The sequence below is a fragment of the Pecten maximus genome, chromosome 17 (genome assembly GCF_902652985.1).
Source record: "Pecten maximus chromosome 17, xPecMax1.1, whole genome shotgun sequence".
Classification (NCBI taxonomy): Eukaryota; Metazoa; Mollusca; class Bivalvia; order Pectinida; family Pectinidae; genus Pecten; species Pecten maximus.
Window position 1 is genome coordinate 16,760,595 of NC_047031.1, and position 72,089 is coordinate 16,832,683.

The window sequence follows — 72,089 nt, forward strand, 5'->3', positions numbered from 1 at the left end:
TTTCCGTTGCCTACACTCAGTGCATACTTTTGTAGGTCACTTGCAGAAGCACCTGTCATGTCTATTCCGTCCACATTCTCCACGTTCTGATTTTCCAGTTGTTGTGTTTCAGAATATTCCGTTTGCCGATTTAATTTCTCAACGAGAGTCACAGCTGCAGCCGTTTCCAAGCTGGACTGGGTTGAAGTTGCTAGATTGGTCTGCATTTGGGCGGCTAAATTTTCTTCAGTTTGTCGTGCCTGTTCCAAACTCAACCGTATGCTAGCTTCATTTTTCTCTACAGATGGACTTAGACTAAACCACTGGCCAGTTTGTCGGAGTTGTGATAAGGCCGATTTTAACGTCACGATACATGTATATAACTCCCGTTTCGTATGTGTCTCTATATGATTTTGTAATGAGGTGTGATCGATGAAATAATTTAAACAGACTTGACACTGGTTGCCATCCATGATAGCCACCTACTGAGGTCAAATCTATTCCCTCAAATCCCTGTTACTCCAATTCTCTTATACACCATCCTACTGAAAAGTTTCTTTTACCAAATCCTCAAATTTTAAATGTTCCTTGTCTTAACAACACTAACTTGTGTGTCTTCATCCTCGTCTACCTTTTTAAATCTTTCACGTTGATTCAGAAGTTTCTACAGATATTTTACACAGTTCAACATCAGGACTGATTTTAGAGCACTGTTCTTCATTTTAGTGAAGAGTTATTTGGAATCTGTAGATTTTTTATTTCATCTCTTATGATGAAACTGCCGATGGAATTGTCTTTAGAATCTTCTAATTGTTCCAAGTTAAGCACTTTCAATGAGTGAAAACTAGAATTCCCATATTGTCTGATATCTGTTGACCGGTAGAAGACTGGTTGATAGTCTGTGTCATAATGACAGTTATCCATGAGCGCATCTTGTAGAAATTGAGAATATGAAGAACTATCCAATATTTTTCATTTTCCTCATGCGCTTTGCTGGTCACATCGGACTCCAGTCCTATCTTCTTGCTGCCTGAAAAAGAAATCAAAATCAGCATTAGATTAATTGTAATAAATTGTACTTGTTCATGTTTTAAAATTAATTTGAAAACTCAACTTATCCTAACAGGGATTCCTGGAGACCCCTGAGTAGAGTATGTTTTTTCACTCCCCAAATGAGATTTGTAGTGTTGGGAATCACTATAAATTTCATAAACGATCATCACCGTTTCTTAAACGATCGATTATTGATCAATCATGAACAGAAAGGGAAATTTCAGCAAAAACCTTATCAAAAATAGGGGAAAATGTTGTGGCTATGTTTTAGACATCTAGCTATGTTTTAAAATGTTGTTTGAATGCATTTTTATTTCAATTTACCAGTGATATTGTTCTTTAATCAATTGTCGAAATCAGCTGTAAATCCTGAAAATTTCTATGTTATAGTCAACCCATGATCGATCATAAAAAATCATGATCGATTAGTCATTGTCTGAGGTAAAATGACTAATCATTGATTAAATTGATTAATAGGAACAACACTAGAGATTTGTATCTCCGGATTGAAGGGCCACATCTAATTGACTGTGCATGTGTTTCCAGACTACTAAGAAACAGTGATCTGAACTATGATACTGCTATAAACATAAGAGTCAATTAGCTGGATGTCCTGGTCATACTTGCAAGGATAATTCCGGGTCACTGATCAAAATTGGGGATATTAAGTTTTCCAGTTTGGACAGATATTGATGTTTCTTAACACTTTCTTCAATTTGGAAAGTATGGTTTATGTAAGGATTTTCATAACAAAACCAGTGAATATTTAAAAGTAACCTTTTGATGACAAATACGGTATGTACGTCAAGGGTCTTGTCTGATGAAGGTGACAGTGTACATATATATACCATATCACAGAAACATCACATATAAACATTCATGGGTTGTGTTACGAAAATCCTTACATAAATTGATATAAATGTTCACATTACAAATGTAATTACATGCACATGTACAGTTAACCATGCAAGTTAGTCTTCCCGTATATCTTTAAATTAAATATATAAATTATATGAAAATTATATTATCACATGATTTGCATATTATTTGCCCATGTAATATATTTGCATATATGTAAATGCTAGTGTTATATACTCTGGAATGCATATGCTACTCAGAATTTGACTGTGACATCATAATATGATCAGGACATCGATGCAATAAATTGAACATGATGCCACAAAATATCTGTCTCTGTTTGATTTTGACATTAACATTTTGACTTTCTGACTGATATGATCAAAAGCATAAATCTTAAAACTTGTTTTAATTTCATGAGAGTTTGTGAAACTCCTCTCAAAAGTTTTAATTTTTGCGTGTCACGGCTTGAAGAAACAAAAACTTTTAAGACTTGTTTCATAAAATTTCATGCAACGAAAACTCATTTAACATCTTATATATATATAATGATCTGTTAATTATAAGGCATTCTTATCGTCTATGTAACCTAACTTATTCTATATGGATTTTTTTAATCAATACTAATGGACATTTTTTCAGGATAGAAAATAATAAACAGTTAATCAAAAAATTTAATTAACTTGAATAATCAAGTATGAAAATTAACTAATTATATATAACAAGACTATCAAGTACTTAGTCGAATCTTGAATGGTAGTGAAGAGCATAAATGTCATATTGTTTTAATAATCAAATCAAATATGTATTGATGATCAGTAATCATTTATAATCTGTTTTATTAAGATCAAATCAGGAATAATTTGTGCTATTGCTATCTGTTTTCATGTCGAAAATAGTATAATTTTGAATAGAGATAGAAGTTTAGAGAACATTTTAAATTTGTGAACCTAACTTCCTAATACACATACTGAAAATTTCACCAATTAAGAAATATTAAGTTTTATTTTGCCAGATTAATTTAAATATAAACATTTCTTAAACATTTCATAGGAAATCTTGACATTGTAGATGCCAACCTCACCTATCAACACATATAATGTGTTTAATCAAGCATGTAATTGCCTTAAGAAGATAATTATGAATCAATATCAATTAACATTACATGAATCCTTAAAACAAAACAAGCATAATTTTATTCGTGTAAATTACCTCCCCTTTAAAATAAAACAAGCCAAATTGCAATTTATATTATAATTCTCAGTAAACTATTAAGTTAATGATGCAACCAAACTGACATTACCACAAGGCCAAGATTTTAAAGCATATTTTTACAATTAATCATGTTTACATGATTTATTTAGTCTTATAAACCACTGGTGAACACAAGTATGACTATCCGGAATCTGGGTAAATTCAGGATAGTTTTAGTTTTGTTACAGTCTAGATCAGCACATTATCTTTTACCAGTGAATTCAAAAACCATCACAATGACATGAAGAGGCATAATTACAAGTAATGTATGGACAATATAGAGTTATATCTCATGCTTCTGTGTAACACTTAAATTAGCATGCTTCTGTGTAACACTAAAATTATTTTTTTTTAAACAGACATCTATCTGAATTAAGTAACTGTAGTATATTCTACATTAAAATCACACTTTGAAAAGGACAATACTCCATGGAGATGAGCAATACTTTTTTGCGAATTAATTAACTCACTTAATACCGACACAAATCGGGGATAATTGTGGGCGGAGTTACCTGTCGTGCAGTGACCTAGTTAATTCACACATGAGGTTTGTGACAAGAAATCCAGTTGAATTTTACAAGTTATGACTAATTCAATAGAAATAAGATTCTGTCATTTAAGAATATGTACTGTCAAATGATTCATGGCGATATACGAGTGTATTCAGAGTAAGTTTGTCCTCGACAATCGCCGATATCAACGTTTGGACGGATAATTCTCAGAATTAACTCAATAATTCCAAGCCACAAACAAATTTTGTTTTCTAATAAAGAACAGTTAATAATGCGGATCACGGCCGAATTAATATAAAACATCGCAAAATAATATGTTAGAATATATAATAACAAGATTTGACATTTTGAACGAGTAAATTTCGAAACGAAACTGAATGATTTAAAGAAATTGATTCTGCAACCAAACTTCGTGAAGCAGGAAACTCGAAAATATGGAATAGTATTTTGGACATAATCAACATTTCTGTTACCATGCATTGTGTCCATTAGCTACTTAAATAAGTAAAGTAGCCTTAGCAATCTCTACACTTACAATAATATCCTCCATTTTGTAGTTTATGACGATTTTTATGTTGTAGCTTTGTTTACACACGAACAACAAAGGTGGAAAACGGGAAATGATGCTTTACATCTAATAAACAGAAGTGGGTTACGGTTTAAAAAATCCGGAATTACAGGGATAAGCAGCAATGTTCAACAGTAATACATATTTTGACAAATAGGGATTATTTTCATCCTGAAAAAAAAAGATAACTTAAATGAGATTATTTTTTCAGAATGACATGGTTGGGAAATTAAAATAGTTTGAACTTCTTTTGACTATCCGTTCGGATTTTTTTTATTTACTTAATTATTTATGACTGAAACACGAATTTTTTACTAAAATGTATTTTTTCAAATCTATAATAAAACATGGCTGCTACATACTGAACATAATATTCCATTCATTCTTTTTAACATTTTTATCATAAAGTTCAAAATGTGATTTTTTAAATGTTTAAAGGACCGATTGAATCATAAAGGACAACTTTGTTCACAGGCGTTTGTTTCAGGTAAGTATGTATAGAAAAAATGGCCCCTATTTCTACTAGACAACAATGTTGATATAGTAGGAAGAGGGCTATTTTTCTGGAAATACTAACCAGAAGCAGACGCCTGAGCTTTACGTAAAGCATGGTAGCAAATTGATGCAATTAAACAGTAAATGTATTTATTAATATCCAATCTCAAAGATTTTCAACAAAAAAATCACAGCTTTTAAAAGTACAAGATGTCATGAAGAAAAGAGTAACAGAGTAAATTATGAGTTAAGGCTGGGTAGAACTCCTCAGAGTCAATAATAAGTTAAGGCTGGGTAGAACTCCTCAGAGTAAATAATGAGTTACGGCTGGGTAGAACTCCTCCGAGTAAATAATGAGTTAAGGCTGGGTAGAACTCCTCAGAGTAAATAATGAGTTAAGGCTGGGTAAAACTCTTCAGAGTCAATAATGAGTTAATGTTGGGTAGAACTCCTCAGAGTCAATAATGAGTTAAGGCTGGGTAGAGCTCCTCAGAGTAAATAATGAGTTAAGGCTGGGTAGAACTCATCAGAGTCAATAATGAGTTAAGGCTGGGTAGAACTCCTCAGAGTCTTAATGAGTTAAGGCTGGGTAGATCTCCTCAGAGTAAAAAATGAGTTAAGGCTGGGTAGAACTCCTCAGGGTAAATAATGAGTTAAGGCTGGGTAGAACTCCTCAGAGTCAATAATGAGTTAAGACTGGGTAGATCTCCTCAGAGTCAATAATGAGTTGAGGCTGGGTAGATCTCCTCAGAGTCAATAGTGAGTTAAGGCTGGGTAGAACTCCTCAGAGTCAATAATGAGTTAAGGCTGGGTAGAACTCCTCAGAGTAAATAATGAGTTAAGGCTGGGTAGATCTCCTCAGAGTGAATAATGAGTCAAGGCTGGGTAGAACTCCTCAGAGTCAATAATGAGTTAAGGCTGGGTAGAACTCCTCAGAGTAAATAATGAGTTAAGGCTGGGTAGAACTCCTCAGAGTAAATAATGAGTTAAGGCTGGGTAGATCTCATCAGAGTCAATAGTGAGTCAAGGCTGTGTAAAACTCCTCAGAGTAAATAATGAGTCAAGGCTGGGTAGATCTCATCAGAGTCAATAATGAGTTAAGGCTGGGTAGAACTCCTCAGAGTCAATAATGAGTTAAGGCTGGGTTGAACTCCTCGGAGTCAATAATGAGTCAAGGCTGGGTAGAACTCCTCAGAGTCAATAATGAGTTAAGGCTGGGTAAAACTCCTCGGAGTCAATAATGAGTCAAGGCTGGGTAGAACTCCTCAGGGTAAATAATGAGTTAATGCTGTATAGAGCTCCTTGGAGTCAATAATGAGGTAAGGCTGGGTAGAACTCCTCAGAGTAAATAATGAGTTAATGCTGGGTAGATCTCCTCAGAGTCAATAATGAGTAAAGGCTGGATAGAACTCCTCAATTTACCACAGGCCTGTTCCCAGTTCCAGCAGATTTTCTTTTAAGAAAATCCCCTAACTCTTCAATGTCAACGCATTACAGAATTTAAGATGTTTTTCTTAATCCGATTTGATGAAAATTTCGATTTAATGAATATCCGTAAGTTAATGAACATTGATAAAATCTCGGGGCTGGGATGAGAACGTCGACATTTAACATGTTACTTGTGTCTTTAGTCTTTACACTTGGTCGTCTTCGTTTTTGCGGTCCAAACGGTTTGACCAATTCGACCGGAGTTGTTCGTTTATAAAATAGAGACGGACCTGGTGATTTTATACTGTTTCCAGGCAACAAACACAACAATGCCTGTATTAACATTCATAGGTCCGTCAAGATAGACTATATGTTTGAATTTTTTCATTTAAAAATGACTAACCGGTTCGTCTGCACAAACGAACAGTTCGCAGTGATGGCTTTGTAGCCTTCGCTAGCATGATTTTTACTTTGTTTATTTATTTTTTGTGAGACCCAATTAGGGAGGTCAAACAAATATTTATTTACGAGTTTTAGATGGGAATTTTTCAACCATGTCGATGATTAGATTGTAAGGGAAATAGAGTGGTTGAATAGCGAGTCATCTGATAATGTGTAGGGTGGTTGAATAGTGAGTCATCGGATAGGTAATGTGTAGGGTGGTTGAATAGTGAGTTAGTGGTTAACATGTTGTCCCTTAACAGGTAACTTAGCCGAGATCACCAGTGAAAGATTCAGATTCCCAATAATATGGGGCATTGCAACACGCAAAACAAGCGTGGCAACTCATCTGTGGCAACTCTGTTCAAGACAACACCCCGACAACTCTGTCCGAGACAACACCCCGACAACTCTGTCCGAGACAACACCCCGACAACTCTGTTCGAGACAACACCCCGACAACTCTGTCCGAGACAACACCCAGACAACTCTGTCCGAGACAACACCCCGACAACTCTGTTCGAGACAACACCCCGACAACTCTGTTCGAGACAACACCCAGACAACTCTGTTCGAGACAACACCCAGACAACTCTGTTCGAGACAACACCCAGACAATTCTGTTCGAGAAAACACCCCGACATCTCTGTTCGAGACAACACCCCGACAACTCTGTCCGAGACAACACCCCGACAACTCTGTTCGAGACAACACCCCGACAACTCTGACATCACTGGGGATCGATCTATTCCAAGTATAAGGGTTTTTTTTTAAACATTGGCACAACTCACTGCTGCCGCGATACAATTCAAGATTGGCGACTAAATGTCAAAATCTGAGCTCACGTCTGGGTGCAACCAGACGACTTTGCGTTGAGTATTCCTGCTTATTCTACCTACCTACCAACCTACCTATGTACGTCTACCATACTTTTTTTCAGACGCAGGAGATCAGTTTGCTCCTCTTTACTTTGCCCTGGTTTAAATTCATTGTCACTGGATACATCGTTGTTGCTACAGTTGAGTGTAAGCTAACTTTTACACCTAGTGTATTGCTACGTTTAAACTACAGGTAAACTAGTAATGCACTACGTTAAACTACAGGTAAACTAGTAGTGCACTACGTTAAACTACAGGTAAACTAGTAGTGCACTACGTTAAACTACATGTAAACTAGTAATGCACTACGTTTAAACTACAGGTAAACTAGTAGTGCACTACGTTAAACTACAGGTAAACTAGTAATGCACTACGTTTAAACTACAGGTAAACAGTAGTGCACTACGTTAAACTACAGGTAAACCAGTAATGCACTACGTTAAACTACAGGTAAACTAGTAGTGCACTACGTTTAAACTACAGGTAAACCAGTAATGCACTACGTTAAACTACATGTAATCTAGTAGTGCACTACGTTAAACTACAGGTAAACTAGTAGTGCACTACGTTTAAACTACAGGTAAACTAGTAGTGCACTACGTTAAACTACAAGTAAACTAGTAGTGCACTACGTTAAACTACAGGTAAACTAGTAGTGCACTACACCCTAGGAGGTGATGAACCGCAAAACCCCCATACAGGTAAAGGGCAGTACCGAAGGCTACCTGTGATTTTTACCTGTACTGTATATTCAAACTCTTTCCTTTTACTTCATACTGTACCCACTCTACTCATTTTCCTATCTGTTCTCGTCAGCTGAAAGGCCGTAAGGCCGTAATAGCGGACGTAAAATAAATAAATAAATAAATTCAAAGAGTTATTCAAAAAGTTTTGGAAGTTTAGTTTGATGTTATATTTCAACCTTTCTATTCTTGTTAATTATACACTGTAACTAAGTTAAGACAGATTTACTTTATAAATCCTTTAACTAAGTTAAATTGTTCAAGTCAAGTTTCATTTACCTTTGGAACTTTACATTTTGTATTTTGTAATTTCGTTTTCATCACATAAAGGTATATATTAAAAAATTGATATCAATAATCGTTACTTGAACATTCTCATTTTTTTAATATATATTGTAGTTTAATTTCAGATTAAATTAAGCAGCATATTCATAATTTCATTTTTTGATGTGATATTATGTTTATTGAAACCTAATTCAGCTCATAATATGTTCTATGTGTATACATCAAATGCTTAAAGTCAGAAACCTGAAAACATGAAGAAATTAATTAAGCGTTGATTTAACATGTAAAGAAAGAGATTCGTTGAATGTACTAGTAATTAAGTGATGATGACAGTTCTACATTTCAAAATTTTAAGTTTATAAATTGTTTATGTTACTTGTAATACACCTTCAATCTTCCTTTACTGAAATATTTCTGTACATTTACCCGTGTGCAGGTATCTAATACTTTGAAGATCTAACATATTGGATCTGATTCCAGGTATAGTATAGTATAGTTTATTCAACTTGAAGCCTTACGGCTCATAAGCATAACATAGAATCATCAACATACACATATATACAATACGTAACTAATTGTTATAGAGGATGAACAAAACAGTAGGCGTAACTGGTAACTATAAAGTTACATTGTATCTGCTAACAAATAAATTATAATAATAACATGTGGATCATGTGGACTTTAAGCCAAAGATTTTTTTTACAGTTCACACTAATGTTTTTGCAGTATTTTTTAAAAACAAAATTTTGGGATACATTTTGATCAGCATTTAAGTGTTTCCCTATTGCATTAAGAAAATGATTAATTGTTCTTTACCTTAAAATGTATAACTGATGGGGATTTTACCTCTTCTTGTAATTGAAGAAAATCAGCATATAAACTATATTTATTGAATATGTTTATTGTAACGAAAAATGTATATACAAAATAATTATTTTTTGATAATTCGCAAAACAATTTTTTTTTTTTTAAAAACATCCACATGTAGATATTATATATTATATATAATATCATACTGAACATTCATCAAAATGTTATCTGTATATATTCTTGTTAGACTCTTTAATTTACTCTACAGTATTATTTAACAAAATAAATTCCAGATATTTATTATCGGCTTATATCAAAGTTTCGTTTATCATCTCACCAGTTATGTATAAAAGGAGGCAGATATCAGTAATATCCCAAGGGCACATAGAATTTGTATTTATTGTAACCAAAATCAGGTAGAAGATGAAATTTATTTTATTCTTATTTGTCCTCTGTATGCAACCTTACGTAAAAAAATTATCAAAAAAAACCATTAGAACCGTCTGTCGTCGTATAAACTTATACAGTTACTAGCAGTACGTAATAGTAAGGAACTTTGTCATGTAGGTAAATATTTTACAAGTTTATTATTACGTTCAACGTTTCAAGCTTAATATGTGACATGTATTGTTTAATTACCATGTATTTTCTTCCGGTTACCTCATGAAAATGACATTTTCTGGCATTTTTTTTGTTAATTTTTTTTTACTTCATATTTTATGCCTTTCGTCTTCCAATCTATCAAATTATGAATATGACTTCATACAATTATCTCATATATATTTCACAGCTGTCCGCCATTCTATCAAATTCATTCTTGTCTTGTACAATGTAGGTTATTTGTCATATCATACTTAACATTTTGTATATGTTTTTGAAATCCTTATTGTACATTCACATGACATTATTCTGTTTTTGCTGTAATACCAATGGACCGCAAGAATAAACAAACATATATGGGTAGTGTTAGTCTGTTAGATGCTAATTAACAGGTAGGTAAGGCAGAGGAGCCTGGCACAGCACGCTATAAATTGACCCCGGGGGGGGGGGGGGGGGGGGGGGGGGGGGGGGGTAATTGGGGACTTGTAGCCAGGTGTTACAACAGGAACACCTTAAGACTGCTCCTCATCTGATACATATATATAGGTAAGGCGTTATGGAGGGCCATAAGGTTGGGTTGGGGCCCTGGAGCCCAGGTGGCCATGACAACAGGCATGTCCTGAGAGTACCAATTATACATACAGGTACATGTACATAACTTGTTGTGTAGATATTATATGTCTCTTACAGAACATAAATGAGAATATACGAAACTTCTGATTCTTGATTATGTACTATGAAATGATTTAATGTTTGAATTAACAGATATTAGTGAAATAACAATACATTGAATTTAAAAAATATTTTGGTCTGATAAAATAAAGAATATTAAAATATAGGTACATATAGAGTGTACCTGAAAAACAATCTACAAACAGTCATTAAGGCCTAAGGTAGAATTAATCATTGATATAAAATGTATATTAATTACATCTTATGTCTTCTCGTCTGAGACAGAAATACTTTGTTGGCCGCCCCTGTCAGAACTTGACAAATACCGGTGACCACATCATTGATTTGTTCAATATCAACCTCATCATTTTCAACCAACTGGTCTATAGAATTGTGAACTGCACGCAAATTTACATTTTCATTCAAATTTAAGGCTTCTACAAATTCGTCTTCTTTTTTAGATATATCAAATTTAACATTTTTAACTGTGTAATACATATCAGTATCATTTACTATCGCATTGGCTAAGCACGACATATTCAGAATACAATGGATTTGGTTATGTACATCTGAAAATAAAGGATTAAAGTCACATATTTCAAATCCAGAGACTAGTCTGAATGCCTGACTACTTAATAGGAGATATAATCAACTACACTTATGTCCTTACATGTCACTCGGCCTACGTGTTTATCTTTACCTATTCGACCATTGGCAATATAAAGAGACGATCTTTTACAGAGTTCAATTAAGAGATTACCATATCTATTTGGTTTGGCCTTGTCTTCACTATATCTTTGTAAGGAAATATTTTGCTCAAGCAATTCGTGTGCAGAGTACAAATTTTCTACATCATCATTTTTCTCCATTACATTTAAAATATCAAATAATCCTTCATCAGGTCATATATAATCAGGTATTGTAGAAGTTCTACCATTAAAATCTATCAACATCACATTGTTTTTTCCATTCCCATAATTAAGAAGCTCTTCTTCTATTTCTGTAAAGGCAGTTTCTGATGAATAAACAGTATTTTCCGGTGGAATATACGTACAACCGATTAAAATGTTTGAGCTAGCATTTGCTATCTGTTGAGATATTTCACATCATTGAACAAATTCAGAATCATATTGATAAAATTGTAAAATATTTGACAAGCTGGATTTATATATTATAACATGTTAAGTTGTTAACCCATTAATACTATATGTTTGAGAAATATTGCCAAAATACGATTATCGGCACATGCTTTGCTTATTGAAAGAGGGAGATATAGAAATTTACAGAGAAATGAACGAGTATACACATTATGTAATAATAACGACATAGAAGATGAATTTCATTTCATAATTAAATGTAATTTTTATAGTGATATTAGATACAAATATTTGAAACCATATTACAGAAGGAACCCGAGTATGTTCAAGTTTGTTCAGTTATAAACTACAGAAAATGTAAAAGAATTGTGTAAGTTAGGGAAATATATCGGTCTAGCCCTTGAAAGAAGAAAGTCAAATTTGATTTAAGACCAGATGTATCTTTTGTACTCTCCCTCTATCTCATATGTGTATATTGGGTTTGTATGTGACTGGGGAGGGGTAGGGGATAGATGTGAGATTGTATGAATGGTGAGTATGGGCATAATCTGATTGAAGTTATGTGTAATTAAGTTTCCATCAAACACACTAATTACATCTAATTTCAAATAGATTGAATGGGCGAGAGGCGTATGGTGAAAGTTGTGTGCCAGGTAGATACTTGTGCTGTTATGTTTGCTTTTGTATATAATGTATCATGTCTTGTGTTATGGTGATAAGTTGTAAAACTTAAGCAAATAAAGAATCTGAATCTGAATCTGAAAGTAAATCCAAATTATAGATTTCATCCCTAGTAACAGTCATCGACCAGTGTAAGCTAATTTAAAGATCAATTATATTCATCAAGGTGTGAACGAGCCGCCTGTTACCTGGTCATGGTGACCGGTGTACCGTGTAGACCTATATGTTGTTTTAGTATAGACGTGGTGTGGTATCGGCTTGGACATACTCGTAAAATGGCGTCCGTGAATTTCACCTAGGTTCATTCCGGCCACCACTTTTGCACCGAATTTGTAATGAATATTAATAAAAGTAAAAAGAATGTGTGAGGCTCCATAAAGGGAAATTAACACTATACTACTTATTTCTATTGTCCCCCTTTATTTTTGAAAAAAATCAAAATAATCACTTTTATTATTAACGCATGCTCATCGACATATAATTAAATACACACATATATATATATATATATATATATATAGCCTTGTTTAGATTGAAATCACATAACAAACTGAAGTCAATTTTCATTTTTTTTACACGAAACTTTTAATGCAACAATAATATAACGACTTTTTTTATAGTATTATGTTTTACAATTGATGTTACCTTATAATTATTGTATTAAAAATAAACAAAAGATAATTAGAAAGAAAGAACGAAAAAAAAGAAAGAAAGAAAGACAGAAAGAAAGAAAGAAAGAAAGAAAGACTTTAAAGAAAGAAAGAAAGAAAGAAAGAAAGAGATGATTAAGAATGAGAGCCCTCTTGTATGAGGACACATTATTGTCAAAGAGCTGACCCCGGGGCTCCCCAACCCCGGCAGCTTTCTAATAGATGGGGGATTAAAATTGATTTGTTGGAAAAAAAATCAAAAAAATCGATATATTTGGTTTAATACACGATATAACTTGTGAAAAAAAAGCAATAAAAGTTATATCAGCTTAAAGCCAATAAAATTATCTTCTCTAGAGTGTGTTCTGAACAGCAATCGGTTAAGTAATAAAAGAGTTATGGACCAATAAAGATGGAAATGTACATGTAACTTTGATGATTTTATCAATTTTTCACACCACATCAATTCATTCCGGCCACCACTTTTGCAAGTAATATCGAACATGTATTCAAACAGTTTATACCTCAGTACAGAAAGCAGGGATTCCAGGATTCTCTGGCTGCGTCCTCAGTCAACTGATTAAAGAGGCTAAAACAGGCAAGAAGAACCTATCAGTGGTATGGCTTGACCTGGCCAATGCATACGGATCAGTGACCCATAAACTCATAGAGGCAGCTATGGACATATATCATGTACCTGAGAAAACAAGGCAGATCGTTAACAGTTACTTCAGGGACATACAGTTCCGGTTTACTGTGGACGATGTGACGACATCATGGTAACACCTGGAGAAAGGGATAATGGCAGGCTGCACGATATCCCCGATTTTGTTCATCATGGGTATGAGTATGGTAACCAAGGCAGCAGAACGAGAAACAAGGGGACCAAGGATGGATGCTGGTATCTACCAATCACCACTGAGAGGGTTTATGGATGATCTCACCATTACAACAACATCTCATATACAAGCTAGATGGGTGTTATCAGCACTAGAAGAAAACGTGTCATGGGCTCGTATGAAGTTCAAACCACGCAAATCAAGAAGCCTGGTTCTGAAGAAAGGTCGTATTTGTCAGGTGAAGCTGAAGGTGCAGGATGAGGAAATTCCAACATTAGTCAACAACCCTATCAAATGCCTTGGAAAGTGGTTCGACCAATCCCTATCTGACAACGCATCAGTTAAGAACACATTGTCCCAAGCAAAATCATGGATGAAGAAGGTAGATGGAAGTGGCTTGCCAGGGAAGTACAAGGCCTGGATATACCAACAGGGGGTCCTGCCAAGACTGATGTGGCTGTTGCTAATTTACGAGGTTCCCGTCACGAGTGTCGAGGGATTGGAGAGATCAGTGAGCAGTTACTTGAGGAGATGGATTGGAGTCCCATCAGGCTTCACTTCTGCTGGACTGTACGGCAGATCATCAAAACTCCAACTCCAGATTTCATCTGTAGTGGAGGAGTTTAAGGTGGCAAAATGCCGGCTGGTTATGACGTTGAGGGATTCGTCAGATTCCAGAGTCAGTGGAGCAGGCATCCAGAAAAGAACAGGAAGGAAGTGGTCAGCATCAACATCAGTGGACCAAGCCGAGAGTATGCTGCAACTACGTGACGTGGTGGGAAACATCTGCATAGGAAGGCAAGGGTTAGGAATGGTGCACTTTCAGCAGTGGAAGAATGCAACAGCAACGGAGAGACGAGGAATGGTACAGACTGAAGTTAGACGGGTAGAGGAAGACCAACGGAGAGCGAAGGCAGTGGAGCTGGGCAAACAAGGGAAGTGGCTGAAGTGGGAACTACCCGAGCGGAGACTGTCATGGTCGGAGCTGTGGAGGAAGGACCAATACAGGATAGCCTTTCTGCTGCGGTCAGTTTACGACACATTGCCGTCCCCATCAAATCTTCACCAGTGGAGAATGACAGAGGACCCTAGTTGCCAGCTGTGCGGAAAGCGAGGGCCAATGTCTCACATACTGTCAGGATGTCAGGTAGCACTCACACAGGGGAGTTACAGATGGCGTCATGACAAGGTCTTGCGTGAATTGGCAGGAGTGGTGGAGGAAGAAAGAAGGAAAAAGCGCCCAAGGGCAACAACAGGAAAAGGAAAGGTGTTTGTAAAGCAAGGTGAGACAGTCGAGGGTAGAAAAGCAGCCAGAACATCACTGCTGGACAGAGGACAGGACTGGGAGCTGCAGGTAGACCTTGACGGGAAGTTGGTATTCCCGTGCATCGTCGACACAACGCTCCGGCTGGACATGTTCCTCAAGTCAACAACGTCTAAGACCCTCATTGTAGTGGAATTAACAGTACCGTGGGAGGAAAACTGTGAGGAGGCGAATGAGCGGAAGAGCCTCAAGTATGCAGATCTAATGGCAGATTGCAGAGACAAGGGATGGAGTGTTTGGCTGTTTCCGGTCGAAGTTGGCTGCAGAGGATTTCCATCTCGTTCAGTGACCACTGACCAGGCTCTTACAACATCTAGGAATGTTGGAGAATGGCAAAGTCAGCATCCTTGCGAAAACTGGGTGAAGCAGTAGAAAGATCATCATGCTGGATATGGCACCGTCGGAATGACAAATGCTGACAAATGCTGGAAGCCGGGATCCGTCGAGTAGAGGTTTGGCCACCACTACTGACACACCAACTGGAGGATGTCGTGGTTCAGGGTCGAAACATCCGAAGATAGTTGGCAACCACCTGAAGACGAAGGATACCGGCAATCGAGCACCGAGGGGCAAAGCAACCAGGCATTAACAGAAGATGTCAGGAAAATAGGCAACAGAAGATCAGCTGTAATTAAGTTAACAATATACCATATGAAAGAGTACTAAATTCTCCGTTTCCTTGTGGTTCCCGAACAAAACTCTGTTCAGTATCATTTGAGATATGGGTATTTATTATAACGAAAACAGTTGTAAATATTGACATTTTTATTTCATATGGGTTCATTCCGGCCACCACTTTCACTTCTAATTTTTGATAGATCTACTGTTAAATATAACTTATATCATTTTAAAGCTGATAAATAAACCCTTTTACTGCTGGTGTCCGAACAAAAATCCATTCTGTAATAAGTGAGATATGACCTAATAAATACAAAATATTATGAAAAATCCCTTCACGCCTGAGTGCATTCCGGGTTTTGAACTCGCCCGATTTTTGGCCATATATGAGCCCGCGCAATGGGTGCTTCTGTTTAATCGGTTGAAACTATTGAAATAGCAATTTACGAGAATGAAAACGATTCGGAGGCGCAGATTAGGACAGATAAGGACCATGTAAATTTTAGCACACAGATATCTACATATCAAGTCATGTTTATCTGAAACGTGATGATACACACGAATAATAACATTGTTATAAGCAGTTTGGGTCGTATAGACCGACTAAAATCCTCTGACAAATTGTAAACAAAGATGCCGGGCGTAAGGTTGAATCTGGTTGTGGCAGCTTGTAACAATCGGGGTATCGGTATCAACGGCTCACTTCCATGGCGAAAAAGTCTAAAGTGGGTTTCATTCTAATGACTTTTTGATAAGTTGATTAATAAGGACGGTATATCCTTTTCCAGAAATCGCCTGGGGGTCGATATAAACATATGTTTATATCGACCCCCCATAATTCTATACATACTATCTGACTATTGTAACGTATTCTCAATTTTCTAATGAATAGCATTTTCCGGCAATCTCGTAACCATACAGTCACTGTCATACATCTATCTAAAAGAAAATGCTTATCACATAGATCTACCTGGTGACATGGGGCACATTGGACCACAGGGCCACGTCGTCATCAATATCGTATCGTTTTGTAAACACTTAATATGTCTACACTACGACTCATAACCTGAGGTTATGAGTCGTAGTGTTTGTTTACAAAACGATACGATAGTGACGTAGCCCAGTGATTCCACGAACAGTGTTATAATATACTAACAAAACATATTTTGGCATTAGGTTGATCAGCTTTAATTTGAAATACTGTATTTTGATCACTGAGCACAGGGACACGTTACAATAGTAATGTATGTATAAAATATATGGGGGGGGGGGGGGGGGGGGGGTTGGTTGGTTGGTTACAATAGTAATGTATGTATAAAATATATGGGGGGTCGATATAAACATATGTTTATATTGACCCCCCATATATTTTATACATACATTACTATTGTAACGTGTCCCTGTACACTGAGTGAAAACAAAATAGAATTTATGTATTGGTACATTGAGCACCTTCATAATTTAGAAGTACATGTACAGAGATGGAGTTATAAGTTAGGTAAAGGTCTGTGGCTAAGTTTTGGTCTGATAATGTCACTAGAGAGGGTGTTAGAAATTAGACAGACTGTGAAAAAAATGAATGAATGGATGACATGTGCAAGCCGTCCTGTAAGAGGACATATTTGTAATATATTAACAGGTAACTACTACATATATTAAATAGAATCATTATCGTTATTGCCTGAATAAAAAAGATATTAATAAAAAAAAAAGAAAAACAAAGAAATTGGACAGAAATTAAGATACACACGTAGGACAAATAAAATAATATTGTGAGGATAGAGCTGATCCGAAGAGTGATGATTTGATGGTCAATTAACTAATTTGTCAAACAACTTATTTTATACTAAATTATGATATATATAATCGCTGTCATGACGGCATTGTGTTGTCTTTCAATTAATACGATTGATTTTATTGTAGAATGCATGCAAGGTCTCTCTTTTTACCTGTTCCAGATTTATATGTCAGCCCCAGGCCCTAGGGTATGACCATGCATGCTGTAGACAATATAATGACCTATTCAATCACATCAACATTGCCAAGTATATCAATACTTGTTTTAAAAATGATATACAGTGTGAAGAAATATAATCATCCCGTGCTTTGAGGATGTGGTCAAGAATTCTCAAATCGTCGGGGTAAGGCCTCGGGTTAGACACTAGAATATCCACCCAGGGGCTGGAAATTTCTCTTGTCACACCCTGGGGCTGGAAATTTCTCTTGTCACACCCTGGGGCTGGAAATTTCTCTGTCACACCCTGGAGCTGGAAATTTCTCTTGTCACACCCTGGGGCTGGAGATTTCTCTGTCACACCCTGGAGCTGGAGATTTCTCTGTCACACCCTGGAGCTGGAGATTTCTCTTGTCACACCCTGGGGCTGCAGATTTCTCTGTCACAGCCTGGGGCTGGAAATTTCTCTGTCACACCCTGGGGCTGGAAATTTCTCTTGTCACACCCTGGGGCTGGAAATTTCTCTTGTCACACCCTGGGGCTGCAGATTTCTCTGTCACACCCTGGGGCTGGAAATTTCTCTGTCACACCCTGGGGCTGGAAATTTCTCTGTCACACACTGGGGCTGGAAATTTCTCTTGTCACACCCTGGGGCTGGAGATTTCTCTGTCACACCCTGGGGCTGGAGATTTCTCTGTCACACCCTGGGGCTGGAGATTTCTCTTGTCACACCCTGGGGCTGGAGATTTCTCTGTCACACCCTGGGGCTGCAGATTTCTCTGTCACACCCTGGGGCTGGAAATTTCTCTTGTCACACCCTGGGGCTGGAAATTTCTCTGTCACACCCTGGGGCTGGAAATTTCTCTTGTCACACCCTGGGGCTGGAAATTTCTCTTGTCACACCCTGGGGCTGGAAATTTCTCTGTCACACCCTGGAGCTGGAAATTTCTCTTGTCACACCCGGGGGCTGGAGATTTCTCTGTCACACCCTGGAGCTGGAGATTTCTCTGTCACACCCTGGAGCTGGAGATTTCTCTTGTCACACCCTGGGGCTGCAGATTTCTCTGTCACAGCCTGGGGCTGGAAATTTTCTCTGTCACACCCTGGGGCTGGAAATTTCTCTATGTCACACCCTGGGGCTGGAAATTTCTTCCCTGGCAAATGCTTATCACATAGATCTACCTGTACTCCTATAACATAAGAGGTCGCTGGTCGGCTCTTTTTCTATCGGATATTATTTTGCCGACTGCGACCTCTTATTTCCGAAGCACTAATTCTTTGATGCAGTTTCGGGCGGAACTAAATATGCTTGAAAAAAACACGTAAGAGGTTGACAGGTCATTACAACGATGTCTACGTATCATGTATGCAATATTTATCCCATATAAATGTCACGGACACAAATATATAGTATAATACGGTGTATAACACACAAAATACATGCCCATGTCGTTGTAGCACTTTTCTAGTCGTTTTTTAAAAATGGCTGCCTAAAGGTTGATACAAAATAGTTGTCGTTATTTCAAACGGAACGAAATGATACGGACTTTGTTGTATTCCGCTTGTAGGACATAGGTTGTAATCCATTTTTGTATTAACCGGCAAATCACGTGGTATTTTTACTATCACTAACGGGAGTATTGTCTGCTTGCGCTCTGCTCCGCTTCGGAAGAAGAAAACTTCATAATATGTGTTTGTTACGAAATTATTCTCATTTAATCATTGGATTATGGACAGAAATATATATTGGACACCGTTGATCATTTAAATGTAAGTTGACACGCTATATTTTTGCAATAAACGAACTTTGAAAATTTCATCGTCAGCATCGGGAAAATCAGCTATGGGCAGTTAGAGGTTACACGGCGCTAGTCAAAAGTATCTCGCCGTGTAAAACCTCTAACATTGTTGGAGTAATCTACCTGGTGACATGGGGCACATTGGACCACAGGGCCACGTCGACATCAATATCGTATCGTTTTGTAAACACTTAATATGTCTACACTACGACTCATAGCCCAGTGATTCCACGAACAGTGTTATAATATACTAACAAAACATATTTTGGCATTAGGTTGATCAGCTTTAATTTGAAATACTGTATTTTGATCACTGAGCACAGGGACACGTGACAATAGTAATGTATGTATAAAATATATGGGGGGGGGGGGTTGGTTACAATAGTAATGTATGTATAAAATATATGGGGGGTCGATATAAACATATGTTTATATTGACCCCCCATATATTTTATACATACATTACTATTGTAACGTGTCCCTGTACACTGAGTGAAAACAAAATACAATTTATGTATTGGTACATTGAGCACCTTCATAATTTAGAAGTACATGTACAGAGATGGAGTTATAAGTTAGGTAAAGGTCTGTGGCTAAGTTTTGGTCTGATAATGTCACTAGAGAGGGTGTTAGAAATTAGACAGACTGTGAAAAAAATGAATGAATGGATGACATGTGCAAGCCCTCCTGTAAGAGGACATATTTGTAATATATTAACAGGTAACTACTACATATATTAAATAGAATCATTATCGTTATTGCCTGAATAAAAAAGATATTAATAAAAAAAAAGAAAAACAAAGAAATTGGACAGAAATTAAGATACACACGTAGGACAAATAAAATAATATTGTGAGGATAGAGCTGATCCGAAGAGTGATGATTTGATGGTCAATTAACTAATTTGTCAAACAACTTATTTTATACTAAATTATGATATATATAATCGCTGTCATGACGGCATTGTGTTGTCTTTCAATTAATACGATTGATTTTATTGTAGAATGCATGCAAGGTCTCTCTTTTTACCTGTTCCAGATTTATATGTCAGCCCCAGGCCCTAGGGTATGACCATGCATGCTGTAGACAATATAATGACCTATTCAATCACATCAACATTGCCAAGTATATCAATACTTGTTTTAAAAATGATATACAGTGTGAAGAAATATAATCATCCCGTGCTTTGAGGATGTGGTCAAGAATTCTCAAATCGTCGGGGTAAGGCCTCGGGTTAGACACTAGAATAACCACCCAGGGGCTGGAAATTTCTCTTGTCACACCCTGGGGCTGGAAATTTCTCTTGTCACACCCTGGGGCTGGAAATTTCTCTGTCACACCCTGGAGCTGGAAATTTCTCTTGTCACACCCTGGGGCTGGAGATTTCTCTGTCACACCCTGGAGCTGGAGATTTCTCTGTCACACCCTGGAGCTGGAGATTTCTCTTGTCACACCCTGGGGCTGCAGATTTCTCTGTCACAGCCTGGGGCTGGAAATTTCTCTGTCACAGCCTGGGGCTGGAAATTTCTCTTGTCACACCCTGGGGCTGGAAATTTCTCTTGTCACACCCTGGGGCTGCAGATTTCTCTGTCACACCCTGGGGCTGGAAATTTCTCTGTCACACACTGGGGCTGGAAATTTCTCTTGTCACACCCTGGGGCTGGAGATTTCTCTGTCACACCCTGGGGCTGGAGATTTCTCTGTCACACCCTGGGGCTGGAGATTTCTCTTGTCACACCCTGGGGCTGGAGATTTCTCTGTCACACCCTGGGGCTGCAGATTTCTCTGTCACACCCTGGGGCTGGAAATTTCTCTTGTCACACCCTGGGGCTGGAAATTTCTCTGTCACACCCTGGGGCTGGAAATTTCTCTTGTCACACCCTGGGGCTGGAAATTTCTCTGTCACACCCTGGAGCTGGAAATTTCTCTTGTCACACCCTGGGGCTGGAGATTTCTCTGTCACACCCTGGAGCTGGAGATTTCTCTGTCACACCCTGGAGCTGGAGATTTCTCTTGTCACACCCTGGGGCTGCAGATTTCTCTGTCACAGCCTGGGGCTGGAAATTTCTCTGTCACACCCTGGGGCTGGAAATTTCTCTTGTCACACCCTGGGGCTGGAAATTTCTCTTGTCACACCCTGGGGCTGCAGATTTCTCTGTCACACCCTGGGGCTGGAAATTTCTCTGTCACACCCTGGGGCTGGAAATTTCTCTGTCACACACTGGGGCTGGAAATTTCTCTTGTCACACCCTGGGGCTGGAGATTTCTCTGTCACACCCTGGGGCTGGAGATTTCTCTGTCACACCCTGGGGCTGGATATTTCTCTTGTCACACCCTGGGGCTGGAGATTTCTCTGTCACACCCTGGGGCTGCAGATTTCTCTGTCACACCCAGGGGCTGGAGATTTCTCTGTCACACCCTGGGGCTGGAGATTTCTCTGTCACACCCTGGGGCTGGAGATTTCTCTTGTCACACCCTGGGGCTGGAGTTTTCTCTCACACCCTGGGGCTGGAGATCTCTCTGTCACACCCTGGGGCTGGAAATTTCTCTTGTCACACCCTGGGGCTGCAGATTTCTCTGTCACACCCTGGGGCTGGAGATTTCTCTGTCACACCCTGGGGCTGGAGATTTCTCTTGTCACACCCTGGGGCTGGAGTTTTCTCTCACACCCTGGGGCTGGAGATCTCTCTGTCACACCCTGGGGCTGGAGATTTCTCTGTCACACCCAGGGGCTGGAGTTTTCTCTCACACCCTGGGGCTGGAGATCTTTATGTCACACCCTGGGGCTGGAGATTTCTCTGTCACACCCTGGGGCTGGAGATTTCTCTGTCACACCCAGGGGCTGGAGTTTTCTCTCACACCCTGGGGCTGGAGATCTCTATGTCACACCCAGGGGCTGGAAATTTCTCTGTCACACCCTGGGGCTGGATCGAGTTTTCTCTGTCACACCCAGGGGCTGGAGATTTCTCTGTCACACCCAGGGGTTGGAGATTTCTCTGTCACACCCAGGGGCTGGGGATTTCTCTGTCACACCCTGGGGCTGGAGTTTTCTCTGTCACACCCAGGGGCTGGAGATTTCTCTGTCACACCCTGGGGCTGGAGATTTCTCTGTCACACCCTGGGGCTGGAGTTTTCTCTGTCACACCCAGGGGCTGGAGATTTCTCTGTCACACCCTGGGGCTGGATCGAGTTTTCTCTGTCACACCCGGGGGCTGGAGATTTCTCTGTCACACCCTGGGGCTGGGGGTTTCTCTGTCACACCCAGGGGCTTGATATTTCTCTGTCACACACAGTGGCTTGGGATTTCTCTGTAAAACACACAGGGCCTGGAGATTACCTGCCACACCCAGGGGCTGGGGAATACTCTGTCACACCCTGGGGCTGGAGATTTCTCTGTCACCCTCAAGGTTGGGGAATACTCTGTCACACCCTCAAGGCTGGGGAATACTCTGTCACACCCTCAAGGTTGGGGAATACTCTGTCACACCCTCAAGGTTGGGGAATACTCTGTCACACCCTCAAGGTTGGGGAATACTCTGTCACACCCTCAAGGTTGGGGAATACTCTGTCACACCCTCAAGGTTGGGGAATACTCTGTCACACCCTCAAGGTTGGGGAATACTCTGTCACATCCTCAAGGTTGGGGAATACTCTGTCACATCCTCAAGGTTGGGGAATACTCTGTCACATCCTCAAGGTTGGGGAATACTCTGTCACACCATCAAGGTTGGGGAATACTCTGTCACACCATCAAGGTTGGGGATTACTCCTATAATTGAATTTCTCTTGGGTAGATATTGAACCTTTCACTCCTTTGGGAGGGAGACGGAAATCTAACCCTTAGTCGGAACATTTATTGTTAATTGACAATACATGGCAGCTTAAGAATCTTACCAAAGGGTTGAGTTACCTGGTAAAAATGTCCACTTTGAGCCCTGTTATGTTGACATCAATCAACTGTAGTTATCAATAGTTTCTATTAGTAACAGGAGCTTGGATATTTGTCTACACAAATTTGATTTCCATCAGTTTATCAATCCTGCCTATTAAGGTTCAGGAAAAATCTCATTATCCTTTAATAGTCTAATCAACTACAATATTGGGTCACAATTTTATGTGTTGGTCCCTAAAACTGAGAGAATATGGTGATGTTTTTTTTTTCATTTGTTACAGAAAAGACATGGAAGTGTTCAAGAGGATTACAACAGAAACCAAAGATCCAGGTAAATTGATACAGTAACTATATATATCAACTGACTGTTCAACTGTGTCATACGGATATTTCGTAAATATTGTAAGACAAATGTCATAACAATATTGTGACGTCATAGATTATCTATGTCATTACAACCTCCTACAATGTCCCCATAAAGAAAAATATACTGTAAAAGTCCAATTTCACTTGTTCTTTTTTTATTTTCATGAATATGAATTATGTGATAAACAGAATCGTTCTTTTTTTATTTTCATGAATATGAATTATGTGATAAACAGAATCTTACATTCATGTCTATAGATTATGTTGTATGTCATGCTGCCGAGCCATAAGGCTTGTGCCATGTCAAATTACTGAACTTGTTTGATAAATTCCGTGTTACAGACATTCATGTAGGTAGGATCCTCTGTTTACAAACATGTACACTTGTATGTCTCGTATAAAAAGCTTATTATAAAGCTTTGAAATCATTCATCCAGGGTGGTTGGAACCAGAATAAAACAAATTGATTGGTTCAAGCTGACACTAAACTTGAGAATTGTAACACATCAAATCCAGTACTGCTTGTGATGTACAGAATTCATATCAATTCAAAAATGATTTTGATTACAATGAAATCTTTAGCTTAAAATTGCAATTATTTTTCAGATAAGAACAATGTAGTTATAATGGGACGGAAGACATGGATGTCCATCAAAGAGAAATACCGACCTCTACCTAGGAGGATAAACATAATACTGAGTCGGACGATGAAGTGAGAATCTATAACTATATAAATCTGTTGTTATATGACTTAGGGATAAATTCCAGTTTGTATCAATATAATGTTCCTGCCAGTTATCCTAGGATTTGTATGGGAATTCATGATTCACAATTATTCTATGACATCAGAGAAATTACTATGACATCATGTCAAAAATTCATCATTATGACGTATCTTTCCAAGTGTCAACTGTCTTTTCCTTGTGTGAGTTACTGGGGCGTCTCCTTCCATTATAGTAACCACGTGCACATCACCCTGTTCAGTATGTGAGATAAATTATCTTGCAGGATGTGACACAGTATGACTTATTTGAGTATGATCTGAATTCTTCAATGCTCCTGGAATGTGCTTCAAAATTAACGACGTCATCAATTATGACATTGTTGCGCAACGTAAAATAATGATGTCACATTATTGTGAGCAGCATCATATAGAGCATGAAAGCTGTCTTTACCCCCATGTGTGAGATTGATTTTTTTTTTCTCTTAACCTGGGCAGGGATATCCGCAGTTTTACCGGGGTGAGATTTTCTTTTCTCCCATACTTCACTGGGTTATCCGACGGTTGCTAGGGAAAAAATAAATCAATCTGACACAGGGTGGGTAAAGACAACCGGCACGCGTTATATGAATATGCTGCTCACAATAACGCAACGTCATCATTTTACGTTGAGTAACCAAGTCGTAAATGATGAAGATGGCGCGATGAAAAACTTTCATAAAAACTTACGTTTGGTTGCAAGTATGTGAGAAAAATAATCAATCACGGGTCTGTTCCGCGAACAACGATATCTTGACCCTCGTGTAAGAGTTTGGCTGGCCAGCACTCGGCAAGCCTTGTGCTGACTGGCCAAACTCTTATACTTGGGTTGAGATATCCCTGATTACGGTACAGACCCATGATAGATTTTATTAATCTCACCCTGGGGAAAAGACAAGCTACACCTGCACTTTGAATGTGCTCTAGCAAGTTGTTCTCGGGCGACGTCACTATGACCTGACCCTGAACTATTTTTACAGGGTCACCTATATCGCAACCCTCATGTAAGAGTCTTACACTCCAGTTGGGATATCCCTGTCTTTGGAACAGATCTGTAATAGATTCTATTAATCTTTTCCCTTACAACCTTGCGATAACCCTGTAAGGTAGTGAGAACAACCAATATGTATCGTCACTCTAGAGAGGCAGTAATCATTTAGAAGTCCATGTTTATATGATAATTTAACATAATGATGGGAATCGGTTGAAATTTCCTGATTGATCATAACTTTTGTCTATCCAATTGATAATCAATTAAAACCAATTATTTTCTAGTTATCTTTCTGTGGTATTATAGCATTATTGGCTCACCTGGTCCAAAGGACCAAGGTGAGCTTATGGTATACCATACCATGGCATCTGTCCATCATTCAACAATTACCTTGTGAACAAGATAACTTGAGTAAATATAAAATAGATTTGATGAAACTTTGAATGCTGCTATATATTGACAAGATCTCAGATGACTTTGAAAATGGAAATTATTCGACAGTTACTTACAGAGTTATTGCCCTTTGTTATAATGTTATTATTGGACCATGTGAACACAAAAACTCAAGTAAATGTTAACCAAGTCTGATGAAACTTTAATGTAAAGACAAGGTCTTGGACAAGCTTGAATATGGAAATTATTTGATGGCAATTTACAGAGTTATTGCCCGTTGTAATAATATCATTACAGTACATTCCAGTTAATCGGGTAACGCTTAATCGGGTATTTCGTTTAATTGGGTAAAATTTCAAAATCCAAAACCATTTTCTCTTAAATCATGTTAAAAAAATTCGTTTAATTGGGTTGGAAACGTCATATTTTTCGGTTATTCGAATAAACAAGCGGGACAAAAAAAATAGAAATGCTCCGATTTTCACGAAAGTCATCGCATATTTCTTTAAGTTTTAGAAATTCATCAACAAATAGTGTAATTTAGATGGTTAAATATTATCATAAGTGTACAAATGTATTAACAGTTTTTAGCTCACCTGGCTCAAAGGGTAAATCTTTTTAAAATGCTAATAGTCCTGAGTGAAAAACTAAATGGATTTTGATTTAATTTGGTTTGTGACACCCTTGGGGTGGGAGAAAAGGGGTCTAATAAGAATGACAGGATTTAGTCAACCTGTAGTTTGAACCATTGTTTTGAGAGTCAGTTCAAATGTAGGAAATGATTTGAAATTAAACTTAAATCGGAGTATTTTGCTATACTTACTGAAATATCTAGATGAGCGATGCAGGCCCTCTGAGCCTCATGTTTTACATTACTTCCTGTTAATGCTTGCTAGGTGGTTCCAGTCATCTAGAAGCTTGTAATTTATATGATATAGGTAAGTGACAACCACAATCAAGCGATTGATTGTGACAAGTTTTTCTCACATAATACCTATCAGCTAATATTCTTTCATTGATCATGATGTCGGGCATTTCTGACAAAACTCAATTACAGATTTCTTACTCGATTAATTGGTCAAACACCTCAAACAAGTGAAACTTGAGGAACTTGATAAATCTGACCACCATTATTTTATTATTCATATCGTACTGAGTTTATTAAATACTTATTAGATTCCTATGACACTCCACACTTTTCTTTCTCTTGTTTATTGGAAAATAAACAACACAAAACCAAATCCTTTTACGATAACTTTATGAAATAGTTCTTTGAATTGAATTGGCATAGTGAACCCTTGTTTGAGTTGAATCATCCATATCATAAAGCAAAGATAGATGTATTTCCGTCAGCATAATTTATGAGATTTAAAACTATTTTGCAGGGAAACGCCGACCGGTACATATATAGCAAAGAGTTTAGAGGATGCTATCTCCATGGTATCAGGAAAAGGCGATCTGAGAGACAAAGTGGAAAGTCTGTATGTTATAGGAGGAAGCTCTGTCTACAAAGTAAGCTAATATGTAAACTGGTGTTTCCAACATCACATCTTGTACTATATATGACTATACATGTTTGGTAATATTGCAGGTAACAGAATCTTGGTATATGTTTATTTAAGGTATATATATTTATTTATATATGGGTCAAAGAAGTAATATGAACAGTATAATCCAGATAACACTGGATCCTCACATAAATGTATGGAGGATACGAATTACTTGTAATGATTATATGGGGCAAAGAAGTAATTCAAACAGTGTGAACAATGAGGCTTGTAAAATAATGTTTTAGTAACTGGTCCGATTTGGCCCGAATCGTCTGTTTCCCGTAGCGTTCTGTAGGGACACTTCGGCATTCATATTTCTTATATTCTCAGTCTTGATAAATATTCGTAGTAGTTTTTTCACATCACTCTCTATAATTCTAATGATTTTAAACATATTTTTCTATAGTTTTTCAGACTTTGTACACGATATTTAATCAATCACTGTAGAGACGATAATGCAACATTTTTATTCTGAAATCTGATATCAATGCAATGTCGTCCACTTGCTGTATTCAGGGACGAATCGTCTTTGAACTCTTTCGTATATTTTCACGAGCGGGGGAGTTCAAAATATCTGCCGTTGGTCGCATAGCGTTCTAGTGTTGAACATGATACGCTAGTATCCGCCTTCGGCCCACGTTTGCCGAAGGGTTCATTGTGGTTTCTCCAGTTACTAAAACATTCTTCTTATTGTATTTTATTGTATTTCCAGTACTTCTTATATATAACATGTGATTGTATTTGTATTTTTTGTGTTTTGATAAAGGGGCGGATTGCCTCGAAAATTTAACAAGCCTCATTGTTCACACTGTTTGAATTACTTCTTTGCCCCATATATTTATTTATATATATATAGTTCATGTGGGGTAAACTGGCATACTCCCAAATAACCTAAAGCTCTAGTTGAACACATGTATTAATAGCAATCCAAGATGCTCCTTCACGGTCTTTTAACATTAAAATGAACATTGGAATGGACACTTGACCGTAGGAATCCTTGCGAGATCATGGTAATGATGAATGAAGTAGTACCTAGATTAGTATCTGATTAATTGACCTAGATCAACTTCAGAGTTGCTGGTTATACATTGTTGTGTTATTAGTCCCCTGCCGTTTGAAAAACGGGGGGACTATAGGTTTACCCTCCGTCCGTCTGTCCGTCCGTCCGTCCGTCCGTCTGTCTGTCATGCAATAGTTGTCCGGACAACTCCTTCTACTCCGATTTTAATGAAACTTGGTATACATGATCAGTATAACATGTAGTTGTGCATCCCACATTTTTTTCCCCCACAAACCAATTTTCAAAATGGCTGCCGACTTCTCATTGGTTGAGACTTGTCCGGACAACTCCTCCTAAAGTATTACTCCGATTTTAACGAAACTTGGTATACATGATCAGTATCACATGTAGTTGTGCATCCCACATTTATTAGGTCACCTGAGATGAAGTCTCAGTTGACCTATTGCAATCGCCTTTTGTCGTGCGTCGTGCGTCGTAAACAATTTACATTTTCAACTTCTTCTTAAAAACTGCTGAACTAAATTCAATGAAATTTTACAGGAAGCTTCCATGACTGAGGGCGAACCAAAATTGTGAATTATATGGTCCCCACCCCCCAGGGGCCTGAGGGGCGGGGCCAAAAAGGGTCAAATTGACTAAAATTTCAAAAATCTTCTTCTCTACTCTCAGATATGGTAGAATCAAATACTTTTCATAGATGGAAGGGTCTTAAGGTGCTTTACCAAAATTGTGAATTTCATGACCCTGGGGTCTCACATTTGCCCCTGGGTAGGGGGTAAACTTTACTATAGTTTATATAGGGAAATCACATTTTTGACTATTATTTGTTGGATTTCTATTGGAATTTATTCTAACTTGGTTCAAATTATCAGCATGGGATTACAGTTTGATGTTATGTACATGTTGGCCCTGGTTGACCCCCAGGGGCTGAAGGAGCGGGGCCAAAAAGGGTCAAATTGACTAAAATTTCAAAAATCTTCTTCTCTACTCTCAGATATGTTAGAATCAAATACTCTTCATAGATGAAGGGGTCTTATGATGCTTTACCAAAATTGTGAATTTCATGACCCTGGGGTCTCACGTTTGCCCCTGGGTAGGGGGTAAACTTTACTATAGTTTATATAGGGAAATCACATTTTTGACTATTACTTGTTGGATTTCTCTTGGAATTCATTCTAACTTGGTTCAAATTATCAGCATAGGATAACAGTTTGATGGTATGTACAGGTTGGCCCTGGTTGACCCCCAGGGGCTGGTGGGCGGGGCCAAAAAGGGTCAAATTGACTAAAATTTCAAAAATCTTCTTCTCTACTCTCAGATATGTTAGAATCGAATACTCTTCATAGATGGAAGGGTCTTAAGGTACGTTACCAAAATTGTGAATTTCATGACCCTGGGGTCTCACATTTGCCCCTGGGTAGGGGGTAAACTTTACTATAGTTTATATAGGGAAATCACATTTTTGACTATTATTTGTTGGATTTCTATTGGAATTTATTCTAACTTGGTTCAAATTATCAGCATGGGATTACAGTTTGATGTTATGTACATGTTGGCCCTGGTTGACCCCCAGGGGCTGAAGGAGCGGGGCCAAAAAGGGTCAAATTGACTGAAATTTCAAAAATCTTCTTCTCTACTCTCAGATATGTTAGAATCAAATACTCTTCATAGATGAAGGGGTCTTATGGTGCTTTACCAAAATTGTGAATTTCATGACCCTGGGGTCTCACGTTTGCCCCTGGGTAGGGGGTAAACTTTACTATAGTTTATATAGGGAAATCACATTTTTGACTATTATTTGTTGGATTTCTATTGGAATTTATTCTAACTTTGTTCAAATTATCAGCATAGGATGACAGTTTGATGGTATGTACATGTTGGCCCTGGTTGACCCCCAGGGGCTGGTGGGCGGGGCCAAAAAGGGTCAAATTGACTAAAATTTCAAAAATCTTCTTCTCTACTCTCAGATATGTTAGGATCAAATACTCTTCATAGATGAAGGGGTCTTATGATGCTTTACCAAAATTGTGAATTTCATGACCCTGGGGTCTCACGTTTGCCCCTGGGTAGGGGGTAAACTTTACTATAGTTTATATAGGGAAATCACATTTTTGACTCTTATTTGTTGGATTTTTATTAGGTCATCTGACCCGAAGGGTCAGGATGACCTATAGCCATCGTGCTTCGTCCGTCGTCGTCCGCCATGCGCCGTGCGCTTGCCGTCCGCCGTCCGTAAACTTTTCACATTTCAATCTTCTTCTCAAGTTCCACCAGTGGGATTCACATGAAACTTGCCAGAAATGATCCTGAGATGGTCCTGACCAAGTGTTGTTATTTTTCGGGTTGGTCCGAAATCCAAGATGGCCGCCATAGCCGCCATTTTGAAAACACATTTTAAACTTCTTCTCAAGTTCCACCACTGCTGTTGGGCTGAAACTTGCCAGAAATGATCCTGAGATGATCCCGACAAAGTGTTGTTATTTTTCGGGTCGGTCTGAAATCCAAGATGGCCGCCATAGCCGCCATCTTGAAAAACACATTTAAAACTTCTTCTCAAGTTTCACCAGTGCTATTGAGCTGAAACTTGCCTGAAATGATCCTGATATGATCCCAACCAAGTGTTGTTATTTTTTAGATCAGTCCGAAATCCAAGATGGCCGCCATAGCCGCCATTTTGAAAACACATTTTAAACTTCTTCTCAAGTTCCACCACTGCTGTTGGGCTGAAACTTGCCAGAAATGATCCTGAGATGATCCCGACAAAGTGTTGTTATTTTTCGGGTCGGTCTGAAATCCAAGATGGCCGCCATAGCCGCCATCTTGAAAAACACATTTAAAACTTCTTCTCAAGTTTCACCAGTGCTATTGAGCTGAAACTTGCCTGAAATGATCCTGATATGATCCCGACCAAGTGTTGTTATTTTTTAGATCAGTCCGAAATCCAAGATGGCCGCCATAGCCGCCATCTTGAAAAACACATTTTAAACTTCTTCTCAACTTCCACCAGTGCTATTAAGCTGAAACTTGCCTGAAATGATCCGATATGATCCCGACCAAGTGTTGTTATTTTTCGGGTCGGTTCGAAATCCAAGATGGCCGCCATAGCCGCCATCTTGAAAAACACGTTTTAAACTTCTTCTCAAGTTCCACCAGTGCTTTTGAGTTGAAACTTGCCTGAGATGATCCTGATATGATCCCGACCAGGTGTTGTTATTTTTCGGGTCGGTCCGAAATCCAAGATGGCCGCCATGGCCGCCATCTTGAAAAACACATTTTAAACTTCTTCTCAAGTTCTATGAGTGCTATTGAGCTGAAACCTGCCTGAAATGATCCTGATATGATCTCGACCAAGTGTTGTTATTTTCGGGTCGGTCCGAAATCCAAGATGGCCGCCATAGCCGCCATCTTGAAAAACACATTTTAAACTTCTTCTCAAGTTCCATCAGTGCTATTGAGCTGAAACTTGCCTGAGATGATCCTGATATGATCCCGACCAAGTGTTGTTATTTTTCGTTATTTTTCTGGTCGGTCCGAAATCCAAGATGGCCACCATAACCACCATCTTGAAAAACACATTTTAAACTTCTTCTCCTGGTTCATTGGTGCCTTTGAGCTGGGAATGGATGAGGATGTTAAGGAAGGCGAGCCAACATAGTGTTTTTTTTTTGGCCTCGTAAAAACTTTGACATGGCAGCAATATGGCGGCCATTTTGTAACAAGATTGCGCAATCATGGTTTTCCTGAACAACACCTATTTCAAACTTCTTCTCAAATTCCACTGGTGGAATTCAGCTCTAACTTACCAGAAATGATCCTGAGATGGTCCTTACCAAGTGTAGCTATTTATCGGGTCGGCCAGAAATCCAAGATGGCTGCCATGACAGCCATCTTGAAAAACACATTTTATACTTCTTCTCCAGTTCCACTGGTGCCATTGAGCTGGAAATTGGTGAAGATGTTAAGGAAGCAGGGCCAACAAAGTGTTGTTATTTTTTTGGCCTTGTAAAAACTTTGACATGGTAGCAATGGCGGCCATTTTGTAACATGATTGCGCAATCATGGTTTTCCTGAACAACACCTATTTCAAACTTTTTCTCAAATTCCACCGGTGGGATTCAGCTCTAACTTACCAGAAATGATCCTGAGATGGTCCACACATAGTGTTGTTATTTATTGGGTTGTTCAGAAATCCAAGATGGCCACCATGGCCAACAGTGCCACTATATACTTGCTACAGAGAATGCATACTACAATAATATAAGGGTTTTAATTTAGAGTCAGATGACCGTTAAGGCCCCTGGGCCTCTTGTTGGAATTCATTCTAACTTCGTTAACGTTATCAGCTTGGGATGACAGTTTGATGTACATGTTGGCCCTGACTGACCCCCAGGGGCTGATGGGCGGGGCCAAAAAGGGTCAAATTAACTGAAATTTCAAAAATCTTCTTCTTACAACCCAAATAAGGTAGAATTAAATACTCTTCACAGATCGAAGGGTCTTAAGGTGATTTACCATAATTGTGAATTTCCTAGCCCTGGGGTCTTGCGTTTGCCCCATGGGAGGGGATAAACTTTACTAATAGTTATAGGGAAATCACATTTTTGACTATCATTTGTTTTATTTGTTTTGAAATTCATTCTTTCATTTAAATTTACTGAAATATTTCAAAAATCAGGTGACCGTTAAGGCCCATGGGCCTCTTGTTTTCTTTAAAAATTCATTTTTCAAAATGGCTGCCGGCTTCTCATTGGTTGAGGCTTGTCCGGACAACTCCTCCTAAAGTACCGTACTACTCCGATTTTAACGAAACTTGGTATACATGATCAGTATAACATGTAGTTGTGCATCCCACATTTAGTTTCTTTAAAAATTCATTTTTCAAAATGGCTGCCGGCTTCTCATTGGTTGAGGCTTGTTCGGACAACTCCTCCTAAAGTACTACTCCGATTTTAATGAAACTTGGTATACATGAGCAGTATAACATGTAGTTGTGCATCCCACATTTTTTTTTCGAAAAACCATTTTTCAAAATGGCCGCCGACTTTTCATTGGTTGAGACTTGTCCGGACAACTCCTCAAGTACTACTCCGATTTCAACGAAACTTGGTATACATGATCAGTATAACATGTAGTTGTACATCCCAATTTTTTTTTTTTAAATTCATTTTTCAAAATGGCTGCCGGCTTCTCATTGGTTGGGGCTTGTCCGGACAACTTCTCCTAAAGTACTACTCCGATTTTAATGAAACTTGGTATACATGATCAGTATCACATGTAGTTGTGCATCCCACATTTTTTTTTTCGAAAAACCAATTTTCAAAATGGCCGCCAACTTCTCAATGGTTGAGACTTGTCCGGACAAGCCTAAAGTACTACTCTGATTTTAACGAAACTTGGTATACGTGATCAGTATAACATAGTTTAAAAAATGGGAAATAAATAGTTGCACTCCTGGGTCAGGCAGGGGACTTTGTATTGCTGTTGCAATACTATCCATCCTTGTTCCAAACGAATGTTGTTGATCCAGGAAATAATATTGATTTGAAATCAAGTGGAAACAACAAGGCTGTGTGTGTGACATCATTGTCTCACTACAACATGAAATATCAAACACAGTTTATATTAGATTAGACAAACAGAGCTGGTGTTGATGATATAATTGTAGATGTTACAAACCTTGAGCTAATGAACAGTGATGATTTTGTTGGACCAGGAAGCCATGGATTACCCTTCCTGCCGTGTATACCTGACCAGGGTGTTGGCAGACTTTGACTGTGATACATATTTTCCAGAGTTTGACTCGCAGAAATTTATAAAGTTACAAAGGTAAGTTCTCTTTCTACAATGATTAAACTTAAGTTCATGTTTTTATACCCCCCGCTCTGATCAACATTAATGGTCTTTCCCATCATTTAGATTTTAATTAGATCTTTACCTACCAGAAAATAATATCATATTTTCTGTTTTCAGCTGTGAAGAAGTACCAGCAGGGCGTATGACGGAGAATGGTGTTGATTTTGAATTCGAAGTTTATGACAAGGTAGATCATTAAAGTGTGTCCTTTGACCTCTGTGTTGTGGTGTGCTGTTTTTATGGAGGCGTTTATTATGGAGGCGTTTACGCCTGCCATATGGCCTCAGACCACAATTATACTTCCGGATCGTTGTACACGAATGTAGTACATATTGAAATTTCAGGACTGTTGCTAAATACTTTCTTCCTGACTTAGCTGTTACAGATATGGACATAATTTTAGCATAGAATTATAGCGCAATATTTAATCTAGTGGCAGAATTTTGTTTTGACACCATTTCCATGTTTGTTTGTGAGGCAGGACACTGGGAGTTATAAGGCTTGAGTAGTAATATTTTGTGATTTTCCGGATTTTCCTACAATATAGTAGGGCTGGTTACACTTAAATATAAATATCTTTGTTAAATGTCGGTCATGGGGTACTTTCCAGCTCACTGTATGTTCAGCTTGAATAGTTCTACACGTGATGTGAAAACCAGATTTTTTGCAAACTTCTGAAATATTTTAATTTCGTTTTTTCTTTTGTAGAACAAAGAGGGAAATTAATTGTGGTCTGAGGCCTGCATAGAACGCACCTTTCCGATGTAAACATTCGCGCCTGGACCTAAAATTAGAAACATCACGAACTTTTAACATTTCCTGTGCAGTTGTGTGTATTTTACCTATATGCAGATGACATTTCACGTACTTTCTGTGAGTTTTTAATTAATGACAGCTTCATTTTAGTAACTACACCCCCAATACACCTCATTTCGATGATCGTTTCTATTGCGGACCATTGTCTCTGATCACACTGGACATGTTTGTCGAGAAAACATGTTGGTATTTGTGTTTGCTACACATTTCTAGTATACGCTTTGAGGTCACTTTAAAGTTTCAGATGTGTACTAGCACTGTTTATGAAGATAAACGGTTTTGTGCTATATTTTGGTATAACTTTTAGGGTAAAAACTGTAATACTGTTAACCGCAGTTTTGCTCATTTTACTATTTACATGTACTGTACAAAGTCAGAGGCTATATTTTCCAATAGTACATAGTGTGATATGACATGTTAAATGACTGGCCACATAGCAAATGTAGATTATTTTGTAAAATTGTGCTTAAAAAATCATGATTATTATTTGAATTAATAACAAAATCTTCTAAAATTTCACATTTTCTGTCAAAAATCTTTTCTATATGCAACAAAGCAGGTGCTGTTGTTATAAGCTGGGCATCAAGTGTAATGTATGTATCTTGTGATGTACTGTAGTGGTTTAAATTAATTTTAATTCAAAATTTGAAAGAAAACAATACGATATTGTTCCCCCCTCCCAAATATTTGAATTTCACTCAATGTGATATAGTGTATACATTCTAATTCACAATATTTCAACACATTTTTCTCAGAACAGGTTTTTCCTTTATTATTTCCTTCGTTCTATGTAAGCAAATGGTTTAAATATGTTTTTTGGCATTTTAAACACAGATCATTGAAGATTTGGTATTCATGCAAAAACAGATGATAGGATTTTGCCCTGTCCAAGGACATGATCTCACAGAAGGACACATAATGTAGATATACAGTGAAATTTTACATCAGACTTGTGAAACTTTAATTGATAATTAAACATTTCCTCTGTCACAAAGGGAATTTGTTCAATTTTGACCTTTGTTTTAAAGTATTCATGAGTTTAAATAGGTTCAAAGTTTGTCTGTCACGCCACTCCAGATTTGGGTCTGAAAATTAGTCAAGTATGAGGCATACCTATGCACATTAAACTCCTGTAATTTCCATACTTGTGCAAATATATTAATTGTCTTTGCATATTTGAGTACAGCTTTAGTATCACTTTATATAATTGAAGTAAGGATTTTAGAAAAATGAATTTAACTTCACATTTTAAGCATTTAAATGAAATTTTTCCTTAAAAAATTGTAAAATCCCATTTTAATTTTCAAAAAAATCATTGAAAACTTGAATTTATGCCAAAAATTTAAATGGTGAGATGTTGTGTAACTTCCCAGAATTACTTAACATGAAAATTCAGTCACATTACTTGGTGCCAGTACAAGTTATGCTCTCTTTAATACTCTGAGGTAGACTTCCAGAACAGTGTACCCCCAGGGGACCCTTGACCACTTGACCACTAATTACCTGATTACTACTAAGTGACCCCCAAGTGTGTCTATGTAAATATTATCTTTAAAAACTGGTCTTTCAGAATGCAAAAAGTTAGACAGGCTGAGACATCAAATAAAAAAGTTATTTACTAATATATACAAAAATCTTTTTTAAATCTTGAATTTTCAAGTTTTTCTTAATTAACATGTTATAACATCTTTATTTTTTTCAAGAGCATAATAAAAATATGACACAAGTTAGTCTGCTGAATGTGTGTTATTGTCATAAATTCATTGCAACTATTCCATCAACATTGTGTGCAAAACAGGAATGTTTGCATGGTGACCGTGCTCAGTTAGTGAAAATTGGCCCCTGGCCAGGGGTAGGGGTAGTAAAATGACCATAGAATTTTTATTTTTGAACAGAATAACTTCAAATTTGGTTTTAAACTTAATCAATAACATACAATATTGTATACTTAATGAAAATTTTATTTTTCAACATTTGACATATATACAGGCCTCAGACCACAATTATACTTCCGGGTCGTTGTACACGAATGTAGTACATATTGAAATTTCAGGACTGTTGCTAAATATTTTTTCCTGACTTAGCTGTTACAGATATGGACATAATTTTAGCATAGAATTATAGTGCAATATTTAATCTAGTGGCAGAATTTTGTTTTGACACCATTTCCATGTTTGTTTGTGAGGCAGGACACGGGGAGTTATAAGGCTTGAGTAGTAATATTTTGTGATTTTCCGGATTTTCCTACAATATAGTAGGGTGGTTACACTTAAATATAAATATCTTTGTTAAATGCCGGTCATGGGGTACTTTCCAGCTCACTGTATGTTCAGCTTGATTAGTTCTACACGTGATGTGAAAACCAGATTTTTTTCAAACTTCTGAAATATTTTAATTTCGATTTTTCTTTGGTAGAACAAAGAGGGAAATTAATTGTGGTCCGAGGCCATATTACAATCACTAACGAGCTGTGACGTCACAATCTCTCACTTTCGTTTTCGTTATATTTCCTTTCACAGTTCATTTTGTAGTTTCTTTCGGTTCATATATGATGTAGTTGAACTAATATGCATTTATGAAAACTACCAAGACTACAAATAAAGTGCTATTACATGAAAAAAGGTATAACTGTTCGATATTACTTGCAAAAGTGGTGGCCGGAATGAATTGATGTGGTGTGAAAAATCAGCAAAATCATCAAAGTTACATGTAAACTTCCATCTTTATTGGCCCATAACTCTTTTATTACCGAACCGATTTCTGTTCGGGACACACTCTAGAGAAGATAATTTTATAGGCTTTAAGCTGATATATTTTTTATTAATATTCATTACAAAATCGGTGCAAAAGTGGTGGCCGGAATGAACCTAGGTGAAATTCACGGACGCCATTTTGAACAAAATGTGAATGTAAAAACAACACAAGCTACATTGTAAGTTCTGTAATACAAGGGAAGTAACTCGGACAGGGAAAAAAACCTGTAGAACTTTTAGCCAATCTGTTAGAATGTTACCAGGCTCTGCGATGTGGACGCAGTTCTACTTAAGAGCCCATTTTATTTATTTATTTATTTTTAAGTTTTTCATCCCTTTATTTCTAAAGAGAGTCAATATATTTTCGCCTTATTGTTTTATTTAAATGAATTTTTACAGCCTAACTTTTATTATTACCGTAAATACTACAAAGCTGAAGTTCGATTGACGGAGTATTAACTGTATGATTTGTTTTTATGCTAAACTGTCTAGAACGGATATATCTCCATTACTTGTTTGAAAACTTGTAACCCAGTGGTCTCTTCCATTATGGTGAATTTGAACAGAAGATGAAACTGCAGATTGAAAAGTTATTTGGTTTTTCCATTTACATTTATTTGAATCACATACTGGAGCTAAGTTTGTCAACTGAAAACCATTCAAACCAGGAAATTGTTTGGACATTATTGATTGTCCTGCATTTATAATATCAGAACAAATCCATTCTTTATTGGAAATTTTAAGTTGATGGCTTTCATTTAAGTTATTTACCCATGGGTTTTGTAGCGACTCTGTGTTATCTGCGACTTTACGTTTTTTAACAAGTTGTACATTATCTTCGCTAATATTACATGTATCAGAATCTTCTCACTGAAATCTTAATTTCTTTTTGGAACACGTGGTGTCCCTTCTTTACAGGACTTAAGGTTTCCTTTTTAATAGATTGATTTGTAGGAGTCTTTATTTGTTGAATAGGAGTTTTTGATGGACCTAGTTTTTTCGTAGATTTTGGCGTTTTAGGTGGCGTACTATCTACCAATATTGTATCATTATATTGTCCTATTCCTGCCATTCCAGTTTGAATGTTATAAAAATATCTATACTGTAGCAACTGTTAACTTAATGTTAAAATATCGACGGGTAATTCCTTACCTTTCACGTGAGTTTTCAAGACAGCGTTGAAACTTTCTGACGCATTATTTGTAATACCTGACAACGGATTATACAACCATTGAACTGTTGAATGTTCACCTTTGCAGCATGTAATTTGATGTCATTCTGGAGATGGTTGTTGAAGTAGTTTAGCGCTAATTGGGACCACTTACCTGTGCGAAGATGGAATGTGTCGTCAAAGTCTTCATCGTTTGACTGAAGAATTCTAGTTAAATCTTGTAAATAAATAGCTATCTCAGAACTATCTGCGTGATTCTTTTGTAACCAGTATTTAAAGTCTCTTTTAATATGATTCCAGCAGTACAGATTAGTACAATTTGGTAACACACTTTTAATCGCATTAGAAACACCCTTTTCTCTATCTGTTATAATTGGAATATTCTTTTTCAAAAGTTTTGGCACTTTTTCACAAAGATAATCAAACAATCGCTCGTGACATTTTCTAAATTTCCTTTCATGTGCCAAAAATGCTAATGGAATATTAGGTTTGTTTTCAAAAAGGATACTGTAACGGAGTACTGTTTTAGATCAAGTACAAGACGTAGTATCAGGAAATGGATCGTGTGTCTGATCCTGTTTCAGCAGTGACGTGATGTAAACAATACCATTCCATGGTCTATTGACGACTTAATGTTTGGTTTAAAAATTATGGAAATAATTTTAATATTAAGATATGATTATTAATCTTTGGTGGAAGTCATCTGAAGGTGTCTGAAACTTGTAGTTATTTTATATCAATTTATGTTCTGGGTGAGTCCAACGAACACTCAGCTTCAGCCGCCATATTTGAAAAGGTCGAGTGTAAACATCGTGCTTCAAGGCACTCTAATCTTTGATAGAAGCATCATTTCTTTGGAAGGTATGATTTTATAGGAAGTGTTAATGTTCATGAGGTTAAGTATACAGGTGGTTTGAGTACTCACGATATATATATCCTGAAAACGACATATCGGCCAAGCCTAGTTGTATCAGCCCTCGTCACTACTTTTCCGTCAATACAGTGTGTACGGAATGACGTCTGCTATTGGCGATATTTGTTATAATCATCGCTGATGCTTTATCGTATAAGTATATGAATTTTAAGTGTCATATGATGCTTTCTATATTAACATTTAGTGGTAGTTAAATGTTTATAGAGGTATAATTGTGCATTTTGTACGATGCACTACTTCGCTCAACTTATGTAGTTCCGCGCAGTAAATGAGTGAAACGGTCAAATACTCTCGAAGTAAAAGTAGAATAATCTCTAAAAAAAAAGTCACTATTTCCTTATATGGAATTTGGAGGCAAGTTGGAGGCGCGGACTCTATAAAAGGCCGACAGCATCTTCATTCCGACGGCTTGCACCGCTGGTATCGGCAGGTATTATTACGCCGTAGCTCACATAGGTCACAGGGGGGAAATATAAGGCAGACTAAATCAGTACGTTGAGGAAAATAAGTCTATAATAATTTTCCATTAATATTATAGTATTTTACAATAATAATAGAATATTATCATTATTAGGAGGCTAGCTAATGCTTTTAGATTAGTGTTCTCATAGTATTAGAGGGACTGATTACTCAGATCATTCCCTATAAATCTTTACTAATTTATTGTTATATTATTATTATTAGTAGGCTAGCTAATACTTTGAGATTAGTGTTCTCATAGTATTAGAGGGACTGATTACTCAGATCATTCCCTATAAATCTTTATTAATTTAGTGTTATATTATTATTATTATTAGCCTAGCTAATACTTTGAGATTAGTGTTATCATAGTATTAGAGGGACTGATTACTAAGGTCATTCCCTATAAATCTTTACTAATTTATTGTTATATTATTATTATTAGTAGGTTAGCTAATACTTTGAGATTAGTGTTCTCATAGTATTAGAGGGACTGATTACTCAGATCATTCCCTATAAATCTTTATTAATTCATTGTTTTAGTATTGTTATTGTTATTATTAGTTTAACTAATACTTTGAGGGTAGCGTCCTCCTAGTGTTAGAGGGACTGATTACTCAGATCATTCCCTATAAATATTTATTAATTGTTATACTGTTATTGTTGTAAGTTAGTGTATACTCTGGGATTATTGTCCTCTCATTATTAAAGACATTATATTACTTCAATCATTGCCTATTAGTGCAATTCTGGTGACAGTATTGTCAGAGATAGAATGACTATATATCTAGTCATTCCTGACAATCATTGTTGATTATCTTAAATTATAAATCACAGAATAGAATTGATATTGTTCAAGTTTCTTTATTAAATGAAATAGAATTATAGAAAAAGGGAAAAGAAAGGAATAACATGCTATTGAAAATCTAGTCAAATATTGATAGAGTGGAGACTTGAATGATTCTGTGAGTGATCAAATGTATTGTAAATAAATATTGTATCAGAAGAATTCCAGAATTATATGTATTGCACTTTATTACTGCCTTTGAGTTATTTCTTCAATTGAAAAAGTGATTGGTAAGATAAAGTAGAAATCTTTTGACCTATGATTGAATGAGCTGACAGAAGACCTCATCGGTTGTTGGAGAGTAGTCTGTGACTACACTAAGAAGACGAACTTAAAATATTGACGAATAGCTGTGTGGGGACGGCGTTCGTTACAATATGTTGGAAAAGGATTGGTGTCACATAAAACTCACCTAGATTAAAAGTTGTGTCATACCCTAAACACATTGTTACCCAGCTATCGTCTAAATCTAACAATTGGTTAAAAACCTCAAAAATTTCTGGTAAACCGAGAATAGTTACTAAGTAACTTAATCTCGTGGACAAAACCATCCAAGTGATGAGCATGTTAAGGTTAGCTTACACTCAACTGCCACTTCTGATGGTGAAGTTGTAATTTTAAAGTGACAAGTTTTTGGTTGTTCACAAGTGTATATTTATTTTTTCGGCATAGCCGTATAATTTTCCTTTGGCCCCGGATATGACGCGGAAGGTGGCGTTACTGGTCAAGATGAAGTATGAGATTGGTCAATGTAGCGGTAAATGCAAAATGCAGATATGCAGTTAAAAACGAAACAAAGTTAAAATTGAATGCAAGCTAAATAAGTGGATGTATCTTTTCAAATGACACATTAATAAACTTATATTCCTGATTCAAATGCAGTCCTATTATCACCAAAAATGATTCAAACTGATATAATTTTGTTTTCTGTGCTGAAACACATAAGTTCGTTCATTTATTTCACCAGCAGTTTTATATTATAACCACCAACATTAAAACTATGCCGTTTATCTTTTTTTAAAGATAATTCTTGTTTAAAGCTAATTTTAATATATTTTTTTCGTTTCTTGCCCCTGTGACCCCTAAAATCGGTCTATCCCATATCTTTATACTAATAATAAAACTTCAAGTGAGTTAATATGACGATAAATTACCATATTTTGATAAAAAGTTCCGTCATTTCCGGAACCGCTTTTAATTTTAGTCGTAGTCATAAGACTTCCGTTTAAATTTTGTTTATTTTGCGCCAAGAGAAGATTAGAGTTTTGTAGCCAAAGTATCAACGAAAAGTAAGAAAAGACGGTGATAATATAATGGTCTCAAGAATATACGAACTAGTGCTTAGAAAAAATGACAATGCCTGCTCGAGCTGATCGAGTACACAGTCTAGATCTATAGCTGCGAAAACGCTTAGCTCTGGACGACGAAATTGAACGGACGCGTACGATTTCTGACAGATGTAGTGTAGGCAGGGTATGGATATTCATTCTATCATTACTCATTCACAGAGATCTAGTCGTTAACGGGAACGTTCCATAAATGAAATCGAAATCTCTATCTAACATTAATTAGAAAAACAACCCATTTTATAACTAGCCACTGTTGACTAGTTAGTGTTGTAGCGGAAAGAATTTTTTCACTTTTGTTTAATTTTCCACTAGAAGTAGTCAAAAGTGTCAAATGATGTAGCAACACTTATGTATACACATGTAATCTGTTCCTGTGTCTGGTGTCAGTTTATGACAACTCTAAAACTGCTGTAATATCGGTCTATTGTGTGTCGATTTCATTCAATGGACATACAATGTAGCTTCTGTTGTATTGGGAAAAAATGATACTTTTGACTATACTTCTGTAGTACTTAAGCTTGCCAAAGGTCTCTGGCTATTTTTTGGGTTGTGACGCCAACTGACCTTGAAGTTACACGGCACCTGACATATCTTCTCGCCGTGTTATCTGCTAACATTAATGTTGGAGTACTTCTGTAGGACAAGTGTCAAATGTTTTCATGCTTCAGTAGCTACCTGGTATATATAATTTCATTAAGCCCAAGTTTCCTATGACCCTGATACCATGGTCCAGAGGAAAATCAGGCTAAATCTCATTATACAAGTGTATTTATCTCATACTGTAAAAACTCACTCAATTTGATTGATTTACAGATTTGAGAAATATTAATGTCAAGGTTTTGAAGAGCAGTACTGTAGTAATACATATGTCCAGATAAACCTTGATGTTTAGCAATTTTAGAAGTCAAATAACTATTTCCTTGAACTCTGAAGGGTCAAAACATAAGCCAAATAGACATGTTCTTTCAATCCCAAGAGTCAAATCTGATTTTGGTTTGTTGACTATGGTGCTAGTTGTACATCTACAAGAGTGGCTTCATATACAGTGGTAGTATTTTGTAGCTAGGCAGGTATTATATGTGACTTCAAACAAGGTAGTCTTATTCATCAGGTTTCACCTTATTGGTAGGCAAGTTAATGGAGATGTGTGCTTTAATTCAGGGACAAGTGATGTGCTTATAAGATTGAATATGGTATATATAAAATAAAATCTTCATTGATGTTGTAATATTATATTAAGTTCAGTTGTTTGACCTACCGGTATATCCTATTTAAACTTAAAATGCATTATCAACTTTCTTTTGTTTTCAGAATGTGACATACATGATACTCCATGGTTTGCCATGCAGAAAACAAGACAGTGTCAAGGTGCTGCAGAAGTAAGAGTTATCTCCCCTTGTTATACACAATTGGTTTGGTTTATTTTGTTTAACGTCCTATTAACAGCTAAGGTCATTTAAGGACGGCCTCCCATGCATGCGACATGTATGCGTGTGGTGAGTGCGTATGTGTGTTTTGGGAGGCAGCGGTATGTTCGTGTTAAGTCTCCTTGTGATAGGCCGGAACTTTTGCCGATTTAAAGTGCTATCTCACTGAAGCATACTGCCGAAGACAACCAGCAGCACACCCCACCCGGTCACATTATACTGACAACGGGCCAACCAGTCGTCCCACTCCAAATATGCTGAGCGCTAAGCAGGAGTAGCAACTACCATTTTTAAAGACTCTGGTATGTCTCGGCTAGGGGACAGAACCCAAAGCCTTCCTCACAGCGGCGAACGCTCAACTAAAGGCCAAAAGTGAGGCATTGTCAAGGGAGACATTAGGAAGAAGAAAGTTGTTAAGAAAGAAGAGAAAAGATAAGATCCCAAATTTAGTCGCCTCTTACGATCATGCAATGGGGGCAGCAGGTACAATTCTTACGCCCTACCTGCAGGGCAGTACACAAAGCACTATGATCTTGTTATATGAAACAATTGAATTTTCAATTCCCAAATTGAATATTAATTAACTTTTTAAGAGATCAGGGCCCAGTTGTTCAAAGAGTGATTAGGCTAATCACATTTTAACAATGTTTTTCAAATACTGATATAATAAATTTCTGGTAGAACTAACTTGACAAACCTTTATGAAATTCTGTAATTAAAGACAAGGAACTATTTATGAGGATCAACAATATCTAGACTCCGGTTATTATGCTGATCCAGCTGTGTGCCAAATTACACATCATTCTGAAAATTGAGGATCTGACACATTGTCAAGTGGCTATGTGATACATGTAAAGAATTTATCAAAGTTGCCTAAAGACTCCTGGCATATCAAGTATGATATGAAGTGTAGTGGCATAATTTCAAGAAAAAATGCTCACAGGTTTTTCAACAAATGAGAAATGAAATTTTCATTAATCAAGTGATTAAGCTAATTACCTTTTGAACAACTGGGTCCAGATGTATATTACTTGCAGTGCCAAATCTTATTTTTTTGCCTAATATAAACTCATAGCATCCGCACTGATAATTGATTCAATGTATTTGTCATTTGAATTCTTACATTAATTAGTGAGCTGATTAGTTATATATCCAGCATTAAGCCCATGTCTGGTAATCATTGCACTTTTGTTGGTAACAGTTTCTCAGAATTAACAAAAGTTGCGATTTCTCTGAGCTGTAATAATTTCACTCCCCTACTCTAAGCCATAGAGGATCGTACATGTAAATGAGTTTTCATTAAAATGAAATTTTATGACATGATATAGAAAGTCTTTATTTTTGTGAGCCTTGGGGAGCGAAAATTAAAACTTTTGAGACAGGTTTCATAGAATGAAAAATACTTCAGGGTAAATTACACTAGCGATATTATATACATGTACAGGCATGAGAATTTTCAGATAACTGTCTGATTTCAGACTTTTTTTCTCATGTTGGCTGTAATGTTGATTTTAATATTTTGCCATGGAATAAACACTACAAATTGAGATTCCAGACATTTTTTACAAACCGCTCCTCTCATCGCTGTATATACAAATATATTGCATGTGCAAATTCACTGGATAACAGAATGATTATGTGATGAAATAAATCATGTCGTCTTTGGCTGATTTATATATCATAAATATTTTCCACCAAAAAAGCAACAGTCTTTTTTTCAAATATTAGATGTTATTTTTCATTTATTGAAAAAGCAACTGTCACCTTTTAAATATTGTATTCAATGTTATTTTCATGTTATCTTAATGCAAAAATTAATTTTCTTAATTATTGAAAAAGCTAGTGTCATTTTTCAAATATCAGATGTTATTTAAATGTGAGGAAAATACATAATGATTTTTCTTTATTATTTCAGATAATGGCAGTTGTTAATTCGGATTGAACACAAAACCATAGCCAATATGAAGGAGTGTCTGGAGAAGACTGCATCGCAACAGCACCAGTTTCTCAACAGAGATTTGAGGCCTGAACAAAGGGATTTTGATACAAAGATGAACATTTGAATTTCTTGTGAATCGGTGTAAACAGAATGGAAGCAGACGTATCAGTGGGAGATGATGAGGTTAGTTTTGACCCTCAAGATCTCCTGGGAGATCCAGCAAGGCAAGAGATATCCCAAACCTCCTTAGAAATAATGCAACTCCTCGCCGAATGTGAAGGTGGACATGAACTTTTTGGAAATATCCACCAAGGAAATTTCATTTATGATAATGCTAGTCTGGTTGGAAGTTCTTCAGAGCTGTCGGACATCTTTCAAGACGACGGCCACAGCAAGTGTTAACTCAGGTCACAGACTGGATGATATTTTAGTTAACAGTATCGAGTCGTTGAATAAATCTCCAACAAAGAGCTCAAATGTCAAGATGATCCAGCCTCACGGAAAAAAACAAGAAAATCACAAAAATTAAATAACGAAACGCCCAAATCTTCAAAGCCTAAAACCAGGTCCTCAAGGAGAAAGGACAGCAGTAAAATTGATTCTGATGGAAATTCTAAGAGGAAACCGCGTTTGAAATTATCAAAATCAGCCAAATCTGAGATTAATGATGAACAACTTTCTGTTGAAGAAGTTAGGAATGGTTCAAATTTATCAGACAGTACATCATGTTCACGGTTTGAAATAAATTCAAAGTACGAAATCGGAACTGATGGAACTTACACCTGTACGGTGTGTGGAAAAAAATTCTCCACCGTAAGGTTTCTTCAGATTCACTCTACTGTTCATCGACAGAAGGTTAAATTGGTGAGAAGTTCATCAAGTACCCCGAGTAAAAAAGATTCTGATTTACAGCGAAGTAAAAAGAGTAGCAGCCCCTCAACCATGAAAAATACTTCACGGAATGGGAAAGATGCACATAAAGTTTAATGTATTCTTGTGTTACAAAAAAAACCTGACATTATTTCTGATGTTAATAGAGTACAAAAGTCAGCAGAGTGTGACCGGCACATGACGGATCGGAGAAGACTCGGTAAATGTACTGTAATTTCTCAGGAAGGCGATCTTAGTAACCGAAGGAAAGAAAGTGCTTCAGATACTGGAAGCTTTCATCATTCTGATATCAGCGATTTAACTGATTTTATCGACAAAAGAGAAGGGAATGCAACATGTTCTGAGACGTTAAAATCATTATCTAAACATGGAGCAAAAGAGTATATCTCATTGAGTGCTAAGAAGTCAAAAGCCAGCAGGAAAAATAAAACTGCTGACAAGTTAAACAGCTGTGGTGATACAGAAGTTATTGCAAATTCAGCGACAGAGAAGCCACCACACAGAAATGTATCAAAAACTCAGAAAAAATCTGTGATATTGACAGGACAGAGGTCTGTTTCAGAGCTTAAAGGCAAAAGGAAAAGAAAAGCTTCAGGTAAATATGACGGAGAAAAACGTCCATTGAAAAGGGTTCGCTTGTTGGATAGATTTTGGGATGACGACGAACAAAGTTCAAACTCTGGTTCAGTGTATTTCAGTACCGTTGACTTAAATCCTAATACAAACGGAGGATTATTGCAAAGTTTTGATATTGATCATTCCAAGAAAAGTTGGAGAAGTGGACAAACGAAAGTACGCATTAAACAAGGACAGTTTATTAGGACAAAAACGATGGAAGTGTATAAATCATTAGAACAGAAGGCTTGTGAATCCAAACAAATTGTTACAGGGAAAAAGGACAGAAATTTCGCCAGCACTGACAATAGCAGCAATGTTTGTGTTAGGTCAAATTCCAAAACAAATTCCCAAAAAGAATTTGGGCAACATGGTTCCAACAATACCCAAATATTACAAAATACACATCCAAATTTTTCAAAACATTCAGATTATGATTTAACTTCAAATGTGAAACCTAGTCAGACCCTTTGTCCGACAGATCAAAAATGTCAACCTGAAAAACTGTCAAATAATGATGAAACATTTAATAGGATAAAGAAAGGAGCTGAAAGTGACAAAAGTTTTCATCAAAATCTGGAAGGAAAATGTCAAATGCATGCAGAAGTTACCCCCAAGCTAAGTAAAGAGACAATTCAGAAAACAAATATGAGGGGAGATAACTCTATTGGGGAAAATCATATTGGGTCTTCATCTGTTCAAAATAACATTCCTCAAACTTTAATATCTAAATGTGACAACTGTAAAGATTCAGATTCAGAAGATGGGAAGGAGGCAGAGACAATATTTTCTAAAAATGGGGGAACGAGAGGACAGACATTCTGTAATGATGAAGGTCTTAGGAGAAAGTCCTCAAACTATGGAGTGAATGAAAGTGGCACAAACAGACACTCATCTTGTGAGCCAATTATTTATGAAAGTGAAGGATATTACGATTATGGTGGGGATAACGAGAGTGATTTAAGTAACAGTGATACGTCGGATGATGACAGCCAACCACTGGTTTTGTACCAACAGTCGTGTAGAACTCTACCACTTTGTGCTCTGTTGAATTTGGCAAGATGTCAAAAGTTGGAACATGACTTGTCAAAGAAAAAAGACTCGGAGAGAGAAAATAATCTCAAAACCTCAGGTTCCCCTGTGTCGGCGAAAGGTACACAGTTATCTGATGTTCAGGTAGATCTACATTGTGATGAAAATATTGCATCAGAAAAAATTGAGGAATTTGCTCTGTTACCTCAGGATGTTGATGAATCTCCGTCAAAGACACGATTGATGTCTGGTAAGGATATGGATGTCAGTTCTGAGGAAATACCTGAACATCATTTCAATACAAATTTACTGGATAGAAACGCAGTTGGGATTGAAAATGTGACTAAATATGTGCAGGTGGACCGGCAAGAATCTGTAAGTGGTTCGGATTCACCTTTTTTACCTGCTGAACTACCAAAGTTTAAATGTGGTTCAGATTCCAATTCTTTGTCATCTGCACCAGCAAAGTCTGTAAGTGGTTCACACTCCGTCTCTTTACCGCCTGAACCAGCAAAGTCTGTAAGTGGTTCACACTCCGTCTCTTTACCGCCTGAACCAGCAAAGTCTGTAAGTGGTTCACACTCCGTCTCTTTACCGCCTGAACCAGCAAAGTCTGTAAGTGGTTCACACTCCGTCTCTTTACCACCTAAACCAGCAAAGTCTGTAAGTGGTTCACACTCCGTCTCTTTACCGCCTGAACCAGCAAAGTCTGTAAGTGGTTCAGACTTCGCCTCTTTACCAACTGAACCAGCATATTCTATAAGTGTTTTAGAGCCGGCTCCTGCTGAGCCTCTAAAATCAGAGAAGTCATCCAGATTGTGGAATTCTGTTCATGAGGAAAAAGCTGTGTTAATGTCCACTGACAGGGTAAAGTCAGATTTACCATTTGAGAAACTAGAACGAACTCTGTGTGATGTTGAACAACAGGGAAATAGCATTAAAGACCAGTTAAAATCAAATTCCGTTTGTGACCCGTTAACACAAGAGTCGGACACAAATCGGAGTAACTGGTTACCAATAACGGAAAGGCCACTATATAATGGGTCGTCCAGTTCTGTTATTAAACGTCATGAAGAAGACAGGGTGTCAAAATTGATTGTCGACAGTGATTTTCAGAAAAGTCCGAAACTCTCTAAAGTGACTGAAGATATATGTTCGCTGAAAAGCATCGCCGACGACAATTGTATAGAAATCTCCAGGTCTGTTATACAGCAATGCTCTATATCAGTTAATAGTGATCATGAGGCGTCTGTTAAGCCTGCTGTACAGGAAATGTCTGGAGAGGATGAGGGCCACAGAATGTTGGAAAAGAATAAACCTCACCTGACTGTTGAGTCTGATGATGTTTTAAATGATATGGTAGATAAGTGTTTTGATAATAATTCAGTAGATGATGTGACAAGTGACGATTCGCAAATTCGGAATTCAGTAATGTCAACTTACACAGATAAGGAAAATAGTGTCTCCATGTCAACCGAGTTGAAATTGGGTTTTAGGCATATTGAAGTACCGCAGAGATTACCGAAAAATCTCATGTCGACTTGTAACGTTGTTGGATCATTTGCAGATGATATGGTAACTGGAATCACCATTATTATCGATACAGAGACACACTCATCCAATTCTTCCTCTGTCTTTTCTAAATACCATGACTACTGTGCTAGGCAGATTTCATACCAGAATTTTCTTGAGTGGAAACTACAAGAAAGTGTACACAAGGAGTGTTCTCTAGACAATGATATGTGTGCTAGGTCGCTTGCTTACCAAGATTTTCAAAGGACAAAATGTCAAGATTTGTTATCATCTGAAAAATATTTGGGAGAAATGGATCTGACAACAAATTTCCAGGACACAGATTCACAAAACTCAGAAATGAAGATGGCTCCCATGGATGATAACGTGGATAAGGGGGTAATTACACAAACAGACAAAATGGTTGATTTGAACAGGGAACAGCTGGCTGTGAGACAAGCAGACGACACTTTCGCAGTCACAAGAAACTTTGAACAGTCAAATGTGAGAAAAGCAGACGACACAGTCACAAAAATTTGGGAGCCTGGTATGAGAGAGGCAGACAATACAATTGGAAAAAAAGATACAGAAATGAATGTAAGAACAGTGTTAAATGATGAGGCAAAGGATGATGTTTCTGTTGAAAATTGTGATAGCAATGACAGCCAAAATTCACATGCTTCTGATCAAAAGGATTTGAACGATATCAGAAAAAATCCAAGTTTCTGTGTTACCAACTTGGTTCCTACAGATTTATATCAGACTGAACATATATTGATGTCGGAATCCAGTTCTAACATAGAAGTACAATCTAAAAAACAACAAACAGTCCTACCGGACAATGAAATGAACTCTGTTGATATGAGTAGTGTGGCAGTATTGACAGTCGAAGGTGAATCATCTGAAGATGAAAATGATTTCTCCATAAATATTGAACAAGTGGACACTTGTGCTCGAGTTCTGCCTTTTGAAACAAATATCATGCACAAATTCTCCAACAAGACAAAATTGTTGTTTCAGGAATATCACAATCGTCAACAAACTTCTCAGGACATTTCTTCTGATGATACCGACGAAAAATATCCCGAACACAATTTGACTATAGATAACCATACTCAGACTGTGTCAAGCATGGAGGAAAATGAATGTTCTATGTATGAAATGCATATGTTAGGCGAACTCGAAATTCCAACGAAAATCAAAATATTCTCAAGATTAATACAAGTAGAGATGGAGCACGATCAAGCTTCAGTGAAATAACCAGTGAAGAAGGAACCTGGTCAACAGAAAGCTTGAAAAGTACGCGAACTCTTACAAGTGTAAACTCCAGAGGCTTTGATGTTAGTGTTTCAATGGCTTCAAATCTTTCAGAATCCAAGTCAAAATCAGACTCTCTGCCCTTCAAATCTAGCATGAATGTATTTAACTTAGGAGACATAAGTAATTCTGTACTGAACCAACAAAATATTCCGTTGTCTGAACAGGAAAAGCAATATCTTAAATCTCCGAAAAAACTATGGTACAGAAATTACCTGGGTGGAATGTCTACCATGGAGGAAACAAGGGGAGATAATTCAAAAACTTTAGAAGTTTCAAGTGATCTGAAATCTTTTATATTTCCTGAGGTGTGTGACTCTGAAAAAAATGACAACACTGAAGTTGAGCTGAGCACAGCATTGGACTCTAATATGGCTGTTTTTGGTAAGGAAAATGCCCCTAAAAAAAACTTAATTGCAGATTCCGAGGAATGTTCGCAGCCAGACGAATTCAGTAGACAATCTTGTGATGTTGTGGTGCGAAACAGCGAAGAGAGTCAGACTAGTACTGTCAACACATTGAGTGATGCAGATCATTTAAGTGATGTGTCCGTCAGAGTTGATGTATGTTCCAGAATGAGACAGTTCAGGAAGCGTAGAAGTTGTGCTCGCGCCTGTCGTGACGGATACTTACCAGGCTGTGCACGTAGTAGGGTATTTGTACGAAAAACAAGTAACAAATAGTCAAAGTATATACTGTTCAAATCCAGGGTAAAAGTGAAAGTGTTCAATTAAAGATTTTTTCAGTGAAGGTGCTATACATTAATGCTGACAAAAGATAAATTATGATGAATTGAAATCAAGAATAGAATGCTGTATTGTAAATCACTAAATTTCGCAAACTTACATCTTCAGACATATTCGCGAATACATAATTTCGCGAACACCAATCTAGAAATGACTTCTGGAATAACATGAACTATTTGAGACATGGTCTCTGCAAAACTCCTATGTAACAGACAGCCTTGCCGCCATCAAAAGTTGTTATTTTCATATAAACGATTGCAACGAATTTGAATTCACGATTGACTGTCATTGTGTTTTAACAGAAAAATAAATCCCAGGCAAAAAATAAGTGATTTACAGTATAATTTTGTACAATACCAACTGTTATATACTTAACACTATAACCACTTTCCAGTATTTTAAGCATACCTTAAAGGGGCATTTCTTCATTTGGACATCAGAAACATGCACAATTTTTATTGATGAATTCTATGTCTGAACGATGATTATATGAGTGTTTGTGCCTATACATGTAATGAAATAAACACAGAAATGTGAAGGAAAAAAGGCGTATAGTATACAAAGACTGTATGTCTTTGTGGTAATTGATGATACTTCAGGTTGAATTAAGAGTTTTTAGGACTTAATATTCTAAGGACTTTGGTTTATCTTGAGAGTAAAACTGCCGTATTAATGCAAAAATTATAACTTTTACTATTTGGGAAAAAAACCCAATATTCCAGTAAGTTTGATTTTGATGACCTAAACTTTTCACAAACAAAGGAATGTCCCTTTGAGTTTAGAATTAAGACTGTTAATTGCATCAGAACTTGGCCTCTGTTTATTTGATTGTGTAACTTTTGGTCTGATTTTTAATTGCATCAGAACTTGGCCTCTGTTTATTTGATTGTGTAACTTTTGGTCTGATTTTAAAGGGATCATATTTAGGATGCTGTTATTAACTTTTTCATTTGCTGGTAACAATTAAATATACTTCTACACCATGGGTGTCACTTTAACCATGAGTGTCATTTTAATGTGTTTTTGTGAGTGTATACTATACACTGTTGGTGATGTCACATCTTTAAACAGACTTGAGAGATATACATGTATGCAAGACATGTACTTGAAGCATTATTGCCTTGTTTGTCAGTTTTCAGACTACAAACATTTTTTAATCAGTATTACGATAGCTGAAAAGCTGTTATAACTAGTCTGTATACCATGTCATACAGCCATGTTATACAGCCTTGTCAGAAATTTTGTAAGACAAGTACATGTATATGTGGAATATCACTATTGTAACGTCATAAATAATTTATGACATCACAATAGCTGTATGATGTCACATAATTGTCTCTGCTGCAAAAGACATACAGCCTGAGTTGGTTTGCCTAACTTTCTTATATAGGAATTAAGTTGAGAGTTTTCTCTTTTATTCTCATAGATATGAGTTATGTGATAAACAAATTTAAGGAGGCAGGTTTTTAGGTCACCTGATCTGAGGACCAGGATGACCTATAGCTATCGTGCACCATGTGACATCCGTAAACTTTTCACATTTCAAACTTCTCAAGTTCCAACAGGGGGATTCACCTTACCCGAAATGATCCTGAGATTGTCCTGACCAGGTGCTGTCATTTTGGGTCGGTCCAAAATCCAATGGTGGCCAACTTGAAAAAACACATTTTAACTTCTTCTCCAGTTTCACTAGTGCCATTGAGCTGAAATTTGTAGGGATGTTAAGGAAGGCGAGCCAACAAAGTATCGTTATTTTTTGACCTCGTAAAATGACATTGCAGCCATGGCAACCATTTTCAAAGTTATCAGATAAACAGTATTTAAACATGAGATGGAATAGCATTATCACACATTATACATGTAGTTATAAGGCTTCTTACTTTTTGACAAAATACCCGATGGACCATTTTCCGAGGCTCACAGATTCCAGAATACCTAATGGATTGGTCAGGAAGAATTAACGTTGAATTTGAATGCTTGGATTATCACTGTAAGGTCATTTAAGGCAGGGCCTCCTTGTAGTAGTTGGTGGCTACCCCACTGAACAACATTATGAGAGGCCTGACCCATGCTATTGGTCACTTCAGTACAGAGCAATTAGTAATCTCAGCTTCCATGAGAAACACAAATAAACCAAGGCTTATATATAAGGACAGCCATGATCTCGGATTCCATGACAAATACAAACCAGCCAATGTATAAGGTGTCATAAGGTCATTCACCCATCCAATCTGTGTTTCTGTTCTCAAGGTTTGTTGGGTTTTTCATTCACTCATAGATAGTGATAGGATGTTGTGCTTTTACATAAAAAAGTCAAGCATCAATCAAACATGAGAAGTTGTCTGAATGGATATTACCATTATTTCTATAACTCTCATATTTCAGCGGTAATCTTACTTTAGTGATTTTCGCGCGGAATAATTTTGCTATATTTTGTTTGCATTAATTATTAATTGGAAGTTCACTACAGTGGTTTCTATGGCAATCATTGTCGGTGTGATAATTTATCATTCGGCTGATTTGTTTAAGTTCGGTTTTGCATGAAAATTTGAGCACATCAAAATTAGTACATTTACAGTATGTATTAAATATTTTCTCTAAATGTTTTAAAATTTTTTTCTTAATTTTGTGGGTTTTCCATTGGTATCGAATGACAGATACTGAGAAAATGACAGAGGACAGTATGGTCATTCTATAATATTAAAAAAACATTATACCTCTGTCTAAATTTAAATGGAAAATTTGAACTACCAAAATGAACCTGTTTACAGTGACTGGATTGTGGCACAGGGACTTGGCACAATTCAAAACCCAGAGCCTATATGCCATACATTATATGTATCATACAATATATATATATATATGGACCATGAAACAGGACATGGAAATTCACACAAAGTCCCTGTGAGAAACACAGGTTGTGCTTTGTAGCCGACATTGGTTTTGACAAGACTTTCATTTTACTTGGGGTTGTCCCCCTTTAAATACATGTTAAAGTCTAAACTTTAATAGCTGATTAGTTTTTGATGTTTGGTACACTTGCATTTTTTTCATCATATTTCCCTGGGAGTTATGTGCTCTTTAAGCATTATTTATTTTTATTTTTTTTTTTTGGGGGGGGGGGGGGGGGGGGGGGGTACTGGTATTTGCGTGGTCAAATACAGTTCTCATGAAAAGCTTAATAAACTGTTTAAAAGAAAAAAACTTTATCTTATGATATGATTTTTTAAAAATTACATATGTGTTTCTTAATTTAATTGGCAGAAATACAATACCACTAAATATCCATGTATTTGAACACATGAAGTTAATATTCAATGGTCCAGTGTATGTAGGCTATGAGAAACGGAACCCTGGTGTTACTTACAGATGACATTACACTATGTGTATCAATGTATTTATTATTTATTTTGTGATATGTGTTTGATACTATGATAATGATGTTGAGTTGGCAAGAAATTAAAACATTTTCTTATAATATTGTTGTTTGCTTTTTGCTTTCACCAGGCATTATTTTAAGGAACATTGGTCAGTCGGAGGCCAGGGTCTAGTTGTCCAAAAGGTGGATTAGGCTAATCACAGTTTAACTACAAATTTTGAAATCTTGATAAAATCGTTTCTGGAAAAGTCCTCCAGGTTAACCGGTAGGACTATAGGTTTCCTCCCTGCCCGTCTGTCTCGCTCAGTTTTCCGCAGATTTCTCAGTTATTCTTCAAACATGTCGAAGTATGTTGATGAAAGGTGGTATGTAACTTCAGCATGAGTAGCTACTGGGGGCCGTGGTGGCCGAGTGGTTAAGGTGTCCCGACACTTTAACACTAGCCCTCCACCTCTGGGTTGCGAGTTCGAAACCTACGTGGGGCAGTTGCCAGGTACTGACTGTAGACCGGTGGTTTTTCTCTGGGTACTCCGGCTTTCCTCCACCTCCAAAACCTGGGACGTCCTTAAATGACCCTGGCTGTTAATAGGACGTGAAACAAAAACAAACCAAACAAACCAAACCAGAGTAGCTACAGACCAAGTTCCTGTTTCAGGGTTTTTGGGTCAAGGTCACTGCTTTTATTTTTAGCGGGGCCGGAGGTTAATTGTATTGCTTGTCCAATACCCAGCATGCTTGTTCAAACTTGATTCTTCTCCGGTAAAACGGTAGTGATGGTAACATACTGGCAATTGTTATTTTTCCATTTCTAGACAGTCGCATTCGAGTTTCCACCTTTATGTGTAAGGTGTTTAGATGTAAATGTCCCATTGAGTTCGATATTCAGGAACATGTTCTCATTATTACGATATCTGTGAAAGATGTCGACCACTGAGGTAAAATTAACAAAACAACGATTCGAGAAATGCAAGTTGATTAAGACCACAGGGAAAGTTAAATGGTCGACAACATCATCTCATTTACAAATATTCTATTTCCATGTGCGATATGAAGTAGGGCGTGTTCGAATCTTGATACATATACTTGGTGGTCCTATTGTCACCTACCTAGTTCTAGTTTTGAAATTGTGACTCAACCCGGATTTTACTTAGATTTGTATGGCGGGTGTCGTGACCTAGATTTGTATGGTGGATGTCATCATGACCTAGATTTGTATGTTGGATGTCGTCGTGACCTAGATTTGTATGGCGGGTGTTGTCGTGACCTAGATTTGTATGGTGGATGTAGTCGTGACCTAGATTTGTATGGCGGGTGTCGCTGTGACCTAAATTTGTATGGTGGATGTCGTCGTGACCTAGATTTGTATGGCGGGTGTCGTCGTGACCTAGATTTGTATGGTGGATGTAGTCGTGACCTAGATTTGTATGGCGGGTGTCGCTGTAACCTAAATTTGTATGGTGGATGTCGTCGTGACAGATATGTATGGTGGATGTCATCATGACCTAGATTTGTATGGCGGATGTCGTCGTGACCTAGATTTGTATGGCGGATGTCGTCGTGACCTAGATTTGTATGGCGGGTGTCGTCGTGACCTAGATTTGTATGGTGGATGTAGTCGTGACCTAGATTTGTATGGCGGGTGTCGCTGTGACCTAAATGTATGGTGGATGTTGTCGTGACCTAGATTTGTATGATGGGTGTCCTCGTGACCTAGATTTGTATGGCCGATATCGTTGTGATCTAGATTTGTATGGCGGGTGTCGTCGTGACCTAAATTTGTATGGCGGGTGTCGCTGTGACCTAAATTTGTATGGTGGATGTCGTTGTGACCTAAATTTGTATGGTGGATGTAGTCGTGACCTAGATTTGTATGGCGGGTGTCACTGTGACCTTAATTTGTGTGCTGGATGTCGTCGTGACCTAGATTTGTATGATGGGTGTCGTCGTGACCTAGATTTGTATGGCGGATGTCCTCGTGACCTAGATTTGTATGGCGAATGTCGTGACCTAGATTTGTATGGTGGATGTCGTGACCTAGATTTGTATGGTGGATGTCGTCGTGACCTAGATATGTATGGTAGATGTCGTCATAACCTAGATTTGTATGGTAGATGTCGTCGTGACCTAGATTTTTATGGTGGATGTCGTCGTGACCTAGATTTGTATGGTGGGGGTTGTCATGACCTAGATTTGTATGGCAGGTGTCGTCGTGACCTAGATTTGTATGGCAGGTGTCGTCGTGACCTAGATTTGTATGGTGGATGTAGTCGTGACCTAGATTTGTATGGCGGGTGTCGTCGTGACCTAGATTTGTATGGTGGATGTAGTCGTGACCTAGATTTGTATGGCGGGTGTCGCTGTGACCTAAATTTGTATGGTGGATGTCGTCGTGACCTAGATTTGTATGGTGGCTGTCGTCCTGACCTAGATTTGTATGATGGGTGTCCTCGTGACCTAGATTTGTATGGTGGATGTCGTCGTGACCTAGATTTGTATGGTGGATGTCGTCGTGACCTAGATTTGTATGGTGGGTGTCGTCGTGACCTAGATTTATATGGCGGGTGTCGCTGTGACCTAGATTTGTATGGAAGGTGTCGCTGTGACCGAGATTTGTATGGTGGATGTCGTCGATGAAGCAGAAGACGCTTACACTTTATGAACACCTGATCATATTGTCCTGGTACTTGTGCATATTTTGCACTTGGTTTTTCGAAATCGAGTTCCATTTTTATATTACGTTAGTATTGTATGTTTTGTTTTGTAGATATGATAACGATGAAGCTGCTTTGGTGCCTATGGCCAGCTCCGATTTCAAGGAATGTTTTAGTGAATGGTAGTTCTTCAAAATAATTAAAATCAGACTTGTAATTTCAACTCCTCTACGATACACTGCAATACGAGTATTGAAGTGTATCGTAGAGTATTGTAGTGTATCGTAGAGTATTGTAGTGTATCGTAGAGTATTGTAGTGTATCGTAGAGTATTGTAGTGTATCGTAGGGTATTGTAGTGTATCGTAGAGTATTGTAGAGGAGCGGAAATTACAAGTCTAATTTTAATTAGATTTGATAGTACAGCTCTGTACTTATGTTTTAATATTCTGACTCATTTTCCTCGGGTCTGTAGTGTAAATACAAAATGTATTATAGAAGTTATATCACACAACCCGTATGCTATTTAAAAGTGTGACGAGTCTTTTACCATCTCGGACACCACACACAAGTGTAAGTTCGCTTAGGTCATTAATCTGATGGAGGAAGCAGTTTAATCATCGAAACGTCACACTCTTAAATATCATATTGGTTGTGCGATATAACTTCTATAGTTTTGTTTTGATTCCAGGATTAATACAGAATTACGTGTTATCGATATACAGAGATTGTTTTCACCATGACAACACGAATGCTGTCATGGCGGTGTCCTTGGTTAAATCACTTTACTCTTATTGCTGTGGACGACATGCGACGGGTCTCCCGTAAGTTGTTCAGTAAGGTAGTCACCAACTACTACAGGGAGACCCATCCCAAATGACCCTTAATGTTCATCGGCGATAAACCCAACAACACACAAACAACATGGTATATCGTTTGTGCTCTGTAATATGGCACCAACTCACAGTATACATGTACACACGTGTTCCAAGGTTTCTTTATTTTATGGAAGCGTGCGTTGACGTTATAATTCCTAGTCATGTTGGGATCTGTGAATTTGTTTCAGTCTGTGTGTAATTTGAATTTTATAACTGCTCGCGTCCTTGTGATCTAAAAACGCAATGACAACAACACGACTGTGTGCCTTTAACAGATGAGACGACCATGTGCCTTTAACAGATGACACGACCTAGTTATGTTGACATGTAGCGGCGACACCTCCGAGAATTACTTGCCGGCACATTTGGTATTTTAACAACACTTTGTCAATTGCAATTCACGATATAATTAAACGATGTGTTTATTTTTGTACATTTTAACATTCGCTCTATAGAATAATAAAGGAAGGTATTAGAGATGTTTGGTTTATTGATAAAGCGAAATTGACACTGACATATAGGAACTGTCTAGGGAACATTGTAGAAAACAAAGTCATTCCTGGTAATCCCCTCAATGTTTGTTTGTTGGGTTTATCGCCTCGCGAACGACCAGGGTCATTTTGCTTGCTTGTGGTATTGATAATTATCATCCCGTTAGAGGTCAGTGTATTTTTGAGACGTGAAACCTTTTTAGCAGGCTATCCGTTGCATGTTATCCATCTCAGCAATCGTTGCAAAAGGGCCCGGTAAGGATACAAGCAAGACAGCTTGCGGTTGTCTGTGATATCAGATTTCACGAGGAATACACATTACTCTATAGTAGGGATCAGACACTGGGTAACTGTATCTTGGTATTCATACAAATTTGATTGGAATTCTCACAATGATTGATACTGCAAAGTATACGATATAAAACAATGTACATATGTACATTCAAAGTCTGACCACATGCAGGCGCATGCATATGAAATATTAATCTAAAAAAATGATATGACAGTGGCCTGTACGTTCCACAGTACCCATACCCCTGCCATATCTAAGATTTTTAAAGTTGCCATTTCATATGCAAGCCCCTGTGATCTGTTCGCGTGGCCTCCATTTATTACAATGCACATGTTACATTACAGTCACTTCCGTACACATGTTCCGGTAGACATTCATTAAAGAAGATTAACCCTATCTTTGAAATAATTTTCTGTATTTTGGTAACAATTTAATTTATAAGTTCTACATATATTGTAACACAATCCTGTTGATAATATTCTATGATCATACGATGGGAACCGAATATCACGTTGTAAATCGTGAAAACAATGTATTTCAGTAATTAATATTTACATAAATAGCAACAAGGCACAATATTCTTGAATGGTATTATCCTCTTTGAAATCAAATGGAAATATTGGGACAGACATTTTGCATCGACAAGATCGAGTTATATATTTGGTAAAAGTTGTTTCCGGTGATAGGAAGATAATCGGAAACCATTTCGCGGGACGTGACGTCACATAATAACACCCAATAAATCTTCCCGTACTAAATAGGACACGGCATCCGGTCGGAAATCGATCACGTGAAATCGTTCTTGTTGTTGAATAATAACAGCGATTTTGATTGAGACGTTTTTCGGTCTGAGGTCTGTATCACGTTAATGTCGGAAGATACTTCTAACACATCTGAACATATTACGGTTTGCAAAGCTGTGGGTCGACAATGACCATGAGAAAGGTTTATGGTAGACAACATGGCTTGATTTTTGGTATCCCTAGCGGTTATGTTGTCACGCTATTTTTCAATTTGTGTAAACTAATTCACCGAGATTTAACCTAGATCTGTACGGCGGGAAACCTCCATGCATCAGAAGACGCTTAATCTTCCGGAACACCTGGTCGTATTATGTACGCTTTCAAGGGTCCCCATGCAAATTAATATATTTTATGCATATTTGCCCTCGTTTGATCGAGTTTGAGTAAGAATTACTGTATCGTTATTATGTAGATATTCTCAGATAATTACTTTTTAATTGAAATGCAGAAAAAAAAAAAATTAATTTGATAATAGATGTATCTATAGACCAAGAAACTAAAATGACAGTAATATAATATGATAATATAGTCAATAAAAGCGACGGCGCCACGAAAAAACAGCGCCTAGAAAATTTTAACTGTTCTGCAGAGAATATCGTGTCATCTCATCGGCTCCCCACTGGTGCGAACTTCCTTTAGACTTTAGTGGTAGTTCCTCGATTAGATAGCTAGATGTAGCTTGTTCGCGTCGTATTGGAAAGCAAATTTTGATGACATATCAAAATGTGTGTAACCCGCCTTATTATTACATTAGAATCGCATTCTGCAAAATGATCTGAGCAAACTTGAACAATGGTCTGCAAAATGGCTACTAAAATTCCACCCAAACAAATGCAAAGTGCTCTCAATTAACTCCAAAGAGAAAAGATTATATTACATGTCAGGAACAACGGGTGAAAAATTAGAACTAGAAAGTATAACATCTGAAAAGGACATTGGAGTGACAGTAGATGAAAATTTAAATTTTAGAACCCATATCCAGTTGGGAGTGAATAAAGCAAATAGTATTCTAGGACTAATTAGAAGAACATTCACATATTTAGACGAAAAGATGTTCAAACTATTATTTAAGGCACTAGTAAGACCCCATATTGAATACGCCTCAAGCGTATGGAGTCCCTATAAGACGAGGGACATCGATTTGATAGAGAACGTCCAGAGGAGGGCCACAAAACTCATACCTGGTTTTAAAAACTTGTCGTACCCGGAACGCTTGCAGAGACTGAAACTGCCAACCTTAGAACACCGAAGGAATAGAGGTGACCTAATCAACGTCTTTAAAATCGTGAAGAATATTTATGACGAGCGAGTCACAACAAATATGTTCCAAATGGACACCACCAGCAGGACAAGGGGACACTCGCACAAAATATTCAAAAAACGATGTAACCTAGACATAAGAAAAAACTTTTTCAGCTTCAGGGTAGTAGATGTTTGGAACAATTTGCCACAACATGTTATAGATGCCGAGGAGGTTAAACAGTTTGAAATTGCACTGGACAATCACTGGGATAATACCAACAAATAACTTGTGTATATATATGAAAAAGGACAAATTAACTCATTGCACACCAGATGTATATCACATTGTAAACATTGTAATATCAATTGATATGGACATAGAGGCTTACAGCCTGCGTCCATTATTTATCGTATTAAATCGTATTAAATCGTGTTACATTTGTACTTCCGGCGATGAAAATATACCGATAGCCCAATCGGGAACCGTCGGCACTTTCCGTAAACGAGAAAATACATCGGGGTATTTTCTCGTTTACGGAAAGTGCCAACGGTTCCCGATTGACCGGTAGCCATATGGACCGTCATAATTTGAGGTTCGAATACGAACCCTGGTGCAATTGACCCGATATATTGTGATAATTAAATATATGAATAAATAGATACATGTCCTGTTGTTATTTCAGGTCAACACAATGGTTCTGATTAAACGTTTATAAAAATGTACATCTTGAAGATAATGGTAGACGATCACTCAACGACTCGCCATAGACCAATAAATATATTGTTGGAGAGTTTTCTATCTTTCTCTTCCTTTATTTTTCCTTTTTAACAACCCCGTGCTATTTCATCGACATTTCTGTTCCATTCTCGCACAGGTACTGCTTCAAGCAAAATTTATAATTTCACGCGAAAAATGATTTTATATAGTTTTAGTACACCATATTACTTTCTATGCCGAGAAAACTAATTTCGCTTCGTTGTTACACTTAAAACTATAAATTTGATATTTCTTTTGTGATTTGCTTACTTTTTCACATAAAAATTCAAATTTTATGGTTTTTGCCGTATTGTATCACTGTTTCACGAGAAAAATGATTTTATATAGTTTTAGTACACCATATTACTTTCTATGTCGAGAAAACTAATTTCGCTTCGTTGTTACACTTAAAACTATAAATTTGATATTTCTTTTGTGATTTGCTTACTTTTTCACATTAAAATTTAAATTTTATGGTTTTTGCCGTATTGTATTACTGTCTGTGTATCGTATGAAGCTAATAAGAAATACATTGGTAATTTCTGCGCCAGTGTAACATGCTGTATCGTAGAGGAGCGGAAATTACAAGTCTATTTAAATTGGATTAAGCATCGCAAATATTTGGTTATGATCAGTTGTGAAATCAGAACACATACATTGGGCCTCTTGGTCATTGAGAAGAAGTTGTTTAGCGTATTTGACCTATTTGACATTCAATGTAGGCCAATGTCATTCACGTGAACAAAATTGGTTGATTTACAACCCAGCATGCTACAGGACCAATATCAGGTTTCTGAGCCTCTTGATTATTGAGAAGAAGTTGTTTAAAGTAAAAAGTTGACGTCGAACGGAGGGAGAGAGAAAGGGCACGGTCGGACGTGCACCACGGGATAAACTCACTTGCCCTTGGAGCTGATAAGCTAAATCGAATGACACTAACTTCTTTGACGTTAGTTTGCTGCAATAGATCACACGAGTGAAATATAAATAGTCGCGTTATAGGAACATTACAGCGCCTTCTTTCTGAAAGCGATCTATCATGTTGACAACACATCGGTAGTTTATCAAGAATTTTAGCCATCGTGACCCTAAATTTGGATATTTGGTGAAAACGAAATGGAATGAGCTGCAAAATAGTTTATGAAACAAAAACCAGAAAGCGACATTTCGACAACAAATTGCTACTAATGTGACGATAATTGAGACTCTCCGTAATGACAATATAAAAGGTCATTCATTTTGATTTATATGTAAAGATCGGTAACCATGGTAACAGGTTATTACGTTCAATGCCATCCTACCACGTGTTTTTCTACAAATGATGTTAGAGGGATGTAGGGCTAGGGAAAGTGCATTTTAATTAACTGTAACATTTGACCTACGTTAATATTTAGGTTTCTTTTCAATACACCTGCATGTCTGCCCTGAAGGTAAGGCGCAGGAATCGTACCTGGTGTTACAATTTCATGATTCATACGACGCAACTAAATTTGAGATATGATATTTTCTCTTCGTTCTAAACAGTATTTTCTTCCTTATATCCCCCCGGTTGACATTGCCTCGTTTTTGTCACTAGTGGAGCATTCGCCCCTGTGATGAAGACTCGGCTCTGTCCCTGTCCCGCGCCTGCGAGGGAAGTTTGGGACTCTGTCCCCCTTGGCTTTAGTTTAACGTTTACTCCTTCGAGGAAGTCTGTGCTCTGTCCCCTTGGCCTTTAGTTTAACGTTTACTCCTTCGAGGAAGTCTTTGGGTTCTGTCTCCTAGTATTTTACCGAGCGTTCGTCCCTGCCAGAAAGGCGTTGAGCTCTTCCCCCTGTCCGAGGTTTACCGAAGTCTATACTGGTACTTGTTTCCCTCTGCTTGACGTTCACCTCGACAGTTAGTTTGTACGCTTGAATACTATGGTGTCAAGATGGGTAACTCCAGTGTGATAGCACTATAAAAAGCGGCCGCCATCATTGGAAAATATCATTACCAAATACCAAACAAATCATCAATATTATATATCTGGTCCGATTTTCATGAATTTTCATTGGCTAAGACATGGTCACATGGAGGATAATATTTTGAGATACTGACCTGGTATTTCTATTGAGATGTTATTGCGTTCATGGCGTCATAATAATTGTGATGCGACAATGCCCTTATGTAAATTCCTGTAATCAAGATAAATGAGATGCTATTCACCTTTTTGCAAGTTTCTATATAAAAATAAGGACGTGTGATTCTCATTTACAAAATAAATATAATCTATTGGTTGTTTGATATTTAAGGTCATATATATTATTCAGGGGCAGGTGCGTTATGTCAACAACAAGGAGATTGTGATTAAGATGAACATTTATTTCTAGTGACAAATACCAGTCCATGACAAATAATCATCCCTTCATCTATCCAATTAACCTACTTCGGCGACAGTTTGGGATCAGCGGCAGCTATTGAGGAGAAACAAGATGGACGCCCCGCTCGTAGCCACGTATATATATATATATATTCGTGTTACATTAATTATTTTTATCCCCAAGGTAATTCGCCCAATTATGGCAGTTAAGGGGACGTTCAACCCAAATACACAAATCAAAGATACATGCATTTCGTATAATTCATGTATGTTTAACAATTCGTGTGATTCCGGTTGGTTTATCCATTGGCATGATTCTGGTGGCTTTATCAATTCGTGTGATTCCGGTGTGTTTATCAATTCGTGTGATTCCGGTGTGTTTATCAATTCGTGTGATTCCGTTGGGTTTATCAATTCGTGTGATTCCGGTGTGTTTATCAATTCGTGTGATTCCGTTGGGTTTATCAATTCGTGTGATTCCGTTGGGTTTATCAATTCGTGTGATTCCGGTGGGTTTATCAATTCGTGTGATTCCGGTGGGTTTATCAATTCGTGTGATTCCGTTGGGTTTATCAATTCGTGTGATTCCGGTGGGTTTATCAATTCGTGTGATTCCGGTTGGTTTATCAATTCGTGTGATTTCGGTGTGTTCATCAGTTCGTGTGATTCCGGTGGGTTTATCAATTCGTGTGATTCCGGTGGGTTTATCAATTCGTGTGATTCCGGTGGGTTTATCAATTCGTGTGATTCCGGTATGTTTATCCATTGTGTGATTCCGACGGGTTTATCAATTCGTGTGATTCCGGTGAATTTACCAATATAATAGACCGCTGAATGAACTTGTCACCACACTTATGAAAAATGATGTCATCCGGAAATTCAATCATCCTATAGATACCACCTCTTGCCTTTCTTGGAAAGTAAAACCATCGTCTTTGTAATGGGGTTCGATGTTTAAAAAGACGAGATATTTCTCGGGAGTTGGTGTTAGATAGTGTTCCAACGCCATTTGGAGTTCCATAATTCAACTTTTCAATACTACTTCTGGAACTTTACAGATAAAACAATAAACGGAAAGTTTTCTAAGATACTCTATATCATCTTGTGTCAACTGTATCCGGGTTCTGAATTTGTGTATATCAGCTTGTCTCACACAATGTCGATAAATTTGACAGTCGGTGATTCACTATATAAAAAGAGACTTATATTGTGCGTGTTTGTGATGTCTGTGAGGCATGTGATGCTTATGCATTTCAGCTGCATAGTCCACTAGCTTGCTAGTTAAGCAACGTCGAACGTGGTCAGCTCTTGGATTGACGACCGCTCCGTTGTCCCGCTGTGCACGTTACAGGTACACATTAGAAATAATTTCATCGTCCAGCTCACTTAAATCTCTGTCGGTCTCGAACACACGAGTATACACTCTCCCCGCAAGACTTTGCGATTTGTACAGGGTAAATAATCGAGCCAGGAGATGTGTGGAATAAATTGAATACAAGAATGTACTGTTCAATTGTAAATTTTTACGGGGCTGATATTTCGCGGTTGTGCTTGTCGCGCCTATTTAGCGGGTAATGATTTTCGCGCAACGACGACTTGTGAACATTCTACAGTAAACATTTGTTTGAAATAATATATATACATATTATCTATATCATATAGATATAGACATTCCCTGTGTGTTTATTTTCGTGCTTTATATCCAATGATCGACCGTGGAATTAAATCACCAACGAATAATACCAGCTATACAATAATAGTAGCCTTATTACAATTGTCTTGATTCTACGTGGTCTGCATCTTCAATATAACACAATTATTGCATTTTGTGGAGGCCGCAGGCCGAGGTGAACAAACTCCTGACCAGGTCCGTAGAGTCTCGTGTACACCGATCACAAAAGGCAATAACTGTTTTGTGATATGGCCAACTAAAATGAATGAAAAAAATCCTATGACTCGATCCAGTCAAGGATAGGAGCCTTGACATTTTTTCTGTTTATTTGTTTTAGTTGGCCATATTACAAAACAGTTATTGCCTTTTGTGTTCAGTGTACACGAGATCATACGGACCTGGTCAGGAGTTTGTTCACCTCGGCCTGCGGCCTCGATGAACAAACTCTTCACCAGGTCTGTATAGTCGTCTCGTGTAGACCTCAACAAAATGCAATAATTGTATAATGCTTATGGTGATGGGACTATAAAGCATGACAAACCGTAGATTATAGGATAGGGTTCTATGCACGTTATGAACGTATACAGTTGTAACACCAAACGTTATTTAATCGCCATCAAATAGATCGAAGCAATCCTATCATACATAAAATCAACAAATAATTAAAACGTTCATAGTCTGTAGAATAACGCATTCGGTCTTGAATTCCCGTTTCATCCATTTTATTGGGTAACATTTAAAATGTACGAATTAATTCAATTTACCTTTTCGATCGTTTGCTAATTAACTACTTTCGCCTATCGCGTTGCATTTGAAATGGAAGAAACATAGTATCTGTCAAATACTACTCTTGACTATGCGTTTTTTAGTGAACAGCGCAAAACGTCGACAGTAAAACGACCCTTGACAAGAACAGGAAACGCGGGAGGAAATATGCGAGAAGAGCCGGATGCGGAAGGTGATTTTCCGGAAGGAAGGTAGAATGCCTGCACTTTGTCTGATAATACGTACACAGGCCACTAAAACACAAAGACTTGTTTACAGTGGAATATAATGCGATATAAGGCTTATATAACTCAGATAACGGCTTGTCTTATATTCAGTTTAATTCAGTTTCGGCTCACCCTCATTATGTCTACCCGTACACCGGATATTGGTACTTCGGAGTTGGGTTTGAAATGATTTGTAGTAACTAGTGTATTCACCCCGTGCTTAGCTATCGTTCATTTCAAACTTATGATATATGCTATCCATATGCCCCGGTACCCGTACACCGGATATTGGTACTTCGGAGGTGGGTTTGAAAAGATTTGTAGTAATTGGTGTATTCACACCGTATCTAACTGTTGTTCATTTCAAACTTATGATATATGTTATCCATATGCCCCTATATTTGCGATATTTTCTTAAACGATATGTAAGTACTGAGAATATGCTTCCTGGTACGCGTTCATAGCGGAAGTTGGCGATTAATCATTATAACAGATATATATATCTATATATGTCTCTGATGATAATGACAATTAATACCCCCTTTTATTTTTATGTTTTATTTGAATTTATTATAATATATTAGATTGTATGTATGTCTGATGGCTTTGCTTCCCTGATGATTGGCTCACTTGGGAAAATGAGAATGCCCGGATGTACTGATGTTTGTTGATCATGAGATGTACGACAAAAAGCAAACACCCGCACACAATTAAAAATCGTCATTTTTTCCCCTGAGCTCACAAATATGACAACAGCTGATGGTAGAACACGTGTAAAATCTTCAAGGAAGTTTCGATTATTCTTTGTGATGATTCGTCTTTTTTGCCACTGTGACTCTCTACTAGACAGCATGTGTCAATATTAACAGTCATATTTATCAAGAAAATGTCTTATACAGGGGGTCTTAGAAACATCTACAAAAGGTATGGTTTGTTTGTTTGTTTTTCTTTTGTTTAACGTCCTATTAACAGCCAGGGTCATTTTAGGGACGTGCCTGGTTTGGAGGTGGAGGAATGCCGGGGTGCCCGGTGAAAAACCTCCGGCCTACGGTCAGTACCAGGAAACTGCCCTACGTAGGTTTCGAACTCGCAACCCAGAGGTAGAGGGCTAGTGATAAAGTGTCAAGACACCTTAACCACTCGGTCACCGGGGCCCCCAAAATGCACGGATAAAATAATATTATGTAATATGTTTGAAAGGAACGATAGCTACAATATTGAAAATATTTCCAAATCCTGTCTGTGTGTCGTTCCTTTTCCACATCCTTAGTACCAATTGACCTAGTTTACATCAGGTATTATTTCATCGGTATCAAATATTTTACAGATACGACCAAAAATGTCCATTAATGGACCCAAAATAGCTTGTCCTCAATTATCGTATACGTCACCCTGGGATCATCATTATGTATATATCTGACAAGCTGCCGACACTCCAGGGCCCATGAATTATTAGGGGATGAGAAATTAGTTCTATATATGAAAGTATGGTCAATACTCTAGAAGACATGGCCAAATTTGTCACAGAGATTGGCGGCGAAAGGACAGGAATTATCGTACAGTAAGTAGATTGCTATGTATGAAGCTAACAAGAGGTCATTGATATTAATCTAGTCTATTAAGCAAGGAATTATGTAGGACAAGACATTTTATTATTTCCAAAATACCTTATTCTGTAATAGGCGAATCTTTGCCTGGGTAATTATATCTAGACATAGTTATAATCATCTTAAGAACTTTTCTATAAGCTACAACAGGGGACACTTTCGTTATTGGATGATACACAGTAACGTATTGGAAGTAGAAGCTAAAAACTACATCTCAAGAACTGCTTACATTGTTCTGATGCTGTTCCTGTTCAAGGAATATATAGGTGAATTTGATACAGACTTTTCCTTTTGCAAATACATGTGTACACATTTTTTTTATTCTAAAAGTAATAAAACGTTACTATGCATTCTGTATAGGTATATCAAGCAACATGCGTACTTTACTATCTCTTGACCTGAATGTACGTATGTGTACTGAATAATATAGTTAACTGTATGTATAATGTATATATACCTATGTCAATTGTTTAAACAAAATATATGGAATAGAAAAATCATGGTGTGGTTAAAAAATAATAAACTAATCACAAGCTTCATTAGAAATTTTATTCCCAGTTCATTTCGTAAACACATATAATTATAATTTTATTACAGATGCCATGTTGTATACTCTGACATGCTATATACAAAAATATTTTACAAGAACATCATTTATAAATTACGGGCAAAACAATTTTCCAGCCTTAAAAACAAAAAAATCACAACATATGGTCTATTATTAACCATACCTCTGTAATAAGTACAAACGTGTAGAACGTCATTCCTTTCCACTATTCTGGTGACGTAGCAACAATTTTTGCTACGTCACTGTTCTTCTCTAGGACGTCTGATAGATACATGTTTCAAACTAGAGCGAAAATACCTGCTAATTACATTATATTAACATGTGTATATTTACAATATATTTAGGGACGATGTACAAGTTGGGACACATTGACATTGTGTAATAAATAAAAAAGTCTGTTCAATAATTAGTTTCATATACATACATATAAAGTGAATCAATTAAATGGATCGTCATGCAACAAATTTATGAATGTAATAATCATATAAGTACAAAATACATTTGTATTGATGTTATGTACATGTAATCTGACAAACTTTGACTTACATATTAACAACACATGCGTTGTGATTGTACTAAATCTAGAGCGTGTCCTAGGAAAAGGAAAATGGTATAGATTTTACAAACATTCCTTAACATAATGCAATGTTCAAAGTTTAAGTGTCCATATTCGTCAACATTACAAAAATAAAAACAGGCGTCCTACATCTTGTTATCTTCCTTTATATCGACAATGGTTTCATTTGGGTAATTTTAAAGTCAATACCTATCATATAGAAATGTAAACTGCAGAATATTTAGAAAGTGTGGTTGCGCGAAATTTAATACCCGCGAAAAAAATCCAACTGGGACAACCGCGAAACATAAGCGCCACGGAATATAACTACTACCCAGTATTTAAATGTCATGGGATTTAAAGAATGGTCGTACATTTCAATAATGTTTATGGGAAGGTTTGTTTTTTTTGGAGCTTAACGTCCTTGCAACAGCCAGGGTTATATAAGGACGGTTGTCAAGGAGACACCAACAGCCAGGGTTATATAAGGACGGTTGTCAAGGAGACACCAACAGCCAGGGTTATACAAGGACGGGTGTCAAGGAGACACCAACAGCCAGGGTTATACAAGGACGGGTGTCAAGGAGACACCAACAGCCAGGGTTATACAAGGACGGTTGTCAAGGAGACACCAACAGCCAGGGTTATACAAGGACGGGTGTCAAGGAGACACCAACAGCCAGGGTTATACAAGGACGGGTGTCAAGGAGACACCAACAGCCAGGGTTATACAAGGACGGGTGTCAAGGAGACACCAACAGCCAGGGTTATACAAGGACGGGTGTCAAGGAGACACCAACAGCCAGGGTTATACAAGGACGGGTGTCAAGGAGACACCAACAGCCAGAGTTATACAAGGACGGGTGTCAAGGAGACACCAACAGCCAGGGTTATACAAGGACGGGTGTCAAGGAGACACCAACAGCCAGGGTTATACAAGGACGGGTGTCAAGGAGACACCAACAGCCAGGGTTATACAAGGACGGGTGTCAAGGAGACACCAACAGCCAGGGTTATACAAGGACGGGTGTCAAGGAGACACCAACAGCCAGGGTTATATAAGGACGGGTGTCAAGGAGACAAAAAAACAGGGTTATATCAGGACGGTTGTCAAGGAGACACCAACAGTCAGGGTTATATAAGGACGGGTGTCAAGGAGACAAAAAAACAGGGTTATACAAGGACGGGTGTCAAGGAGACACCAACAGCCAGAGTTATACAAGGACGGGTGGCAAGGAGACACCAACAACCAGGGTTATATAAGGACGGGTGTCAAGGAGACAAAAAAACAGGGTTATATAAGGACGGGTGTCAAGGAGACAGCAATAGCCAAGGTCATATGAGGACGGATGTCAAGGAGACACCCATAGAGGAAAACACAGAAAGACTGAACGGGAGACAGAAAGGGAAAAAAATAATATCCTAATTGTTGCAATGGAGACAGACGATCATCAATGTCTCCTAAATAGCAAGGAACCGTAAGTTTTAGAATATCAACCTGACGGGTCATTCACATCATGTTTTAAGTACATTTCAATATCAAATATATTTTACATACAGATTATTTGTTTGAAAACATCCTTTAACAGAAATATTTCTTCTCTATGCCGAAGGAAACTACCTTGCCTTTACGTGTTTCTTACATTAATTTGCAATGCACCGAAATGCATATGGCGCTTGGCTGTATCA

The 72,089-nt window shown here is 37.4% G+C and overlaps 5 protein-coding genes across 5 annotated transcripts in view; 3 read left to right on the forward strand and 2 right to left on the reverse strand.

The window, feature by feature from the left end:
* LOC117315041 (zinc finger protein Xfin-like) overlaps positions 1-4,270 on the reverse strand; it is a 10,578-nt gene extending 6,308 nt beyond the window's left edge. Inside the window, 2 exon segments of the mRNA XM_033869178.1 lie at positions 1-1,009; positions 4,192-4,270. The exon segment at positions 1-1,009 is cut by the window's left edge and continues 3,565 nt beyond it. Coding sequence (XP_033725069.1) covers positions 1-452 — 452 coding nt within the window. The 5' untranslated portion in view covers positions 453-1,009; positions 4,192-4,270.
* A 9,571-nt stretch (positions 4,271-13,841) lies between these two features.
* On the forward strand, positions 13,842-15,539 carry LOC117315172. The gene has a single exon (XM_033869317.1). It carries the CDS (start codon positions 13,842-13,844, stop codon positions 15,537-15,539), a length of 1,698 nt encoding a protein of 565 aa, XP_033725208.1.
* An 866-nt stretch (positions 15,540-16,405) lies between these two features.
* On the forward strand, positions 16,406-36,814 carry LOC117315817 (dihydrofolate reductase-like). Its single transcript, XM_033870217.1, has 7 exons — positions 16,406-16,510; positions 23,712-23,761; positions 24,403-24,508; positions 27,326-27,452; positions 34,225-34,337; positions 34,482-34,551; positions 35,073-36,814. Exons 1-7 carry the CDS (start codon positions 16,419-16,421, stop codon positions 35,088-35,090), a joined length of 576 nt encoding a protein of 191 aa, XP_033726108.1. The 5' UTR covers positions 16,406-16,418; the 3' UTR covers positions 35,091-36,814.
* A 5,745-nt stretch (positions 36,815-42,559) lies between these two features.
* On the forward strand, positions 42,560-55,647 carry LOC117315532. Its single transcript, XM_033869761.1, has 3 exons — positions 42,560-42,633; positions 44,005-44,072; positions 46,036-55,647. Exon 3 carries the CDS (start codon positions 47,128-47,130, stop codon positions 51,367-51,369), a length of 4,242 nt encoding a protein of 1,413 aa, XP_033725652.1. The 5' UTR covers positions 42,560-42,633; positions 44,005-44,072; positions 46,036-47,127; the 3' UTR covers positions 51,370-55,647.
* Positions 55,648-65,267: 9,620 nt separating this feature from the next.
* LOC117315173 (zinc finger protein 512B-like) lies at positions 65,268-65,771 on the reverse strand. The gene has a single exon (XM_033869318.1). It carries the CDS (start codon positions 65,769-65,771, stop codon positions 65,268-65,270), a length of 504 nt encoding a protein of 167 aa, XP_033725209.1.
* Between the last annotated feature and the right edge of the window lie 6,318 nt (positions 65,772-72,089).

Bases quoted from the DNA above. Each gene is read 5' to 3' on its own strand.
- LOC117315172 (XM_033869317.1), top strand. From the start codon at position 13,842: ATGGGTATGAGTATGGTAACCAAGGCAGCAGAACGAGAAACAAGGGGA.
- LOC117315817 (XM_033870217.1), top strand. From the start codon at position 16,419: ATGCCGGGCGTAAGGTTGAATCTGGTTGTGGCAGCTTGTAACAATCGG. The intron at 23,762-24,402 runs GTAAATTGATAC...ATTATTTTTCAG, and splicing joins AACAGAAACCAAAGATCCAG to ATAAGAACAATGTAGTTATA. The intron at 27,453-34,224 runs GTAAGCTAATAT...TTGTTGGACCAG, and splicing joins GAGGAAGCTCTGTCTACAAA to GAAGCCATGGATTACCCTTC.
- LOC117315532 (XM_033869761.1), top strand. From the start codon at position 47,128: ATGACGGATCGGAGAAGACTCGGTAAATGTACTGTAATTTCTCAGGAA.
- LOC117315173 (XM_033869318.1), bottom strand. From the start codon at position 65,771: ATGGATAAACATACCGGAATCACACGAATTGATAAACCCACCGGAATC.